Here is a 71,164-nt window from a genome sequence, read left to right on the forward strand (position 1 = left end):
ATGAAACAGACCTCTCTGTATAATTGAACCAGTAGCCTGTGCCCTCTAATCAGCAGAGGGCCGTGCACACAAGACTTTCTGCAAAGCCTCCAGAGGCAGGAGGATTCATCTTTCTCTCTTGGGGGTAAAAACCAACGGCCAAATGCTAGCATTTCAAGGGGACACCCTTGCAAATGGGATTGAATGTGAATGTGCAGACCACAATCAGATCTCCAAGAGGGCACAAGTGAAACATTTTAACTTCTGTTCTTTTTATTTTATTTTTTTTAATGTGTATTGATTTTTGAGAGAGAGAGAGAGAGTGAGAGAGAGTGAGAGAGCATGGCTGAGTGAGTGGGGGAGGGGCAGAAAAAAGGAGAAAAGGGATCTGAAGCCGGTTCTGAGCTGTAAGCACGGAGCCCGATGCAGGGCTCCAACTCATGACCACGAGATCATGACCCGAGCCAAAATCGAGAGTCCGCTGCTTGACCAGCTGAGCCACTCTGGTGCCCCTGACTTACCTTCTTTTTAAAATGAACCCTGGCTTTTTGGCATGAGAGAGGAAAACATTAGTTATTTGAGTGAAGCACTTGATATTGGTTGCTTCTCTTATGAGAAGCCAACGCGAGTGGGTGTTACTTCCATGGGAGGCCAGGGCTTGGATGGCAAGCAGTTTACCTGCGGGCGTAGCAAATTAAGTAGTGGAAGAAAGGTCCAAACTCACTGCTTCCTTCTCACTGCACAGCTGGTATTCACTCAACCTTTCACTGATGAAGTGAATCCTTTTATTCATTAAGGACTTATTCTGGAGCTTTTAAAGATTTTTTTGGTGGGGGGAGCAATTTCTTTTTCCCTCAACTTACTTTTCTCCTCCCCCCCCCCACTACTGTTTCTGATTCCTTGAGCCAATATCAAGATTTAGCACACAGTAGGATTTCAACAGGAGCTACTGCTTGGAAAAATTTCAGATGGAATATCTCTAAGACTTGTAAGCATTTAGGTTCGTCATATGTGAATTTCTTTTACTTTTCTAATTCGAATTTTAGTTAACACAGTGCAATATTGGTTTCAGGAGAATTCTGTCATTGCATGCAACACCCAGTGCTCATCCCAACAGTGCCCTCTTTTAATGTTAATTTATTTTTGAGAGAGAGAGAGAGTGAGACACAGATTGAGAGGGAGGCAGAGAGAAAGGGAGACAGAGGACCCAAAGTGGTCTCTGTGCTCACAGCAGAGGGCCTGATGTGGGACTCAAACTCAGGAACCATGAGATCATGACCTGAGCTAAAGTCGGATGCTCAATGAACTGAGCCACCCAGGCATCCCTGTTCTCTATCTTTAAGAGTCTCTTGTGGTGGAATTTAAGAAACAAAACAGATGAACATACAGGAAGGGGGAAGAAAAGAGATGAGGAAACCACAGGAGAATCCTAGGTGAGTTTCAACACAAACCACTTAGGAGATGATGGGGGTAAGGTATCAAAATGATTTTTACTTGTCTGTCAAGACCAGTCTTGTCCTGCCACCCCAGGGGGCTTCCTCCTTTAGGCCACAAAGCATCTGTTCTGTCACGCACAGGGAGGCCTAATATTCCCTGGTAAGAGTAGCTTTGATTTTCATTTCTTTCATGGGAGGAGTGGGAAGGGGGAGTTGGAGAGGGTGAGGCTTTTGCTTCTTCTGGTGAGACACTAACTGTACTTCTAAGTATGCCAAGGAAGGTGACATCTTCCATCCTTTGAGGACGTTTTCCAGAAAGGGGCGACTAAGCCATCTTCAGTGATTGAGTTGCAAAAAAGGAGAAAGACGTGAGGAAAAGCTTTTTTTTGTTTGTTTTAAGTTCTGTAGGAAAAAAGGAAAGGCTTATGACAGTTATTTCAAAAAATAAACTTTTATTTAAGTTACATGTACAGTTTATTAATAAAAGAAAGATGTTTATCTACAGGTCAGCAGGACTGGATGTGTTCCCAACACGAGACTCTAGGAGTTGAGGATCCTGAGCGTTAGAACGTCATCATACGCTCTGGACTCCTGAGGCATTACATGCTCTTAAATCGCATTTTGGTATCGAGTGACATTTTAGAAGGGGCAAGACCGTTTTTTCAAAGCCAGTCATTTTATTTTCCCCCCCAAAGAATTCTTTCCCCCAGTGCGTGTGTATAAACTGAGATAAAACCCAGGTGTTGGGCGGATTCCAGAATACCTAAGACCCATCAGTCAGTTGAGTTGACCCAAGTTATTGTCCTTCCTCTCTGCTTGGGCATGTCTTTCCTTAGGAGAACCTTACAGTGTATGACAGGGGGTAGTACAGCTTGTTGGCTCCAGTATCTGTCTACACAGGAGGGATGTTGCATGCCCAGCGTTTCCTTCAGAGAATCTTTACCTTTCACGTTGCAATCCAGTAACCTGCTGCTACTTGATATAGACAGCCAAGGAAAATAACGCTGGGACTTCTGGCATCTTGGCTCACAGCATGTAACTGACAATATTCTTCTGTGCTGACCTGAGGGACCGCTAGTTTTCTACTTCCGGCATGCCCCCATATTGGACGCCAGCCACGAAGGGCATCTGAGACACCTAGGAAACTGCTCAAGGACCCCTAACATCGGTAGTTAAGGGGACTCCGCAACCGTGTGGAGTGACATCCATCTTAACCTTGACACAGCTCTGCCTCCTTTTCTGAGAGGGGAATGGCAGTAAGCATGTAGAGTTTGGAATCTGCTGTTATCAGTGGCCCCAGTTTTCCCATCTATAAAATGCAGACATTGACCTACCCAGGTCCCATAAAATCACATAAAATACATAAAGATCACATAAAATACATGCCAGCATCGATCTAGCATATTCTTAAGCATACGGTAAGAAGTGAAGGGAGATTCAAAGTGTGTGAGCTGCCATCCAAACACTGTGCAGGCCACCAAAAACTCGTTTCCATGTCCCAGGCAGTAAAGCCAAAAGGTCGAGGCAGAGATACGCCAGCTCCGTTTCTAGGATTCAAATCACGTAAGCCTTGAAGACTTTGTAACTGTATAAAGGTGATACCACCACCTGTGTCTCATCAGACAAGTGTCGCTGGAAACAGTTGGGACAAGGTCTCGTGCATGTTAGGCTCAGTAATGAGTCAAGTTACTGTCACTCTCACCGGTAAAGTCACTTAGCACTTTCTAGATGGTGCCACAACGAATAAATGGAGGCATAGCATCGAGAGCGATCTCCAGCGGGAACGCTCGCCTTACACCCGCTACATGCCAGGCACTGTGCTGAGCCCTTCTGTGGACTCTCACTTGACCCTCACCATGGCACAGCAACACAGTCCGCACCACGTCCACCTCGAGAAGGGCTTAGCAGCTTGCCCAAACGACCACATCAAGACCGACACCACAGTCAGTGCTTGTGAACCTCCTTGCTGCCAATCTGTGAGTTTCTCCTTAAGCAAAGTGAAGAGCAAACTCTGGATGCTCTGCTCCCCTGCAGAGCCCACGACCCACCTACACCCTATCTTAGGCTTCCTTCTGAGATCATCACTAGTAGGTTTACAGGGAGACTGTCAGTCGGTGGTCCCCCTTGGTTCCTGTTTCTTGAATAAGCCAGGCTCAGAAATGCTCAACGGATTTGGGAGACACAGTAGAGATGAGACACTCCTGTCATCTGTTCTTTAATAGCTTATCTGCAGACCCCCCCAAGATTCATGCATAGGACCTCGCTGCTAACTCGTGTTCAGCTTTTGATCTGTGAAAGCAGACAAGGATGATGTACATAGAAGGCTTTACTCCCCCTCGCATGAAACCGTTTTGACTTGGAAAAGTTCCATGCTTGACTTGAGAGAAATAAGTCCCCAAAATGCCATTGTAGAATCTTGAGATTCATGTCTCCTATATTTGGAAACAAGGTATCTTTGGAGACTGTTTCTACTTCTACATATTCCTGAACCTCCACAGTTTAGGCCCATGATGTGGCTGAGACATTGATCATATAATTCCCAGTTTTTCCAAAGAGTCAGGCTGGTTGCTTAATTGTGAAACCGTGGAGCTCAAACTCCATGATCAGGATGAGCAGGTTGTGTTCTAAATTCTCGAACGTAAGTTATCACAGCAAAAGTGAATAAGCCATTTGCAAGTTTCCCTCCCACTAAAATCAGGGATTCTAGCTTCCATTTGGGTTCAAAAGAATAAACCTCTTCACTAGGTAAGAATTTTAGAAAATTCCTCTAGTTAGACTAATGAGATGGAACACTCCACCAGGATCTTTTGCTTTGGGGGGTGAAGAGAGTTAAAAGGTATACTTCAGTGAGGTCTCCCATTTCTAAGCATTAAACTGAAGAGTTAGTCCTTTTCAATGCCCTATAGTTTTGCTATTTAAAGCCCGTCTTCTCATTTTTTGAGAAGGGCTATCTGACTTCCAAAGATACAAGGAACAGAAGTAAGTGCCAAAGTCGAAGTCTCTCTCTCTCTCTCTCTTTTTTTTTTTTTTTTTTTTTTTTTTGCCTTGTGTTCATCAAGAATAGAACACTGGAGGCTTGAAGATGATGCCATGGCTTTAAAATAGCTGTAAGAATGTCTTAAGGGGGTTGTTTGAACAACTGGGGGTACTTGCTTGCCAAACAGACAGCTTACAAAGGCCACTTAAAAATTTGGACTCAGGGACGCAGCTGGATTTCTTTACCAGGGGCCACAAATGTATTTACTCATTGTTTACCCGTCTTTGCAGCAAGTCCTAAAGTCTCCGGAGGACCCACTTTCAGTTACTGTGTACGACTCACTTGATTCCAAGCATCTTCCATCATTGTTTGATAAGTTTCATATTTTACCTCTTAACTAATTCTCGCCTTGTCTAGTAAACTCTCTGGACATAGCAAACTTAGGCCAATATGTTTCATGTAGGACTTTTATAGCTCTTATTTGGATACTGAAGCCCAAGGCTCTCGTTCTTCATAAAGTGTCATTACATGCTGAATTGACAAGCCATATTAACTATTCTTAATACATAATTACTTCATATCTTCAGCACTTGAGTTAGAGTTTCTGTCCTTGGCTACTTACAGGGGGTAGGGCAAGGTAAAAGATGGAGGTTGGAGACTCTTAGAAGGTTGGAGACTGGGACCTTGAACCTAAAAGAATACAGGTGGGACTGGAATGTAAGAGGAGATGATGGAGAATAATGCTTGATTTTATTCTTAAAAACTATGGCTTTGGGCCTTAAAGTTGATGAGCACTACACAGTCCTCGTAATGGGGGAAAACACTGGTATCTTCAAGCTTCCCAGGAGGGAACTTTGTGTTGCTCCAATTAAAAGAAATAAATCAGTGGGTTTTGTAGCATAGGGTCAAAGTACCAGGCAACCAAAGGGCCTTCAGAGTTCAGATACGATGAATGCTAACCTACTTATCACATGGGCAGTTCAGATACCCTATGTCGGCAGGCCACATCCTGTTTAGTGTAGTGACTATTTGAAGAGGAAGTAACAGGTGGACAGCTGAAGAATCCTGCCTTCACGGCTACAGCCTCTTCCTTCTATATTCCGGAATTGCACACCCCCCAACAAAAGCCCATGCCTTTCACCTTGATCTATCTGACCAAAATCACAACAGGTATCTATTAAACAATATGGCAGAAGCAACTTCATGTTGGATTGTTGATCTCTGCCTAAGCCACAACCGAGGTGTCAGCTGCCTCACTTATATTCCACGTGCAAGTGGAATGGGAGTCACCCACCGATCTGTCATCCACTTATCTCAAAATACCTCTTCATCCTCTTGCTCCCGCATTGGTCATTTAATCCCAAAAGGAATCCTGCCTTCTGCAGCAGACTCCGCACCTCATTTTGGAATTAGAGCATCTTCCCAGGAATTCACGCCTCCTATCTTCCCTTGCTTGCCCACATCCTGAGACTTGAGAGAAACGAGGCAATGGCCAACCTGATGGAAAACTTATTAAAGCCCCGTGCTTTTTCTTCTACCCAAATTCCTTATTTGCCCTTCATACTAAAAATGTCAGACATTTTCCATAGAAGGAATCCATGCCAGCCAGACTCAAAAATTACAAGGTACTGCAGGTTATCCATGAAGTCACATTGGAACAGTGGTTTTTCAAATGTTAGCTTACATCACAATCACCTGAAGGGCTTGTGGAAACATATTCCTGGACCTCACCCCCAGAGTTTCTCATTCGGCAGGTCTGGGAAGGGACCTGAGAACTTGCATTTTTAACATGTTCTCAGAGGATGGAGATGTTAACCCCACTGAGAACCACTACCTTAGAGTTCAAGAATGGCACTGAATGTTACCTCTCCAGCCCTCTTCATGGAAGACTGTGTACACGTATAAAAGCAGAACATACTTAGCTCAAGGACAAGAAGCACTCATCCTGGAGCTACATATAATGATAGGACACGGAAAACAGAGACTTAAGCATGAAGAAGCAGAACTGCCAGAAATCTTAGCACAGGTTTCTAGATCAGGGAACAAATGAATGAGAAAAGGAACTTCCCCCTGAACAAGAGGAATCCTAGGTATAGGCTAAGTCAGCTTCTTTTACAAAATAAATAATTGGGGAACAAATATTAAGTGGTACCTCGTTCTCTTGGTACTTGGTTGTAAGAGAAAGTAGCCAAATTACAGGCTTAGTTATGCAACATCAAGGTCTGTATCACGTAGCTTCTATAGTTCATTAGAACGCTTGATTCTACTCAGGCTGTTTATAGAAGTTTATCCTAGAGGAATAGGCACAAACCGTGGGTAAGCTGCTTGGTTTAATTGTTTTAGCACTTGAAAAAAAAACGTACAGTAGTTTGAACACTCAGTCTTTGCAAGCCTCCACTGAGGTCCAAGGTTTCATTCATACGTACAAAATTAGTTTACAAATTTTTTGGCAATGTCATCTTAGTAACCCGTTTTATCCTATTGCCATTGTCCCAACCGTTGAAAAAGTTTACAATAATTTACATAGAAATATTTTCAAAGTGCTTAAGAATAGTGATTGTTTTCTGGGATATTTACAGATGGCCTATACAATGTATGTACAGGTGGTCTACACTATAGCACAAGTGTCATTGCTGGAATATGGCTTTCTAGGGAAAGTGCATATTTGGCCAGATGTGGCAATACTGTCTAGAAGTTCAAGGGTTAGATACTTGGTAACCACATCCAAAGCTGAAGTAGAATGTGGGCAGGGATATTTACAAAAGTCATATAAAAACGGTCAAGTAGACAAGCTTGATCCATGTAAAGATATCTTGATGTTCTTCCAGACTGGAGGAAGAAAGACTTCAGGTGTTGGCTCGGTTACCACTCCGAAGTGGGGGGAGGGTATTGGTCTAGACCTCAAAGGTCAAGACTCGTCTCAGAAGTCAAGCTAGATCATCATCTGTGCTTACAACTGATATCTGTGGAAGAGAAAGAGTACAGAATGAGCTTGGTGGTCACTCACTGGTAGTAACTCCAGTCTCTGAAATGGACCTTGCTTTTGGGCTGGTCATTCAGAGACCAAAGGGGCATCGAAGGAAGTCAGATCTCAAAAAAGTATTGAGTTGTGTCCTTGATGCATTTTAACTTGAATCCATTGGTATCTAGTTGGTAGACAGAGAAAACAGTGGAACTGATGCTGCCATTCTACTTAATGATCTTAAGTAGAACAGGGAAAAGACACATGTGTGCCATCAATTGACCACCATTCTTTGTTTTGCCCAAGAGCTTGAGAGAGGGAGTGCTGAGTACTTGTTTGGTTCACACTCTTCCCTAAGTGAAGGCCAAATACTCCAGTTGTGTTTCAACTGAAGAACAAGCAGCTGACTCTGCTGCTGAAAGGAAGCTAGCTATAGTAGGTGGGATAGGCCACTTCCAAGCATTTGGTATTGGTGGCTAAACGAATCTCGCTTAATACACTGACTTTAAGCCAACTCCCCTATATAGGACGTGCTAATTTTTAAGTGTCCAGTAGACAGCGGCCTTAACAGTTCAAATAGGAGCCACTTGGTTCATATAAGTTGGTACATACATTTTCCATAACCAAGAAATATCTCCAATAGTATAGTGATGACCTTAGATCGACTTACTTGTTCTATATGGGGCAGATGCTTAGCAACTGACTGGCATGTGCTCTAACAGGCTAGACTGTCTACTCTCCGGGTGGTAGATGTATTTGGTGGCTCTGTGATCCCAATGGCTCTTTCCAGCCCAAGCAGCCATAGCTTGAGTCAGCTGTCTCCTTTCCAGAAAGTCCTACAGCAAGCCATGGTGTATCAAGACACAAAGCTGACTTACTGCTGGGTACGTGTGTCCAACAGAAGCACTGTGTCTGCCAATGTCTATTGACAAGTCCTCTTCGGTAGTCTTCAAGTACACAGGATTGTCAAAGTTCATGCTTTTCATGTTCTTGTGCTGCCAATTCCGCCACATCAAATAGCCACCCACTGCTGCCATTGCCAAGAGCACTGAAAAAAGTGAGAAGGTGACTAGGCAGCCTCTAGTCTCAAAACGTCCAAAAAAAAGGGTCATGTTCAGGGATCGGTGATAGGTGACATGAATACAAATTTTAGGTTTTAGGAAGTTGGCATGGCTAAAAGTTGGAAGATAAATGGGTCAGGAGCTTGAAACAAGTTCAGACCAGCGGTTAAGTGTCACTCTGTGGACGGGTGCTAAGCTCCACACAGCCATGTGGGCGAGTGTGGAGTCCTGGGCCCCTTCCCGGGCCAACTGAATTAAAATTGCACAAGTTTCTGGAGGGCTTTCCAAGTGTTCCCCCACGCGTGTTAGCTAGGCTTGGAATCCAGTATTTGAGGATAAAGTGACCCTTTCAGCCCAGTGCTTTAGAATCCTCATGCCCAAAAATTGCTCTAGAAGTTCTTTCCCCGGAGTTTAATAATTCTTAACCATTTTTAATTTACCCTGTACAAGTCCTCCAACTCCTCAGGAAGGCAATAAAGTATCTGTATGTCACCCCTGTGTGACACATCATATACATTTCAAAGAGGGGAAGAGACCTGTGTTCTTTACCTAAAGGGACATGTTGTGAAAGGGGAAGAGCCAGACTAACAACTGTGAAGTAGAGAGCAATGAGCACCATTCATGGAATAGCTGAGAATTTACCACTGCGAGTCACTGTGCTAAGTATACCATCGAAGAGAAAGGTATGGACTCCGTGTGCCATGCTGGGGACAGAGTGAATGCGGTCAAGGTCACGAGTACTGTGACCATGGGAGAGGGGTCTCTAGATGGATGAGAAATGTCCATCTGGTTGGTGGTGAACAAATTCATCAGACCCAGGTACGTAGGGAATGGACTTACAGAGAGGAAGGATGGCCCAGGCAGCAGAAGTGCCTTTCGGAGGAACGGTGACCTCCGTTACCGCTGTGGTCACATTGATCCCTACAGGAGAATAAAAGGAATCGGTTTAGATGGACCTGAATTCAGACTTAGAAATGTATCCATCTGGTGGAGCACCTCATACCCGGTGCTCGTTACTGATGTTTAGTATCTACTGCTTTGTATACCAGGAGCAACTGGTCTACAAGTATTTGAGAGGCACGTACTAGAACAGCTATTTCACTAACAGTTTGCTAACAGAAATCTTAGTAAGTCAGAACAGGCTAAGAATTGCAGGCTCTAAGTCTTTGGAGTTCAAATGCATGTTACCAATCAGGGGCAGAATGAGTAGTTACAGGTTGCATTAATTACATAAGCAATAAATACAGGGAGTGTGGCTGTTAGTTGAGATTCACGGTTGGCAGTACTGGCCCAGTACCTCCAGGAGCTAGTCCACTAGTTGGTGAACTTTCTATTGTGTCGAAACCCTTTGTCTCTCTGTAAGTCACAGTAGTTGCAGTACCTGAATTACAAAGACCAAGAACCTGGTTAATGCCAAGGTTCCAGAGTGGCTAGCTGTTTCGTCCAGATAAATCATGAGAATGGTTATTTAACACCACGGGAGACAGACAAATCGCTGCTGAGCTAAAGTTGCACGGCCAAGGCTAAAACAAAGTCTTCATGCAAAACCAAAGACACGTAAGACTTGGGACAGAACAGTCAGCATTTGGAATTTGACAATTCTAGAAGATGCACAGCCACACTTACCCCTGTCAGCACCGTCCTGGAAGTTACAAGAAACGCTCTCAAAACCAGATTAGCAAACGTACTATTCTTACTGTCAGATTGCCTTGCAATGACTTTCTTAGTAAACTGACCTAATCTCTGCAGGAACTCCTTAGCAAGCTAATAAAAGCCTCACACTGCGAATTCCTTGCTCACAAGAAGTGACTTTAATTTGCCATGCAATCAAAAGCTAAGGACAAAAGATGAAAGTCAAGTTTAAATGTGAGTAGAAGATGGCATCGCCCACTGGGGCCGTAAGGGTTCCTGTAATGATGGCCTCTTGGGAGGAAAATATTAAGACTCGGTTTAGTTATCTGCAAGTTGGCTAGCTCAGTGCTGTTACAGGCCTCACTGGTACAAATCAGTATAGTCGCACTCACTCTTGAGTCAGCTACAGACTCGCCTGATGCTGATGTGAGTTAGAAGTCAGTTCTGAAGTACAGACATGAAACCCTGGCATGCAAGTGGCAGATACATTCCCAGATCTATTCCAAGAATCAGAACAGAATTCTTTAAAAAGCCAGGCTGGTTTTATGGCTAGTGTCTTATTCTGTTGCCTACTGTTGTGTCCCATGGGTGGTTGTAAAGGAAAAAGCCTTACTGTGGCACTCCCGGCCGTTTTCCTCTAGATTGTACCCATTGGGACAGGAACAGGTATACTTTGGAGAGTGATCGTTAATTTGTGGTGCTGGCAGGCACAGGTATTCACATCCTCCATTCTCCATGTCTTCTTCACACCAATTTTTACCTATTGAGAAATAAAAGTCCTTTAAAATAGGTATTCTGGTGCCTGCTATACATGGAGCCCTGTTCTAGATGCTGAAGACATGAGCCCTTGTCCCCAAGGAGATGAAACTTGTCTATCTGTCAAACCTTGGAGCTCAACCAGTACAGTGAAGGAAAAATATAAGGGTACAGGAAGCATGCTCTAAGGATACCACAGATCCAAAGAAACTTGTTGGAAGTCGCATAAGGATTATGCCTTGAACAGGTGGGTGGTGAGGGAGCAGGCGGGGGAAGGAGGTACCCACTACTGGTCCAAAGCTTATAGTGAAGACTCAAGGGAAGGAGATTAGCATGTTCTCCTTGGTCTTTGCTTTGCCTTGCTCCCACAAAGTGGAAGGAGCCCAGCTACAGGGAGGTTTAAGGCTTTCTGTTACATAGAACCAGTCAAGTATTTTGAGCAGGAGATAGTATGAACAGATGTGGTTGAGGATCTACATAGAAGATGTGTCATGATGGGGAGGCAGAGAGAGTTTCTGGCATAAAGCTACATTTGATGATAGTACAATCATCTTAGTATAAGAGATTGACGGCCAAAAGTTATGGAAAGCCTGAAATAAAAGACTGAACGCTGAGGGTTGAAAGGGAACACATGAGTTGAAGTTCTACAGCTCTTGAAGAAGTCAGAAATTTTAAAAAACATCAGCTTTGAAGTGTTTGAAGTGAGGGGAAGGAAGGGAAATTTTCCATTGTAGAGCAAGTTGAGTTGCTAAAGAGTTACCGATACCCAAGCAGGTACTACGTCATGCTGCTGTCCTCACAGTGGCCTTGCCGGGCCGTGCTCATCCACATTACCTGATGGCTGTACGAGTTCATGATAGACAATGATGTCTTGGGCATCATTAAGGTTGTTAACGAGAGTGGCCAGCTCTGATCCAGTGAATTTATTGGCCCCATAGACTGCTTCATTTTCCCCATCGATCCAGTAGACACGATCCTAAAACAGAACACCCAAACGAGCATGTGTACCTGGGATTAACACAAGTCATTTATCTGAAGTCATCATCATTTACTTGCAATTTAATGGACCAAATTTACTGAACACTGGTCTGGGACACTGGATGTCCCAGACTATAAAAGATGCAAGTTGAGGTTTCTTAAAGTGCCGTAAGAAATCAGCATAGAACTTGTCCCATGTTGTAAGTGTCCAGCCCCCTCTTCCCGCGTGCCTGTTCTTTCTCCCCCAGGACGCTACAGTAACTCAGAGGTACACACTTAGACATGAGGCACACATCTCACCTCAAATATGGTTAGTGCAAGAGGATGAGCTAGGAACTCCAGAGACTTGAGGACAATCCTACGATCTTGGCCATTCAAGTCCACGCTGGACAACATGTGCAGCTTGGAGTCGAGCCAATAGAGACGGCTCTTTATAAGGTCTGGGGAAGAAAAGAATTGTCAAGGCATGATAAGCTGTCACGGCTCTGGCTTCCATTGAAAGTATCCAAAAAGTCCAACATTCTACACTCATGGGTTCCTTCTCCAGCCCAGTTTCGTAAGGGGGTCCCACACACCTTGTGAAGCAGCTGGCAGAATCTGTACACATATTCATTCTGGGAGACTAAGGGAGTACCTAAGGTTCTCCAAGGAGCTGCCTTGAGAAATGTTACATTATATAGAAGTATTAAGCTAGCGTGTTGTTCTGCCCCTACGGGATGAGAGTTTCCAAGGCCCAAGTTCAGGCTTCCCTGAATTCATGTCACCTATTGGGTCCAAATGGACATAAAAGCTAGCGGTGGTGCAGCAAGTAATTTGTTAAGTCCACTGTCCCACTTGAATTGCTCAGTTACTCTCTTCCAAAAGTCCTGCTACGAAGGGAACCATAGAGAACTGTCTGCCATAGTGCAGAATAAACTGTAGAGAGAAGCGAAAACTGCAGAATTGGCGGTCAAGGAAGGAAGAACATACGTACCAAGGGTAATTCCATTAGGCCATTGGATGTCCACTGTCACCAGAGGCCGTCTATCAAATCCATTCATGCCCGCTTTTTCTATTTTAGCGGGTTCTCCCCAGTCTGACCAGTAAACAAAGCTGGGAAGAGTTAAATGAGATAAGCCTCAGCAGTGTGGAAGGCATAAACTCATAGTTTGCGACACACATTTAAAGAATGAATAGAAAACTCGAGAGATGATCAGTGACAATTCAGGGTCTAAGTTATGTTCTGGGGAAACAAAAGTGAACACTGAGAATCTACAAGCTCATTATGGACTATATTAATCTATATAAGTGTGGCACTTATATTTCAACCCCAAGTCACAGGTTAGGTCTTTCTTTTCCAAAAGGCCAATTCTTTCAGAGGACCCAAAAACAAATACATGCTAAGTTTTAGGGTAGGGGCTGGCTGATTATGTTCTAGTGAGGATTCATGGGGGTCAACAGTGGGTACTACAGGCTCAGTCAACTTTCCCAGCTGCTTCCCTATATTATTTAGTGGCAATTTAGGGACATGTCTCCATGAAGTGTTGCTAGACAGGTCCATTTATTTCCCCCGGACCCTCAGACAACTTGGACACGTAGATGAAAGCTTTGAGGTATTGTGGTTACCACAATCCCCCGACTCGTGCTGGTACTTGGGTTTGCTCATTGGGAGCTAACGTAACAAAGAATTCAGACAAAAATTAAAAATCACTCAGAAAGAAGGTGGGTGGCCACAAGGGCTCAGGTACAGCTTTCGGTGCATGTCACAGCAGACCTGTTGTTTCATTCATGTCAAGCAGCGGTCATACAGCCAGGGAGGGCCTGTAGTACAGTCCACCATGGCATCGCCGCCATCTTGAACTGGATAAGTGTTTGTTGTGGGGAGCTGAGTCTACGGCCACACCACCCTGAACGTGCCCCACCTCGTCTGTTATGGAGAGCTGATAAGTCTTGGGATTTCAGTACTATTTCAGCCACGGGGATAGCTCCTGGCATACACAGATAGCATCCAAAAGGCTGTAAGATGAAAAGCAGACTACAAACCCAGACAGCGGGTCCACAGCTATGGAGGCAGGCTCCCGCAAGTCAGAGTTAAACAGGAACTTCCTCTTGGCTCCATCTAGGGTAGCTACTGAAATAGTCTTAGAAGCCGCATCCGTCCAGTAGATGGTCTTGTACACCCAATCAACAGCAATGGCTGCAGGATTATAGACATTGTCGATCATTTTAACATGTCTACCAACCTTGTCATCAATTGAGGCACTGAAACAGAATAGGTCACAAGAAATTTAAGAGTTTGACACCATCAGAGCCTGGAGAATGGACTTTCTGTTTACAAAATGGTCAACAGCTTTGTTCAGAAGAAACTCTAGTAACACCACAGCTCGCCACTCAGATTATTTCACTCTGCCTCTTACTGGTCCTACACAATACTGTCCGTTATTTAGTTGCTGTTACATATTCGATATGCAAGAATGACCCATTTCTAAGTGAAGCTATTTGTTTCAGGAGCCATCGTCTGCGTTTCTACAGTTGGGGTTAAGAAAAAGCTGTCACTACCATTTCTAGCTTATAGCAGCTATGAACAGTTGTCAGTTAACTAGAGAGAAGGGTGAAAATAGGAAAAGTTAAGATGTGCTTTGTGATAATCCTATAGCTATAGCCACCTTGTGCTTGACAGATGATTGTTAATTTCTAAGGAGGAACTGATAGTCATATAATAGTTGGAGAATCAATGAGCGTTCAGAAGTAAGAGTCCCAGCTCATGAGATACTAGGTTGGAGCTACAAATTCCTCCAAACCTTCCCAAAGACCAAGTGACAAGGACTTGATGTCGAGACACCATGCACAGAACTGAAGTTACCTGAAGATGGCCTTTTGGCTTAGATCAGCCCAGAACAGCTTCTGAGCAGCGATATCCACATCCAGAGCCACTGTGTTTCTTAGCTGTTCAACTAGTTGGATGTATTCTTTCCTCTCCAAGCCAATCTTCCGGATGTCTCTTCGATTAGTGAAGATCAGACTTGGTTCTTTGCCTGCGAGAGAGGAGTCAGGTTTATTTGGTTTTGCTGTAAGAAGGCAAGGTCCTTCTGAGTCAGCTCCTCCTGGAGGAGGAGCACTTGTAAAGTAAAGGCAATGCTAAACACCCGAGGAATATTCTTGCTGCACTCCGTGTTCCCTGGGACTGCAACTACTTCCCACCATCGAAAAAGGCCGTCCTGGGGTCACAGCACTCAATGGGAGGGTGGCTGATGGGTAAGTTACTTACTGGGATTGCGCTCAAGTCTGGGAAGCAGAGAGTAAGCAAACCTGGGAGGTGTTCATGGTGTCAGACGCAAAAGAAACTGACTAAGGCAGGTGTCTGGGGAAATGATAGTCTGTTTAACCTATGATACTACACTGTGAGTCAGTAGCACGGTTCCCAAGTACAGATAGTCCCCAGCTTAGGACTTTTTAACCTTACGATGGTACAAAAGGGGTTTGCGTTCTGTAGAAACCACACTTTGAATTCAGAGTTTGGATCTTTTCTCGGGGCCAGGGATAGGTGCTACCAACCTCTCTTGGGATGTTTTCTTATGATACTGCACAGGAGCTCGGGGTCAGCCCTGCGATTACACGAGTGACCAACTGATCCACCAACACCCATCTGTACCCATAAAACCATTCTGCTTTTCACTTTGAGTACAGTACTCAATACGTGACAGGAGCTACTCGATACTTGATGATAATACAGGCTTTGTGTTAGATGATGTTGCCTAACAATAAGCTAATGGAAGCGTTCTGAGCACATTTACGGTGGGCTTGGTGAAGCCACACGACTTGGCAGGTTAGGTATGTTAAATGCGTTTTCGACTTAGGATATTTTCAGCCTACAATGGGTTTATTGGATTGTGACATCATCGTAAGTCAAGGAAGAGCTGCACTGTTTTAATTCCATATTGAGTTGACTCCTGGAGTCACTGGCTGCAGCTTTCGTAAGCACTTGCTACTAAGGTACCAGAGCAGCACGAGCCCAAGTCCATTTACCTACTGCCTTGCACACGCCAGTGGCAAGATCCATCTGATATCCTCGACTACATTCACACTTGTAACCGCCTTTTAGGTTGATACAAATTTGGCTGCAGATTCCCGGGTTTTGGCATTCGTCAATGTCTAGGAGGGAAATTAGAATCAGTCTTGCTGTGCCTAGATGATACAGAGATACACAGTCTTTTCCAAGCCCCTCCCCCACCGCCATCTCCCCTGACCCCGGCCAGGGCTCAGGCTCCCTCCCTGACTCACCTCCACAGATTTTCTTATCTATCAGTTCAAACCCAGCTGCACAGTCACACGCGTACCCTATAACAAGGTCCTTGCAGATGTGAGAACAGCCACCGTTATTAACCAGGCATTCATTGACATCTGAAATAAAAAGAGACTAGTTACTCAGCACCTTACTCCAAATTGGTGTCTGTCCTGATGAACATTCAACCTTGGGGCTTTTTGTGATAAGGTATCTAGTTAGTCTGGCCCAACCCAAGATTTTCCTCCTCAGATCTAATAATCTGTCTTCAAGGTATGCATCTTGGAGGGTTTTGGTGGATAGAAAACCCATCTCCTTGGCAAGTTACTAGTTGGCTAAGTAGTACTTAGCCAATTTCCCTGTTGTTGATCTGTCATTTATAAGGAGGTAAGACTGTGTACCAGTTTGTCACTGCTTCGACTTCTAAGGCATAAAAATGCCACTCTGGAGCCCAACAACTGAAGTCGGTTCACTACAAGTGGTTTAAGCAGGCACTGTACGCATCTGTGTGGCATTAACTGTGGGCCACGTCATTGACCTTCCCCACCCTGTACTCAGGCCGCCGGGGTCCACTTACGGCATTCTTTGAGGGGCTCGTCACTCCAGTCCCTGCAGTCCTGCTCCTGGTTACATACTTTACCGATATCTATGCATTCCCCGCTTCTGCACTTGAACTTGCCAGGGCCCAAGCACTGATTGACTACAGAGAGAAACACAAAAGTGAGATTCCATGGTGGGGCCGCTCACAGCAATCCTGCGACTCACCCCCAGGACGCGAGACCCTTACCGTTTTTGCAGTTGACTTCATCAGAGCCGTCCACGCAGTCTCGGATGCCATTGCACTGCCTGCTGCCGTGGATGCAGCTTCCGTCCTCACACTCAAACTGGTCAGGGCGGCAGGTTCGCGAAGCTGCAGTGGGGGGAGGCAAGACCATGGGATGGTCAGCCAAGCCGTCCCAGCTGACGCGGGGAGGGGGAGGAAGGGGAGGAGGGGGAGGAGGGAACAGGCCCTACTGATAAGAAGGCTACGTACGACAGTTGACCTCGTCGCTGCCGTCTTTGCAGTCGGGGTCCCCGTCACACCGCCACTTCTTGTGGATGCACTCGCCCGAGCCGCACTGCGTCTCGCTGGCGGGGCACTTGGTGTGCATCCGCGGCTGGCGGCCGCACTGCTCCAGGGACTCGTCGGATTGGTCGGAGCAGTCGGCGTCGTCGTCACACACCCAGCTGAGGGGGATGCACGAGGACGTGCTGCACTGGAACTCGTGGGCGCCGCACGTCGGGGGCGCGCAGTCCAGCTCGTCGCTGCCGTCGCTGCAGTCGTCCTGGCCGTTGCACACGAAATTCCTGGAGATGCAGCGGCCGCTGGAGCACGTGAACTCATCGGGGCCACACGTGATGTTGCCTGCGGAGAGACAGCGGGCTCCGCTGAGCACGTGTCCCGCGCGTGCCTTCCAGACTCTGGTCCCACAATGTAGCATGCGGGATCTCAGATCACGAGCCCTAGCTTTCCAGCTTCACTAAAAAGCTAACGTGGATCTCTATCAATATCCAAATTCGTGGAGTATCTAGCAAGCCGTCCCGGTATGCACAAGAGGCAGGGACTCTTGAATAAGAACAGAAATAAAGGACCAAGAAAAGAGTTGAAGACTCTCAAGTTAATTGGAGAGGAGAACCACAATCTATCGGTAACTTAAAGCGACGGATAACTTGAACGAGAAAGGGGCAGTTCACTTTGAAAGGCAAAGACTCAGTTATCTCTCAATGGATAGACCACGGATCGGATTGTTAGCTAAAACTATTGTGTACCAGGTATACAGGCAAGACACTCGTAATAAGCATTATGACACTGTCACCAAAAAGAAGTCATCATGTTATACTACCATGCATGGTTCCTTCTCTGCTGGTCCTTCAAATGAGGATCCGGAATCACAGGTCTTAAATATTTTCAAGTGTTAGAAAGTCATTGCCAGGGCTAGAATCTCAATCTAGCAGCCCGCTAGGCTGATAACAATAAGCTAGGCAGACTAGCCAGTTTGTGCTTGGATTCAGATTCCTGCTGAATGAATCAAGGTCACAGTTTGGTGGTAATTAGGGTAGAAACCACGACTCTCTTGGGAAGCAAAGTCTAGATTAAAGAGGGAAACTCTGGGCAGCTCCCGGGCTTACCAAGCCATAAAAGCTCCACTCTAAGATTGAACACCAAAACTCACTGGACTAGGTGCGGTGATATTGACCTTGGAAGTCGACTCGTACACACGCAAGATGGACGTTTCGACCGCAAACACCCTCGGCTCACTTACTCTGCTGCATCAGGAGGCCCGTGCCCATCAGACCTGGGAGGTGCAGCTTTCTGGGCCCTATAAAAGGGCGGTAGCTTGAAAGAGTGCTCAGAGCAGTGTTTGTTCAACCTAGGTATTTTCCCAGGGCCTGGCCTGAGACATGCGGCACTTTATTACATATTTTCCAGGAACAGACACGTGAAAGCATAGGAAACCGAGCTCGTTTTTACAGGCAGGGACCGTGAGAAGAGACAAAAGTACCATCGGTGGAATGGAGTTTTCTTTGGGCATGTGCTGGCAAGATGTGAACGTTTGTGCACCAAGTTACCCTTGGGAAAGGTTGAGCTAGAATCTAGCTTGGGCGTGGGGGGCTACGAAAGGCTTGTATGATGTTCACGTAATTTATTCCAATCAGCAGACCCACTGGAGACCGAGGAATAAGCTTTCTGGCCCTAGACCCCTCCTCGTTTCATCGAGCCCCAGTGAGGAAGGCCCACGACTTCCTGTCCTGACGGAGACTGGAGCCCAACGCACGATTCTGTGGCTTCACTGAGCTGCTTCTAAACGCCAGTGCCCTGAATGACTTACCTGCTTCTCGCTATCTGCCTGGAAGAAACCCCGAAGCAAGCCGTGGTCAGTTACCATGGGAACGTGTGGCCGAGTTTCAGGGCAGTGAGGAAAGCCAAGGAGTCGAGCAGAGAGTGAGATCACGGAAAAGCGCGTCAACGGAGCTGTTCTCTTCACGCTCCGGGGAGCTTCCCTGCCCACCCTTGAGAAAAGGGGTCTCTGGGATACAAGCCACTCCACACTGGTCTTCTTACCACAGTTCTCTTCATCTTCTCCACTGTCACAATCGTGTTCACCATCACATCTCCAGGACACGGGGATACACTGAGTGGAGCGGGCGCCACAGCTGATTTCATTAATGCGGCATGTTCTCATATCTGTTGACGATATACAGTCTCAAAAGAGCCTCCAAACTCATCAGGGCAAAGCTGCTGTTCCTGTGCTGCCTGTGAGTGGTCACACCTGCACCTCAGTGGCCTGGCCGGCGGATGCGATCGGACCTACCGTGGCGGAAGCCTGGGGCGGCTCGGGAGCCCTGCCAACCTGTGCCACCTGGCAGTGCACCTGAGAGCCTGGACCGTGTTACTCCTTCAAGGTTCCATGGCGCGCTCAGTCCTGGCTTTTGTTTTACTTGGCATGGTTAGGCTTACTGGCCGGCCTGCTCCTTGACCTTTTTTTTTTTTTTTTATATCGGATATCAGATAAGGTCACCCGATGCCAACTTCATTAAAGGCTGGAAGGTCTAACACCTGTGAAGTCTTCCTTTGACTAGATTCCTTTATAGGCTTCTTCACAACCTACTTTAGACTGGCAAAACGGGGACGGCTCCTGAAGGTTGACCTCACCGGGCCATCCTCAGGGCCACGTCTTTGTGGAACCTGTCTTTACCTGTGGGGACTTACCTGCCTTGACCAATGTTCTGATCGCTCCCCTTATTTCTTGCCTAGAAAACTGAGATGGACACATTTAGCTTCCTTTCTGCTTCACTGTGTTTTGTAAATCCTATTCCAGACCTAAACTTCGCTCCTATTGGGACTGCGTATTCAGTGCTTTCACAGGTCTCTCCTGCTTTGAAATGAACGCCAAGACATGCTTCACCACGACAGTCAAAGGATCCCAATTTATCTGTCCCAAATCCTCCTCTTCTGTGATGTCACAGACCATTTCCTGAATATCAGCCTAAGGACACAGACCTTTGAATACCTATGAGGTTTCTCTTATTTAAGAACAAGCTGTAAGCTTTACCCTACTTCAATAACCTTAGGTAACAAGTTTGTTAAAAATCACGACGTCCCCCTATATTTAGCCACCTTACCCCATCAGTAATTGATTTTTTTTTTTCCAATCGCCTAAGTTGTGCAGCTAAAAGCTTATCCTTGGCGCAAGTGGTCCCTCATATAGCTCAGCTTCCAGGACCACAGTACCATCTGCTTGGAGTCCTAATTACCAAACATTTGCAATCTATGCACCTAGTCAAGGAGTTCTTCATCAAATCTGCTGGCTTCCGTCGTAAATATTCAATAGTGAAGCTACCCAAGAGGACGTGAGTCTTGTTAGACTAGGGAGAACATTCTTTAAAGGACACGGATCGACTGCTCGTGACTCGACTGACCTTGGAGTCAAAGGGCTTACACATCACGGTCGGCAAAGGGAAACTACAACCAAGTTTCAGATGAAACTATACTTGGAGCTCTGAGACACAAACCAGCCTGGAAACATTAAGGTCCAAAGCAGTCACTCACGGCACTGTTCGGGGCTTTCGTCAGAGCCGTCTTCACAATCGGGATCTCCGTCACACTGCCACCGGCTGGGGACACATTGGCCATTGTTGCAAACAAAGTCCGACTCGGCACATGTCTTCTTCACTACAAAAGTGTATTTGCAGGGTTAAAGTCGAAGTCACCCAAGAGCTTATATTCCCATGGGGGGTAAAAATGAATGATGGTACGTTGGCTTCTAACAATAAGGCTGAGTCAATTGGCTCTCAACTGACAGTGTCCAGGAGAACACTAGAAAAACCTATTTTCACTTTTCCAGAGGAGAAAGGGGCCCACTTGAGAGAGCTGGAGGGGACAGAAGGCATGGTAAGGTTGCTCATTACCTGACAGCTCAGGGATACCTCCTAATGAACTTCTTGCAAGTTTCATATTGTTGAGTGTAAGTCATAGTTTCATGCTTTTATGCATTTCTTCCAAGTCATTCAAATAACCTCCTAAGGTTTAAAAGCCAAACATTCCATCCTATGACTGGATCACAGTACAATTGTTCTAGGGGCTTCTCTAAACGGCCCACGGGTTTAGTGTAGAGTTGGGACCCGCTTCAGGACTGAATATTGTCACTCCTACAGGTCTGTTGGGGTAGAGGAACCCGCCCAGTAAGAAACAGAGAAAGCTTAAACACAAGGACAAAAGAAGTCACATTTAGAGTCCTAGAGACAGACTAACATCGACTGACTGAAAGTCACCAAAGCTGCTGTGGAAGCTACCAGTCTCTTTGAGGCCTAGAGTGAAAATCGCCTATAACAAGGTATCACGTGTGCTGTGAATTCCTGCTAGGGCAGGACTTTTCTCCTAGAATTTTGGTGACTCAGGTTGTTGTCCAAATAAGGAAAATCTCAGGAGGAAGGGGACACTGTTAAATACCAGGAAGATAAGCATAAACCTGGACTCTCTTAAACCAGCCGGGTGGCTTGGTCACCTTCTCCACAAGGGAGTCAGAGAGAAAGAAGGAATCTCAATAAGCAGTCACACAGGGTGTTCTAGGCTCATCCTTCCCAGGCTGTGTTGTTCGTCTCTCATGTGCCTATACTTTCTACCTAAATTTCCAGTTTAAGATCTTCTTCTCTAACGAATATTCTGTACTGGTAAATCAGCGTAAACCCAATTAATTTGCTAAAAACTTGAAAGGGACTGCTTCAGGTCCAGGGTTTGAGCTGCATACAACTTGCAGGGTGTAGGGGACGCTAAAGTACAGGGCCGCTCTCGTTTCGCCTCAGACACCGTGCGGCAGGGGAAATCGTGACTACGGTCAATTCCGAGAACTCACATTGTGGTGATGAATCATGATGATCTGAAAAGGATTATTCATCTCCTTGAATTGTGTAGCCAAGGAAACAAGAAAAGCCACATTGGCTCTTGGATTCGCACCTGTTTGTAAAATCCCTGAAATACTCAAACCCCAGTATTAACGGTGAAGGCCATATCCAGGGCCCATGTGCTCCCGCGCGTGTAGGAAGGTGCTAGAACGTCCGTAGAGCTGCTTGCTGCAATTCGACCTGTGATGGTCCTCAGGAAGAGGAGGCAGGAAATGGCTTTAAGGAGACCACACTGGTTTGAAGACAGATTAAAATGGTACAGGGATGGGCAAGAGGGGCAACTCTGCAAAGTGTGATGGCAAAAGATAAACAGGGACAGACAAATTGCTTGAGTTTGTCTCTCTCCATTCTGAACACAGTCTGGGAGGGTCAAGAAAGGCTGTTGGAATGGGACCTGAAGAGGTGGATAGAGATTCAGGTGTGCCACCGGGAAGGAGGGCTACCTGTTTCCTCCTCGGAGAGCTGAAGTTACTGATTAATCAGATCAGCCCAACACTTGTAAAACAATGAGTTACTGGGACCCACGGAAGCACCTGGCTTCTGGAGTCTCCGCTTCAACTGACTGAAAATGCTGGTCGACACGTGGAAAGAAACAGCCCTGCTGAAATTGCAACCAAGTTCAGCATCAAGAGGCTGGATAGGAAGAATACTACAAGGCTTTCTGAGTTTTAAGCATTTCTGCTGCCTTTTTCTTCCAGGGAGGAAGATCTCAAAACAAGCATTCAGAGCTTCCCTGAGCAGGGCTCCCATGTGCCTTCTCTACCTTCAGAACCACGAGGCAGAGACCAATTCTGGCCAAGGATATATTTAATTTTTGCCACCTCATGTGATTGTGAGTGATAACTACATCTACCTCCTCAAATCTTCCCAATCTTCCTGCTGTGTGTCTGGAAGTTATTGAGGTGGAGACTATTCTTAGGAAAAGCCGGTGGTGACCCCTAAGAGGCCCCAGGTTAGGTGCTACCAAGTTAGATGGTAAAAGGAGGCTTCTGGAAAGAACAATGAAAGACAAAGAACAATGGGTCTTGCCAAATATACATTTGGGAATGCAGGAAGAATTGTTACTTTCCAAAAGAAGAGTTGCCAAGAGTGAGTCCTTGCAGGGAGATACTTCATGAAGGATTTATATCACCTACGTAACCTAGCAGTGGCAAGAACTCCATGTCTTGTAGGATACACTAAAATCCCAGTTTTACGGTGTAAATAGGGGCACATTGATGCCAGGAAGATTCTTGGTCCTGAGACTGGAGATGAGTTTCTCCCCTGAGACTAGAAAGGATTTTCTGTTGTTTCCAAATGAGCTGCAAGTCCCTATTTCGATGTACAAACACCTATGCTATTGCTCGGCGAGCTCAAGCATAAGATCGTCTGCCATGATGCTTAGGCTATGCCATTTTTGTAATGATGCATGAAAAGCAGAGAAAGGCATAACGAGATGGCAATTGATGCAGTCTACATTTGGCTTCTATTTTTCTTGTGTGTTTCTAATTTGTACAGCGGACATGTGTATATAACCTCTTTTAAGAGGCAAATGACAGTGTTGTCCCCGGCATTCGTACACAGCATCGTTTCAGGATTTTTACACCACAGAACAAAGGGATCAAAAAGCAAACTGGGGCATATATTCAGGGTACCTCCATGCCACCTTGATACGTATTTCTCAGCTGTGGTGGCTCCACACGAGGGTACACAGATTGCATAGGGGCATTTCTCACAGTGATCTTTGGATAGATGCTGATCAATGCTTATGATGGTATATCCCCACTTTCCTGGGGAAAGACTGTCTTCCACTCTGCTCAACGCTTTAGAATTACCAGCTGTGGTAGGCAGAGAATTAAAAAAAAAAAAAAATCCTTATCTGATCTATGATCTGCACTGGCCTGTATTTTCTATGCCAGGAGTTTATTAACCTTATAAAACCTTAGGGGATTTCTTACTGCTCGTGGCTTGCTTTATTTTCAGGGGTGGGGATCAGAGCCATTTGAGAATTAAATAAAAGGAAGTCTGTTCCAAGCAAGCTTCTGTCTCTGCTTCGGGTCCTGGGGTCCCCTCTCCTTGTTTCCTCTGCCACATGTTTGCCTGATCTATAAACAGGTCCTGTCATTTGAAAGCACCTCCACTTTATCTTCCACATCCCACACTCAGGTTGATAGCCCCATGTCAAACATTCAACTATATTCCTCTAGACCTGGACGTATAGACTCTTTGGAGTTTTTATATATTTTTTAATATATAAAATATATTAAATATATTTAATAAATATTTTTATTATTATATTTTATATTTTATATTTAATATTATATTTAACATATATGATACATATTAAATATATATTGAATATATTTATATTTATTAAATAAAAATAAAATATATTAAAATACATAATTTTAAATATATTTTTTAAAAAGTTAATTTATTTTGAGAGGGAGAGAGAGTGCACGAGCAGGAGAGGTGCAGAGAGAATTCCAAGCAAGCTCCGTGCTGTCAGCGCAGAGCCTGATGCGGGGCTCGAACTCATGAACCTTGAGATGATGACCTGAGTTGAGATTAAGAGCCGGATTCTTAACTGATCCCCTCAGGCACCCTATTTATTTATTTAGCATTCAATCAATATAGTTCAGGGCAATTCTTAGCCATGGATCATAGTTTCCGAATCTCAATACATTTAGAAAGAGCATCACGGTAAATGCATGTGTCCTCGTGGGGAGGCCAGTGATGCTGTCAGGCTCTTTACTTACCACAGTTCTTTTCATCGCTGCCGTCAGCACAGTCTTCGTCCCCATCACATTTCCACAACAACGTGATACAGCGGCCATTTGTGCACTGGAATTGGGATGGTTCACATTTGGCTTTTCTTCCTAAAATCAGGAGGGAGCGCTTAGCTAAGCTGGGATACAAGTGTGGTAATTCAGACATGCAAGTTACCCCAAAACCCGTGGATAGGGTCCTTCTGGGAGGGGCAGCTGCAGACTCAGCAGGTAGAACATTCTAGGGGCCAGGGTGGGGTGGGCACTGGAGCAAAGACTGACTGCGACTGAGTTCTTAGCTGGGCACATGCCATCTGGGGAAGACTAGATTTCCCAGCCTGTCTTGCAGTGAGGCATAGCCATGGATGGGGCTAAGGTCTGGCTACTGGAATATCAACAGAAATAGTAAATAGGACTTCTGGGAACTGTCCTCGAAGGGATAGGGATCCCATTTTCCTGCCCATTTTTCCTTTCTGGCTCGTGAAAAGTGGCCCTGGTGTCTGCAGTAGTGATCCTGGGCTAATGGAGCCAGACCAAGAAAGAAGGAACCTGGATTGTCCAGAAAACACGGGGAGTGGGGTCGGGCTTCACCTGCCTCTAGCTTTGTTTTCCCTCCTTTAACTCATTCCTGTAGCTATAATCACACAGCCAAATCCTAATCCATTAATAGCATTTCTTGGCCATATTCTATACTGTGATTCACAGAGGATGCCCCTTATTACAAGCAGACTAAGGGAGATTTAGAAGGGGTAGCAAGGAGGGGACAGAATAGAGGTTTAGTACATGGCTCTTCATCTTAGGATTTGAGGTCTAATTAGAAAAAAGACAAGCTTACAAAATGGCTCAAAGACAAAGATCAAGAAGGTACAGTTGAGAGGTGAAGAGATCCTTTTTAGTGACGGGGGCGGGGAAGGGCGTGTAGCACCACAGACCTGGAGTCTATTTCTCTGAATCTCCGTTTTCTGATGGGTATTGACTTCACACAGTGGTATACACTCATACTTGTAAGTAGAGGGTCTTTTTTTTTTTTTTTTTTTGCCTGGCATGGGACAGCTAGCATTCAGGTGTTTCCTACCATTATCATGTCTGTCCTTCTGGAGGATGTGATTTCTTTGACCTCAAAGGCAAGGATCTGGTTGCTTAATGCGAGTATATACTGCAAAGAGGCAAGAAGACGAGAGGTGCCCCGTGGCTCGTACAGATTACTTAGGGAGGCCTTCCAGGCAGAAAGCCCTCCGATGCCCTGCCACCTTTCAGTATCTCCAGCTGTGGCGTTGCTGGCCTGAGAGCAGATGGGACAGTGCCAAGCACAGACTAGAACTCTTGTGCTGAGTACACAATACTCTCCTTGGCCTCGTTCGGCTCCTCCCCACTGTCCGGGGGCATTCTAGACCTGCGTGGCTAATTCCCTGGCGGACACGAATTTTGGTCCAAGTCAGCTTTGCCCTATGAATGTACATTCTTAGCTACTAAATGTATCGGTAGCTATATGTGCCATTCTGTTGTCAAGGGTCTAGCTAAGCGGGGCCCCAGCTACAAAGCAGTGTGGTTTGATGGCGTTCCCTACCTGTGTTTCATACTATGTGTTCATTCCACAAGTAGGTTATTGGGGGTAAGATGTCAGGGATTCAGAACGGTAGGTGTTGGGGTGCCTGGGTGGCTCAGTCTGTTAAGTGTCCGACTTTGGCTCAGGTCACGGTCTCAGGATTCATGGGTTCGAGCCCCGCGTTGGGCTCCCTGCTGACAGCTCGGAGCCTGGAGCCTGCTTCGGGTTCTGTGTTTCCCTCTCTCCCTGCCCCTCCCCTGCTCCTGGTCTGTCTGTCTGTCTGTCTCCCTCTCTCTCTCAAAAATAAATAAATATATATATTTTTAAAAAGTTAAACAAAATAAGGGTAGATGTTGTTGCCAGGAAGTGGCACATGCTGATTTTTATACTGCTAACCGATTTGGAGTGGCTGCCTCCCCCGCCACCGGGCATATAGTCTCGATAGATTGTGACTGTTCTCAGTGCTGCTCTAGGGGCCGTTGGCTTCAGTTCTCTGTCCCCACGACTTCTGAGGGCTATAGGACTGGTCAGGATCTACTTAGAGTACTCTGTGAAAAGCAGACAAAGAACAGTCAGTCATCAGAGAACATCAATAGAAATATGGTTGGGAAGACCAGTCAGGTTGCCATGAGGACGCTGTGGAGACGGGAAGGCTCTGAATTTGTTTCTCAAGGTTTTAGTGCCAAAGGTTGTTGAGTCAAAATGAGCCAAAAACTCAGACATGGATATCTACAGGGCCCAAAAGGTAACCGCACAATCAGGCTTGGACGGGGAGAAGAAAGTAGGTGTCAAATGTCGCTTTTCCGAGGGCGAGGTACTGAAAGATCGTGACAGTGAGTTTGGAAGCCGCAGAGTACATGGACACCCAAGCTGGCCAGGGATGCGGGACAGGCACGCAGTACAGTAAGGATGGCGTTGGGTTCACTGGCACCTTTAAGGAGGGTCTCTGAACACAGCTGTAGCCAACAGTCAGTCCTAAGTGACACTAAAATTCCAGCAATGCTGCTTTAAGGGCAGATCCTGAGCAGACTCTGGACAGACATTAGCCTTTTCTTTTTTAAGTTTGTTTGTTTGTTTATTTATTTTGAGAGAGAGAGAGAGCGCGCGCGAGCGAGTGCACGGGGGCAGGGAGAGAGGGAGACAGAATCCCAAGCAGGCTCCACACTGCCTGTGCAGAGCCCCCACGCGGGGCTCGAACTCACGAACTATGATACCATGACCTGAGCTGACACCAGGAATCATAACTGTTTTCTTCGTGTGTATTCGAAGGCCGTAAGACAAACAGAAGTTTACTTTCTACCTTTTGTGATCTCAGATATCTCTATACTTCATCCAAGCTTCTGCCCGACTGTCATAAAAGTATGTTTTGCTGGGACACACACAAGATTCTCCATTACCATGGGGGTTAGATGTGGAGACAAGCTATTGACTGTTGCTGCTTGTTTAAAAGGGGAGCAGGGTCAGGGTGGGGGTGGGTAAGGCTGGCTGGCTGCCTTATAAAGGATGCCTTCTTTAAAGAGAGGTGAGTAAAGACCTTAAGTCTTTTTGGCCATGCCTCAGTTTCTTGTTATCTAAGCACTCAGTTGTGAGAGATGCCTCCTGGGCAGGAACTCCTCCCGGTTCGGTTTAATCCCCTGCCTCGTGCACAGCAACCAGGGCTTTGACGCCAGAATCTCGACTGCTGTGACCTCAGCCAGGCTGCAGGGCTGTGGGTCTTCTGTCCAGGTTTCAGAAAGATTCTCCCTCACCCGTCTGGTGCTCAGCTGGCAATGTGGCCGTACACAGCTCCGGGAGAACCGAAAGCACCAAACAAGTTAAGAAGCTTTTGGTTCCCAAAGCTTTTGGGGGATTACAGGATTGTGGACCTGTAGTCTATTTTCATCCATGACAGTTAAGTCTCAGGTTCAGCATTAGTCTTGCATAAAGCGAACGGGTTGAGCTTGCAATCATCTATACCCAAGGTGCTTTTAATTCTTAGGCTAAGGCCAACGATGCCTCAAAAAATAACCCTGTAAGTAGAGGCTCTAGACATCTGTATCCCAGCGTCTCTTAGCTCAGAAAGGAGAACAGTTGGAGTAAATGTGTTTTTTGGCAGGTTCCTCAAAGCCATGAGGTTTCATGGGAATGCCTTAGCACCAAAAGGGTGGATGAACCAGGGAGAAAGGCCATGACCGTGGGGAACCTGGTCACAAACCAGGGGAATCCACCTGTTTCCACCGGGAAGGCTTTCTTTTCAACACAGGAGTTTTGTGTTTAAGGATTTAAAAAGGGCTCTTTCTGTTGCTTTAAGACCTCAAACTGTTGGCCTACATCTGGGTTTTCTTTTAGCTCTGCTACTTAAGAATGAATAACCCTCCCCTTTTGGGTCAGTGGGTAGGAAGTCGCTTGTACGTAGCCACCTATGGACCTAGTCACAGCTGTTTGCATTATCGTGTCATGAACGAAGGCCCAGAAGTGTCTGTCAAAGGCTAACTGCCTAATTCTGTCACTCGCACACATGGAATCAGACCCTGCAAACTTAGTTCAAGGCACCCTTGTCCCAGGAACCTCGTTTACCTAAAGAGTGAATGCTGCTTCCCAGACAGGTTGGCAATTGACTGGCTCCAAGAAATTCAGAATTTTAAATGCCTATAGAAGTCGATCTGCTGTTGTCTAACTTTCCCCGCAAAGGTTAACAGGGAAGAACAGTATGGAAGCTTCATTGAACTGTACAGATCTCACAGCAAATACAAACCCTTCAACGTGGGCTATGCATTTCCCAAGAGGGCTCCGGGCGGCCCTGAGTGCAGAGGGGTTTCTGAGTATCGGGCTCAGGTGTGAATTTGAACCTGCACCAAGGGGCTCAGGCTGTCACTGTGCTGGGACCAGCAGGGCCAAGCATTCAGATGTCTCTCTCTCTCTCTCTCTCTCTCTGTCTCTCTCTGTCTCTCTCTCATTGCTGGAGCACACGGGTGTTATCTACAGGAATTTCTTGAGTCCATTTGTTTTGCCACTTCTGGGGCCACCGAGGGCATTTATTTTTAGTCCCGCTCACTTTCGCTGCTACTTTAATGCCAATCTTTCTATTTACAGGCTAAAACTCCTCTCAGGACAAGCTGACTTCTGAGTCAGCAAAGCAGTTTTCTCTCGAGGGAGAGGAGGCTAGTTAGTGACAGGAAGTCAGGAAAACAGCCTGAGTGTCAGGCACAAAGGTTGTGTCCCTGCCCTCGAGTCAGCCTCTAAAGCACTTGCCGTAACCAGTGAAAAACTGTTAAATACGTAGGTTAATCCTTCTCATTCACTGAAACAAGTGAATCTTACAGTCCCACTGACTGTTTTTCCATTGACATTAGATTCAGATAATCTCAGGAACTGGGGGTAAATAATTTTTTAAACATTGTTTGCTAAACGCAGCTCTAAGACTTTAGTCTTTTAATTCAGGTAGATTCTGCATCGTATACTTTGAACGTTACGATGCCCCATCTATGTATCAGGAAACCTGTCCACAGAAGGGGGGGAGGTACAGCCCTTGGGTGGTATGAGAATTTGAACCCGGGCATTCTGTCTCCAGACACTAAGCATGCCCACAATCTAAAACACCTAACTCAGGACTACTTCCCGCTAGAATATTTCTGTTCATTTTTGGCGACTCAGGTAGTGGAGTCAGTTGAAAGCAATCCAGAATTAGGCAGTCTCACCTGTCCGGATGACGCTATCCTAACACAGTCTTATTGTTGAGGGATGGTCTTCCATCCCTCCCCCATTTTCATTTAAAAAGAAAAAGCTGCTAGTGTATCTTCAGCGAGGTGGGAGGGGGGTTTCTACAAGGACTACAGAGCTTGGTTCTTGTCTAGGGCACATTGGCCGAGTCGCGGCATACTGGGGAGCTATTAGTTTCTGTGGCGGGTGGACAGCTACGTCAGCACGAGAGTTTCAAATGCACTGGGAGCAGAGCGGGGCCCACGCTTGCATTTCTGAGTTTCCAGACAGAACTGGTGTTGCTGGGCCCTGATCACACTCGGAAATCATTCCCTCAAGGTTAGGAGGCTAAGATTCCACCACAGCAGAAGGGACTATGTCATTTTAGGGATTGGACTGCACATCTCTTGCCCCCATAAGCTGTCCTGCCCATCACTGGATGGACACAGGTGACAAATGCTGGTCTTAAGGCTGACAGTATGGTGACAACCTGAGGCAGGCCAAACTCAGTCAAGATGCCTTAACAGCCATGCACCATAAATAAGTTCTAAAGTCTCTCTTCTCTTCCCCAGGAGCTCTATTCTTGAGGGGCTCCCTCCCTTGCTCGAAACCAGTGGTCCGGTAGGGAGCCCCGGTTCTTGTCCCCTGATGTTTTGCCATCAGGCCCTGGCCCTGTCCAGGCTCTCATCCCTTACCTGATGTAAATTCCTCTCCAGTTTCTCTGCCTGAGGGTTGCCACAGTCTCCATCCAAATCGACACGGCAATGCAAGCAGCCTAGAGTGGCCTGAAAAGCCAAGGGTCCTATCGCTTCTAGGCTTCTCACTGGCTCTAGGGCTGAGCCTTGCTCCCTCCCTACTTCACCCAACTTTTCCCTCTTGGTTCCCACCAGTCACCTGCTGTGAGTACACCCAGGGACCCACCCCCTTCCCCAGGCCTGTGCCTGCACCGTTACTCATGGTATTCCCGTCCACTTATCCACTGGATAAGTGTGCACAGAGGTCTGTCCTTGAATGAGGCCCTCAGGTCCTCTCTTCACCAACCAGGTGAGGTCTGGCTGCTTCGCCATGGTCCCCTGTGCCTATCACATGGGTGTCACGTACTGGGAATACTTGTCCTACCTGCCTGTTTGCATCTCTGTATCTTCTAGGCCCCTTAGAAAGGGCCTAGAATTTGTAACTTGGGACCAGGTTCCTGACCTCTAAAGATTCTTTGGGCACTGATGAGTATTCCTAGGTGGAGAGGCTCTATGCTATAAAATCCACTCTTCCCTCTGCCTGTGGGCGTACCGTCACCTCATCTTTGTGCCACTTTATTACCTAAAAACTGTGCGCTTTCCACACTGATCTGCCGGGGGGGGGGGGGGGAGTGTGTCAGTGAGGGTACGTCGGCCTCATTTCCCTGTGAGTAGCAAGCTTCCAAGACCCAGGGAAACAGTAGCAGCAGCTAACTGGTAAAGTTAGAAATTTGACGTAGGGGACCCGGATTTCACTTTGGACATGTTTTGGTGCTCTTTGGTCACGTTGGTAGCAACCCACTCTTGCTTGAATCTCGTCACTTTTGTAAGATCATCTGCAGAGGTGGAATAGTGTCTGGCTTTGTCAGATTCAGGTCTAAGTGCTTGGGGACGATTGGGAAAACATAGGCTATCACACACGTAGTGGGGGAGAACTCCTGTGACCTTTGGCTGCTATCTGCCTGTTGTATGATTAAGCCCTTAATACGGATCTGCTCCCTTCTCTCCAGAGCTTGTAGTCCAGACTGTCTTTGGAACATTGATTTTCTTTTTTTTAATTTTTTTTTTTTAACGTTTATTTTCATTTTTGAGAGACAGAGAGACAGAGCCTGAGTGGGGGGAGGGGCAGAGAGAGAGGGAGACACAGAATCCGAAGCAGGCTCCAGGCTCTGAGCTGTCAGCACAGAGCCCCATGTGGGGCTCGAACCTACCAACTGTAAGATCATGACCTGAGCTGAAGTCAGATGCGTTACTGACTGAGCCACCCAGGTGCCCCTGGAGCATTGATCTTCTGATCTGACTTCCCCACTAGACCAAATGCCATGAAAGAAAGGACTAAGTCCGTAGTTACTGTGTCCACCCCCCACCCCCACGCCCTGGCCATTCCTGGTGGTGCTCAGTAGATGGATGTCCAGTGGTTGTAAGCAGAAGTACAAGGGACGCCAGCGTGAATCTACCACCTACTCAGGGAACCTGCAGATGAGTTAATAAGTCAGGTCTCGGGAAGGCTTCTTAGAAACACGAAAGACTAGGGGCTGTCTACAACTCAACAGTATTTGGTGGGAAGAATTAAGTGGTAACACGTGAAGTAATTTGCAAGTGTATTTAGGGGAAGTGTGAGGTTATAACATCCGAACCCGGGAAGCAATTTGCAAATGTTGTCTATCAGCAAGGTTTTATCATCTCCTTTGCTGGGCAAGTTGCAAGCCCGGCCCCACCCCCTACCGCCAAAAGCATATACATAAATGGCTATATACATAAAGGCTCCTAGCCAGGAGGGCCAACCCAGAAGACCTGAGTTGGTGGCAAAATCATCCACTCCAGCCAGTGGTCCCCATCTTCTAGTTTCTGCCCCCAAAGTTACCTTTTAAAAACAAGAGCGTGCATGCCCTTCCCTAACTCTATCCACCCGTGGAACATTTTTAAAACACAAAGAAGTCAAAGGCTCTCCAAGCAAACATTAAGCACACCCCTCCTTTTTTTTTTTTTTTTTTTTTTTGCATAATCTCTGTACTGTCTCCCAGCACCCAGCATGCATCATTGTGCGTAATTTAGGACCCCCATATAACCAGCAGGCCTAAGCTTTCCCGGAACACATCGCACGAAGGAAAAAAATAGGCTAACTTGAAGGTATCACCTGCCCTCTCAGGGCGTTGCTGCTGCGGGGCTAGTGTATCTAACCAGGTGGCATTAGCCATGCTTAGAGCTTTTACTGCTAAGTCAACAAAACAGGTTAGCCAAGGGACACCAATTCATATTGAAAAGGGCAGAGTGAAATGATCCAGCAAGATTTCTGCTACAGTGAAGTCTGCAAACTAAAAAGCGATCAGTCCTCCAATTTCCTAGCTAAAAATTCTTCAGCTGGGGAGAGGGGGAAAAAAATGTCCCTGGACCACTTCTGCTCAACAGATATATCTCCTCCGTCACCTCTGCAGAAGGTATTTTGGGGCCCTTTGTCTTGGAAGTGGTCTTCATGCTGTGCCCTGAGAACTCTCTTGAGATTGACTTAAAGTAGAAGGGAACACACTCGACCATACTGAGTCTATCAACTAACCATCTAGAGAGAGGCACACCCTGAACAGCTCTCCTAAGGCAGGTACATGTGTCATAAACATCATTACAGACCTTATCACAGCCCTTTGAGGCATTTAATGTCTTCTAGGCTAGTAGGTGAAGGTGACTTTCCAAAGAACGGTCAGTAGCCACAGTAAACGTAATTATGACTTGACATAAAACAGGTAACCGCCTACCCTTGATCATTCTTCTTTCTACCAAAAAGGACAGCTTCACTCACGTTCTGTAAGAAATGGAAAACGCTCTAGATATTTAATCTGAGGTACCTATTTACCTATGCTGTGCTCTGAGTCTTCCCATCTTTGGCTCAAAACGCAAAGCCATGTGCCTGAGAGCTGCCTACTCCCTTGATCTTATGGCCATGTTTGAGGAGTTCTTGTGGTCTTATCAGTTTGATACTTGTGGAGTAGAAGGGGCTTGGAACTACTTTTCATCGCGTCTCGAGCAGTAGGTGGTAGTAAAACTGCTCCCGTGAAATCAAATTGATGATTATTTGACTTTACGAAAGGCAGAAACACTTCAATCAGGACTTCTTCAAAGCAAGGGGACTGCCGTGCCCTTACTACCTTTGCTTATTGTGGTAAAGTCTCAACAGTTGGCTGCACTTGGCCTTTACGCAGGCATCAGGCATCTGGGGCCGCAGGCTGGAAAAGGAAAGAATCCTAACAACACAGGACAGACATCACAGCTAAACGTCACATGGAGTAGCAACAGGCCGCTGCCCGGAAGGAGGTGCTCCGGCTTGAGGAAGCTGTCACTTGCCTGCTGATCCTCCTTAAGGAGTCTAGACTCACATGTTCATTCCTCGGCCTGAGGCTCGTGATCGCCGTGACACTTTCCCGCGGTGCTACAGGCTGGCTCCAGTGTATTTGCTCCTTGCCCTCCAGGTCTCCTCTTACTGCCGGCTTCACCAACCGACTCCCGAAGTTAGAGAAGTTTCTGCCTACTCATTTTCCTGGTTGCTGGCCACATCTGAATACCCCTCATAACACCTTGGTTCTTCCAGACTCTGGCTTGAAAATGTGGTACCCCACAGCCTAATCCTGAGCACCTGGGCTGGAGGAACACGTGCTAAAACTCCCAGGTGTCTGCCATCAGGCATACTACACTACTGAACTTCAACCTCTCTTGTTGGCCTAAGTTCCAGGCCAGGATATCAGGGCACAGCTGCCCATCCCCCATCCTAGAATATTTTATATGGCTACCCTGAGCATGTATGGATGTGGGGAGGATTTGGGAAGAAGGGATGTAGAGAAAATGGCCAAAAGCCGGCCCATATGGCCTGGGACTTTGAACTTCAGACAGGAGCCAGTCTGGGTTGGCTTGGGATCCATTCCTCCTTCGGCCAACCCCGGATTCTATCCACATGAAAAATGATGTGCCTCTCTTCCTTGGAAGAATTTAAGTCTTGAACCGGCTCCTACTTTTCACTACTCATGGCACCACACGTGTTTCACACGTGGACGTAGGGGAGCCAAGGTGACCCTCACCTGCCTCTTCCAAGGTGAACATAGAGCTTCAGCTAACCCATCTCAGCAGTTCAAGTGCATCCCCAGCTTCCTGTAGGATAAAGTTAACCCCACATGGAAAGCTATCACATGTTAAATTAAAAGAATAGGAACAGAACATGCACCAAAAATGAATCTTTCTCCCACCTCCTGGCCGGTTAGCAATAGTTTCTGGCATCTCAGTCTTTCGAGATGTTACGGAAAGTATAATGCACGGCACTATTGTGAGAAATCGTTGAATAAGTTGGGATTGCTCATCCATTAATGATTCATGTTCCAGTCTGCAAATTCTTGTAGGCAGGACTTTTCCAGGCTCTTAACGTGTGTGGCACATTAGAGGCTATCTCCAGGACTCGCCTTTTTCAAGGGGAAAGCATTTCAGCGAACAGTCCGGGGGAGCCTGTCGGGTCTTGTACATTCCCTTAAAGATAATACTCCTCTGGCTGCTGTACGCGGAGACATGTGACCAACCCAAACGTGCTCGGGCGGCCAGCCAATCGCGGAGGGCAGAAAAGCCCGTCCCTGCTTCACATGCTCGCTCGGGACAGCTGGACCAAAGGGCAGGGGGGCGGTCGGAGGCTTGAAGCCCCCACGTACTGCCCTGCCGGAAAGAGGCTGCTTGACCGCACACTGTAAAGTTGGCTCACTTTAGGAGACACGTGACTGCAGGCAGGCAGGCCGGCCTCCTAGGCCACCGGGCTGCAGGAGCTAGGGACTCTGAAATGGGTACTCGGGACGGGGGCACCTTCCTGCCCCACTGCCGTAGAGCTGGCCAGCAAGCCCCGTGCTGTCCTGTCAAGATCACTCCGGGGACCCGCCAGGCTTCCCACGGAATCCTTAGAAGGGCTTGCTGTCGCCTGCCCAGCAAAGTTGTGCGGCTCCAAGCGGAGCGTGGCTGAGCACAGGGCTCCCGGGCCCAGTGCGGCAGACCCTGGGGACTCCACGGCCGTCACCACCGCCACTCGCGCTACTCCCTTTGATCTATTGTTTGGAATGAAGGCTAATTACACAGTCACCAGATTAGGGCTCAATTCCTCTCGAGGAAATCTCACCGGGAACCAAGAGCAGCAAACTAACCTGATTAAGTCTTCGTTCCGCTCCCCTCCCCCGTTCAGCTGTACGCGAGACCCGAGAGGTTTACAAACACTGCGCGAAGGGGAGCGAGCCGGGGAGGAACACCCGGTGGGGAGTCCTATTTGAACCCGTACTCCAGAGCGACCACCGGGCGCCGGGGGAGTCGCAGTCCGGGTGAGCAGGCTGTGCACTTGTAGTGGCTCCCCCGGAGCCCGCCCGCTGCCGCCCATTGAACGTGCGCCCGCTCCCCGCCGCCGCCAGGGTCTCGCTGCCGGGACCTGCACCCGGCGCCCCGCGTCCCCGCACACGCCCACCTGCGTCCATCGCCCACTCACCCCCCACCACCACCACCTCAAGTCCCAGGAGCGCGCCCCCGGTTCCCGAGCGCGTCTCGGCCCGACCCGGCCCTCTGCCTCCTTCCTAACACTCCGCCTGGCAGACAGAACCATTGTTCAGTGGCTCCGAAGCCCACATTCCCCAGCCCCGACCAAGCAGGGTGAAAAACGAGGCAAAGCAGTGGCTCTGGGGGAGACAGTGTTAGGGAATGAAGAGTTCAGGCCAGGCTTTAGGATACCCCAAATCCCGCTGTCCGCCCGCCCCCCCCCCCCCCTCCCCAAGCCCGGCTCTCCGTAGCCGCGGCGATGACAGTCGGCTCAGAGGCGCCACCAGGGTTGGGAGGGAAAGAAGGCGAGCTGAGCGGAGAGGCGCCTCCTAGGAGGGGGGTGGGCAAAAGGAGACCCGGGCCTCGCCCCCCCCCCCTCCACCCCCTACTGGCGCCCAGGCTGGGTCCGGGCAGCCAGCGGAGGGGCGCGTCCTCACTCACCCGCTCCGGTGGCGCGGCTCTCCCGGGGCGCCCAGCACAGCGCGAGCAGCAGCCAGAGCGCCCAGCGCGCGGACGTGCCCATGGTGCCCGCCTGGATGGTGCCGCCGCTCGCTCCGCACAACAAGTTACCAGCCCTTCGCGAAGGAGGAAGGAGGTGGGGGCGGGGAGGGGGGAGGGGGGAGGAGGAGGGGAAGGAGTTAGCAAGGGGGAAAGGGAGCGGGGAAGAAGAGGGCACCCCCCCTCCCCTACAACTTGCACAATCTCCTCCCCACCAGCCACCCACCCACCCACCCACCTCCCCGGGCTGCAGCACCAGTGCAAGCCGAGCCGGCGGGCAGAAGATAATGCAGGCGCTGCAGAGGAGGGGAGGGTACAGGAGGGGAGGGGAAGGAGGGGGTGGGGTGGGGAGCCGAGAGCAGAGGAGCAAGGCAGAGGAGCAAGGCAGAGGAGAGCGGAGCCGGCCGCGGAGCACCCACACTGGCGGCTGCCTCCGGAGCGCGGGGTGAGCTGCGAGGAGGGGGCAGGAGGGGGAGTGGTCAGCGAGGGGTGAGGGGGGTGTAAGGGGGTGGGGAGCGGCGGCTCCAGCCCTCCTTTCCCCTAGACGCGCCGCTTTTATAAGCTCCGGGCAGCCAGGTGCCTGCGCAGGGGGTGTGCGAGTCTGAGTGCGAGCGTGTGCGTGCGTGAGTGGCCGTGGCCGTGGCCGCCGCCGCCACCGGGACTGCTCCTGGGGCCCGGCGGCTCCGCGCGTCCGCCCGGGGCTCACGGGGGCCCGGGGCGGCCGCTGGTTGGCTCGCGCGCCGCCCTCGCCTCCAATCCCCGGTGCCTGCCCTAATTTCCTGATCCAGGGAACCTGCCGCCGCAGCAGCTGCACGCTCCCTGCGGTCGTTACTGTACCCTCCCGGCGGCCGGCGGCAGTAGTTAGCGCTGATGCAACTGCTGCTGCTGTTGCCATCGCCTTCCCGCTAACGGGGCTGGCCGCCCGGGGGGACTTGCGGCTTCCAAGGGCAACACGCATCTCTCTCTCTCTCTCTCCCTCTCTCTCCCCCTCCCCCCTTTCCTGCACCCCAGAGAGGCTGGTACTCTAAGGCTGGTAGGTAGCGTCTTCCTCGGGCCTCCTGTCTCCACCCGAAAGTGATGGAAGCCCCGGGGGGGGGGGGGGGGTGTCTCAACTGCACGCCGAGGTGCCATTTTCGCCAAAAGTGAAATGTGCCTTTAAGCGAGAGCGTGTGTGTGCGCGCGCGAGGGTGCGTGCGTTTGTGGTTTGTTCTCGGTAATGGAATGGGACTGAAATAACCCAGCCTGGGCGGACGGAATTTGCTAGCGCAGCCCTGCCTTCGCTCATCCACGATTATAGTTAATTGATAATTGCACAGAACGGTAGTTTGAGGGCCTGTAATTAAAAGCTTAACCTTTTCTTGTTTGGGGGAAGCGGGGAACCTGGGTTGGCGGTTCCTGATACACTTTGTAACATTCAATTATGAGGCTTAGGGAAAGAGAAAAAGGAAGTCAAGGCCAGGATTCCTTTTAAGGACTGATTCTTGTTTGGTACCTGGCGGTACCTGAGCTTATGATTTGTTGTTTGGGGTGCTTCGTCTTTCTCGCACACTTTCCCCTGGTTGAGGTGCGGGGTCTGCTGTGGTCTTTTAAGCGCTTCATGAGAGTTGCAGGGCGTACCAAGCTATTTGGCTTTTAAGTTTTTTATATTGGATGACCCCACATTCACAGGTTTGAGGGGATCTCATTCTAGCACGGGTCTCTTGGTGATCTGGTGGGCACTGCTTAGCTATATTCTCTTTGCCCCAGTGCTTCTGGACATTTGTCAAGGCTGGCCACCAGATGGGATGTTCGTTAGGAACCTCCTGTCTCCAGGAGATGGCCAGAGGGGAAAACTTCAGGTCAGGACACACTTTGCTGGGGCCAGAGGATGTCAGGGTGGTGACTGATCAGCCTTCAAGGGTTCCATCCTGTGTGTTGGTGGAGTGTGGCACTGTAGGGCTTTTTGCATGCTGTTTTGCCCAGCCTGTGCTTGTGCACTCCGCATGAACTGCAGCAGCCATACACATGGGGCATGTGAAACGGAATCCAAATTTGTTGTAGGCCGTTCAGCAGTGAAAACGCACGCAAGGGTTGTTCCCCTCGTGGGCATGAAGGTGTACAGCCTTCGGGGCACATCGTCTCCGGTATCCTCAGGGTTCTGAGAGACCGTCTGAGAGTGAGCTGTGTCACTTTCCAGAGGAAGAGATGAGTGGAAATGATATGGGAAAAGTGCCACGTTAATAAATAGTCATGTGGCTTGTTTCTAATAGTTTGCTCGGAGATCAGTGCCTGGGTACCACGACCTAAACACGAGTATGACAGAGTAGGCACACGGCTGACACACACGTGTTGTGATTTCTGGGTATAAATAAACCGCCGGTGAATTTAGCTGAGGCTCTGGGCTCCATCGTGGCGCTTTATTGTTGCTTCGAAAGGAAGCGTAACTCTTGGCTCTACCTCTGATTGGCTGTGCAGTGTAGGAAAATCACGGTGCCTCCCTGTGCCTGCCTTCTGCCCTGTAAACTGAAAACAAACCAGTCCACATAAAGTCAGAGTGCTCTCTGGTCTCAGGGACCAGCTTGCTGCAAAGCATTGATGGTTAGAAGAAAACAGCTATAAGAAGAAAGGAGTTTGACGAAGAGAGAAAAGGGCTGGATAACCAAGATGATGACGTTTATCACGAGTGGAGACTGGTGTGGTTGAACTAGCTGGTCTCAGAAGGGTTAACACCGCTAGCTCCAGGAGCCTTCAGGGAAATGCAGAGGCAGCCATTCACTCCCACAGTCCATCACATTCATTTTTGTTGTTGTTGAGACAACACACATCGGGCATCCTTGGCTCGTGGTCCCTGTGTTATGCGGTGGGCATATGGAGATGCCTCCCCAAGGAACTCAAGGTCTGCTGGGGAAGGCAGAGAAGCAGCAGCTCCGGCATCCTCTGCACAGCCCAAGGAATGCTCCAGGTGCTATAAGATGACAGGGGAAGAGTAGCTAATCTGGCTGGGGAACGAGCGTGTCCAACAAGGCTTTCCAGAGCAAGTGTCTTGGGGCTGGGTAGACGCATCATGTTTCTTCCATGTTTATTCCAGTTCTTAGGACTGGTGGGCACGTGCTGGGATCCCACCTTCCGGCTCCCCTGTTGGTTGGGCGGGACTGAAAGACGAATTATGGCCAATTGTGAGAAGGCACAGGGCGCCACTTGGGGACTGGAGCATTTCATGGCTTGCAGTGAGACCCCGTCTTTTGTCTGCCGTCTGATGACCAGAAATGCTCAAGCTAGGACTGCTTCGTGAACCCGACCTGTGGATGACTATGTGAGTAATTCTCTGCTGTCTATATGGGTCTGGCAGTGGTCACGTAGAGTAGAGGTCAGCAAATGGCCAGCGGCCTGCTTTTGGAGGGCTTAGGGATCTAAGAACAGTTTCTACATTTTTAAAAAAGGATTATACCAAAAACAACCACCCCCAAAACAACAAACGGACAAAACAAAGAAGAAAAATATGTAACAGAAACCCTATGTTGCTCGCAAAGCCTGAAATATTTGCCACCTGGGTCTCGGGAGAAGCATTAACTAGCATTAACCCTGGCTGACTCACTGGGAGAATGGAGAAGGAAGGTGGGGTTGAGCAAGTTAAGAAAAAGGCAAAAGAGAATCAGGTATTCAGGGCCATGCCAGGGATGCAGGATGTTTCAAGGGTGAGTTTCAAGCGGGCCAATGGGGTGAAAGAAGGCGGAGGAAAGGTCAGGACTGGATTCTGTGGAGACCTGTACGTCATGGTGACTTTGCTCTCCATCCTGAAGGCCGTGGCGAGGTGATGGGCTTTTTTTTTTTTTTTTTTTAACTTTAAATAACTATTTAAAATGATTTTACTTTAATTTAGTAAGTCATATAATTCACTAAGGAGTAATTATAAAATACAGAGGAAAAAAGTGTTTGAAACCTTACTCTGAGTGTTGAGAGAGATTAACATATTCCATCTCTTAACTTTTAAAAATATATTTAACTTTATCCTCCGGGCACAAATTATATCGACATTCCTATCATCGGTACAGTTATGGCTCTCTTTATTTGCTAATTTACTTCTGTAAATATTAAAAAAATATCCACGGGCCCACTGCTGCTCCCGAGTAACAGAATATTGACAATAACACCTATCTATGGAGGGAATGCCCTGTGAACACATCTAGTCTACTGTATTTTGAGTTTTGATTGGAGCCCTGATATCCAGTGCAGTCTAGAATGTTCACACTGGCAGTGGTATGAAGAATGACATATTTGGGAAGCAGGTAAGATGAGAAGAAGAACACTTAGGGGCCTTGGTAGTGAGGGGAATGTGTAAACAAGAGGAAGAAACTATTTTTGTGCTCATTCGTGTTCATATAATTTCTTTGTGAGATTTTTCTTTTTATTTTTTCTTTTATTTTTCTTTAAAAATTTTTTTTTTAATGTTTATTTATTTTTGAGAGAGACAGAGACAGAATGCGAGTGGGTTGGGACAGAGAGAGAGGGAGACACAGAATCTGAAGCAGGCTCCAGGCTCTGAGCTGTCAGCACAGAGCCCGACGCGGGGCTCGAACTCACAAGCTGTGAGATCATGACCTGAGCTGAAGTCGGACACTCAACCGACTGAGCCACCCACATGCCCCAAGATTTTTCTTTTTCAAAAATTTTTTTAAATGTTTATTTTTGAGAGCGAGAGAGAGAGAGAGAGAGAGAGAGCGCGACCATGGGGGAGGGGCAGAGAGAGAGGGAGACACAGAATCCCAAGCAGACTCCAGGCTCTGAGCTTTCAGCACAGAACCAAGATGTGGGGCTCGAACCCACGAACTGAGAGAGCACAACCTGAGCTGAAGTTGGGCGCTTCACTGACTGAGCCACCCAGGCGCCCCTGTGAGATTTTTCTCCTCAGTCCTTTGCTTGTATCTCTTAGAATGGAGTTTTCCAAAAACACATAATTCATGAGGCTCCCTAGCAATGGCGGCTGAAAGCGCAGGTTCCCAGATCCTCCCTTGGAGATCCTGACTCAGTGGATCCCAAGAGGGCCCAAGAGGGCCGTGTGTGTTATCTCAGTCCAGTTGATTCTTAGGATGGACTGTGGTTAAGAAACGTTGCTAGAGAATGTCTCCTTCGCTGCAATTTGAACAGCCAGGCAGCTTCACTGTTCTCAGATATGCATACATGTCTTTGTCCAATGTCTCCAGGGCTGGCAGGGTGGGGCCCCAGAAAATGCAAGGGAACATGGGACGTTTCCTTTTCTTTAAGCCCTGTGCACTAGCAAATAGGGGCAGCAGAAGGCATCCTCGAACCGATAGTTTGAAGCACTAATTACTGCCTTTTCTCCCCCGTAGCTGTGCCATAGGGAGAAGTGACGTAAACTTTCTCCCTTCAAAAGATTTTGTAACTTCTGGGGCCTCCGCCAGATCCTTTTCTGATCGAGTGACAGGCCAGTGACGTGCATGGGATTCACCCCACTCCAGGCTCTGTGAGCAGGGCCTGGTGGTCTAAACCCGTGGGCATGAACCCCAGCTTCTGTCAGAAATGACCCGGAGGTCTTATGAAAACATGGATTGCTGGGCCCCACCCCGGACTTGCTGTTTCAGCAGGTCTGGGACGGGGCCTGAAGATTTGTATTTGCAGCAAGTTCCCAGGTCATGCTGATGCCACTGGTCAGGGAACACACTTTGAGAACCAGTGTTCTAAACCCCTCAACATAACTTACCCCCCTCAGCCCCTGTGATTGATTCAGGGGCCTCAACCTGTCAGCCCATGGCCTCTGGCCACGCTGCTGGGATGCTTCAGCCCTAAGCATTTAACTCAGGCCTGTCTCCTTGCAGCAAAATACAAGACTTTTCTTGGCTAGAAAGGCACCCTCTTTAGAGCAACGTGGTGGATGGACATTTGGCCGGAACGTGTACAGACATTGTGCCACCGTGAAGGAAGCCGGTTTGAAGGCCAGCCTGACTCACGGAGAAGAGGAGGCTGAGAAAATCAGAGAGACGGCCCTCAAACTTGACCCCCAGCCTGAGGCCAGTCTCCTGCAAGTTGTGATTCTGTAGGACTTCCCGCTTACCTGAGCCCGTAAATTCCCTTTGTTTGCATTAGACCTTTTGGATTGAGTTTTCACTTAGTAAGAAGTAACTGACTGACACAGGTGCCCTCTTTTTTTAAATTTTCTTAATGCTTATTTTTGTGAGAGAGACACAGTGTGAGTGGGGGAGGGGCAGAGAGGGAGACCCAGAATCCGAAGCAGGCTCCAGGCTCTGAGCTGTCAGCACAGAGCCCGACACGGGGCTTGAACCCACGAACTGTGAGATCTGAGCCGAAGTCAGACGCTTAACCGACTGAGCTGTCCAGGTGCCCCTCGAGGTGCCCTCTTAAGGGATGTAGTGGGCATCCTGTAAAGCACTGGGCAAAACTCCGTCCAGTGAAGGTAACTTGCCCATCCTGGAGGGAATTCAGAGGGTAGCGTACTAGGAAAGACTCTGCTAAAAGCTACCTTCTTGTGCATCATGGTCAAGTCAGCTCCCCACCCATCCCTCAACCCAAATCAAATGCTCAGTGCCCCTACTGAGGATTACGTTCTCGCAAAACCACGTTAGAAATCCCAAGGCCGAATGCTGTTTTGCAGGCCGCTTTTGAACAATTTCAGAAAGTAAAAATGTACCCAAACTTGGTAAAGAGTTTACAGCCGGAATAAAACTCCAAATAGGTGAGGATGAGGTTAGACCAGTGGTTCTCAACTGCCAGTCATCTTGTCCCCACGTCCCCTGCTCCCCCCACCTTTCCTCCACCCCCCAGAACATTTGGCAGTGTCTGGAGTTTTAGTTTTCATGCCTCTGGGACAGGTACTAATGACATACAGTGGATAGAGCCCAGGCTGCCGGTAGACAAACAGCCTACAAGGCACAGAACAGGCCCCCACAACAAAGAATGATCTGTCTGGTCCAAAATGTCAGTGGTGCCACGGCTGAGACATCCTGAGCTACCCAGAGAAGTCAGATGATTCTGTAATGTGCAGTATGTAATGAGTAGGGTCAGGGGACATTATTTGGAAATTGGATGGCTCGGTAGAAAGATGTTCTCTCTCTGAACAAAGAAAGCACGATTGGGGGTTTGTTCAGTAGAAAAACAGATGTGAATGCAGCATCAGAGGGCGGTAGGGGGATTTACCGACCTGGGAAAAGTAAAGTGAACCACACGAAGTTTATATTTCAAATTGAAGTAGACTAATATAGGACATCCACAGCCTGGTTGCATTGTGACACAGCTGTCCTGTATTTTCAGGGTTCGGGGTTCTGTTTTGCCTGTTTTTCAATCAAGGAACGAAGCGCCGGACCAGTTTTAAGTTTATTTTCCAGAAACTCTTGATATTTAATTCCTAAGATTCTGGCCTCGAATTTGATTGGTCTCATATGTTGTAACCACAGTTTATAGGAGGTTTTGGGACGTAGTGCAATAGCATTTAAAACACACGAGGGGCGCCTGGGTGGCTCAGTTGGTTAAGCGTCTGACTTCGGCTCAGGTCATGATCTCATGGTTTGTAGGTTCAAGCCCCGCGTCGGGCCCTGTGCTGACAGCTTGGAGCCTGGAGCCTGCTTTGGATTCTGTGTCTCCCTCTCTCTCTGTTCCTCCCCCGCTAGCACTCTGTCTCTCTGTCTCTCTCTCAAAAATAAAGATTAAAAAAAATAATAAAACACACATACACAGGGAGTTTCTAAGGAAATGGGGACTTTGTGGCTGCTATGGAGCCAGCTAAGCCTAAATGTTCATTAGGGCATAAGAATTTTAATCTGCAAGTTAGGAGTAATGCAGCAAGGTCTTTAAGTATCTACTATTTCATCACGATAATTGAATTTTTAAGCTTTTAGGAGTTTTGTGAAAGTGGATAGTTGAAGTATCTAATTTTCTTTCTTTTTTTTTAAATTTTTTAAATGTTTATTTTTGAAAGAGAGCGAGAGAGAGCCAGAGCACGAGTGGTGGATGGGGCAGAGAGAGAGGGAGACACAGAATCCAAAGTAGGCTCCAGGCTCCGAGCTGTCAGCACAGAGCCCGACACGGGGCTCGAACCCACCAACAAATAGCAAGATCATGACGAGCCGAAGTTGAACGCTTACCTGACTGAGCCACCCAGGTGCCCCTAGCTACTATGTTTTTTAAGTTGCATTTATTTATTTTGAGAGACAGCATGAGCAGGGGAGGAGCAAAGAGAGAGAGGAAGACAGAATCCCAAGCAGGCTCTAAACTGCCAGCGTGGAGTCTGATGCGGGGCTCCAAACCACGAACCGTGAGATGGTGGCCTGAGCTGAAACCGAGAGTCAGGTGCTTAACCCCGAGCCACCCAGGCACCCTGAGCTGCTATTACTGATAATGACATTTCTTGTCAGCAGCAGCCTCCCCTCTGTAAAAGACATGGAAGCGATTGCAGGTGTGGGCCCTGGGGTGGGAAAAGGTGGGTGCAGTGGTCCTGCCCCCTTGCCTGCACACTCAGATCCCCTGGAGAGCTGGTCAGAATATCGACACTGAAGTTCTACCCTAGGCCAGTTGGGAAGTGAAGTTTGGAAGTGGAGCTCGGGTGTGAGCTTCCTAGGCGACTGGCATTCTACGTGTGGATGCCTTGGTGTCGAGCCTGAAGCTGTAGGCTGGCCCAGGGCAGCGTAGAAGCACGGTGGGGTAGTTGCTGGAACAGGCTTCATCCTCAGGGAGACGGGGAAGTCGTGGCGGCCTGCTGCAGAAGGAACAAAGGCAAGTCCAGTGTTCCAGAATGTTCTCCCAGCCTTCCCTGTGCATCCTGCTCCCGGCCCTGACATCTCTCAGGCAGCTAGATGTGTCATCTGTAAGAGAGCCAAGGACCACGGGAGGTCAGAAGCTCTGCAGAGCCAGACGGTCAGGCACCCAGCTGGCGTCTACCTATCAGTGACGGATTACATATCACCGGTCTCAGGCCTGTGTGAGTCAGTCTACCAACACGGATCTGCTGTGGGGCCAGCCACTTGCCAGGTGACAGGAGGGCAGTGGCCAGCTAGCGATGTGGCTGCTGTTGGGGGTGAGTTGTTACTGTTGTGTTTGCTTTTTCTGCAGGAGCCAAAATTCAGGCTCGTTCAGTGGTAATTGACAGTCCTTTCTTCTAAGGAAGTTTCTCTCGGATTCGCTGCCAATAGGAAGTGTGTTATTCTTCAGAGCACTGTAGCATTCATTTATCGAGTGCCCACTCAATTATGAGGCATGACAGAGTTTGCCATCTAAGAGAGGAAAGGCCACTTAATGATTCCTGGAGTCAGAAGTCGGGAATAAATGGATAGACAGATCAAAGACTTAAGGGGATTCCATTGTAATTGGAGGAGTACTTTTAGCAGGAGCTGAGCCCTCCCCTGAAATCTTTAAAGGAGCCCTGTAATAAATTGTGTGGGAGAGAAAGTATGGTTTTGAACATAAACGAATAATGATTTCAGCAGATCATCAGATAGGATCACAAAGTGCAGGCTGTGGCTTTGATAACTATGGTGGGAATACAATGAACACCTGCTAGAAACTGGAATTCTATCTTGCAATCTTAAGAATTATTTCCCCCCATCCCGGAGAAATGGAGCTCTCTCGGAAGGTGTGTTTATTACAGCAGTTTTCTGGGCTGGGTCTGATTGTTTTTCTGGATGGATGGTTCTTGCGTGGGAGGGAAATAGAATGCTTCAACCTTTGGGAGAGGCTTCCTTTTGGAGGTGAAGGATCGTTCTCGGTTACTGACCGATATGGAAGGATGATTGATGGTTAATGACCCCAATCAGAGCTTGTTCCTGAGTTGGCTTGGCTTTGCCTTGGGAAGAAGGTAATGGAAGGCTATTTGGAAGCACAGATCAGAAGTCTTTACAGAGATGGAGAGGGGGGATAGTACGGGAACTGGGATAAGGGGATTTGGGAGAAGACACATACCTGAGACCTGCACTAAATCTAATGCTTACGTTTCACCTCCTTAACACTAACACACCAACATCCCTCTTTGCAATCAAAACTTACTCCTTGCCTGCCCCCAGACGTAAGCACCTTGAGGGTAAAAGTTATGGTTTAAATATGTGAGGGCCTGCCATGTTTGTGAAATTGAATTAGAGTGAATATATGAGCAGATCTTTTAATCAGGTTCTTTGGTTCTCTCTCTCTCTTTTTTTATGTTTTATTTTATTTATTTTGAGAGAGAGAGAGAGAGAGAGAGAGAGAGCATGAGCAGGGGAGGGGCACAGAGAGAAAGAGAGAATCCCAACCAGGCTCCATACCATCAGTGCAAAACCCGATGGGGGGCTCAATCTCATGAACAGCAAGGTCATGACCTGAGCTGGAATCCAGAGTTGGACGCTTAACCAACTGAGCCACCCAGGCGCCCCTTGGTTCTTTGGTTCTCTTGGTGAACTCCTGAGAGGCACCTTTCTGGGAATAAGTGACTGCAGGGAGGTTGACCACCTGACATTTCTTCATTTCTTCCTTTGCTTTTCCAAAGACTCCAACGAAGAACAGAGAGGTGAGGGAGAGAGGGCTGGTTGGCATAAAGATTATTCAGAACGCCTGATAGAAAATCTGTGAAGGTGTTAGAAGGTTGTCTCTTTCTTTTCTGGTATAATCTGTCTAGAGGGGCAGTTTTCTAAAGGTGAAACCAAAAAAAAAATGAAGGCTGTGTCTTACATGGGGTGAGAAGGATGTCTTGAATTGGCACTCTGCCTTTCTTCTGAGAAGGTTCAAAGCACTCTGCACGCATGACCTCATTGCTCCGGGTAGGAGACAGTGGACCCACACTCGGGAATCATCTCCCTTCAGCAGTTTGGAGGAGCTGGAACACACATCAGTGCCCTTTCTGAGTCAAAGCGAGTCTTTCCAGATTGTTTGGGTTGTAAATCTCACGGAAAGATGGGCGTCCACACTAAAGGCGGCTAGCTGAAGTCTAGGTGAGGTCTCTTGATTCACCCTATGCCACAGGCTTTACAAAGGCACACTGAACATTTTTGTAGTTTCTTCTTTCCCCCCCAAATGGCCATGCTTAGAGTAGGCTTCCACCTAGCACTTGTTTCTGGAACAAGACAAAAGTAAAAAGACAGAACAAAACAAGAGATACCAAGTAGTGTCTGTGTTTTCGTTGGCTCACCTCACACAGAACCTGGAGTCTTAGGGAAGGGTCGTTGAAGAGAGAAATGAAAACATCCTATCTCCCTTTGTTGTTTTGATTAGGATCTCATGGCAGAGAGCAGTAGTGAGAGATTTTGTTAATAACTTGAGGGGGGTGGGAGCAGTACTCACTTGTGGCAGTTAAATTCCTGTGCCTGTCTTTGCAAGGAAATTTTAATCCCATCCAATAAAATTGCTTATTTGCCTCCCCCCCCCCCCCCCCGGACCCCCTCAATCTCTGCCCTGACTCCTGACTGGCTCTCTCAGGAAATCTCAGGAGGTTCTGCCCATGGAAGGAAATTCAGAGAATATGAAAAGGAATGAAACTGTGTCTTGTAGCTCTAATATTTCCTGAAATCAGGTCCACTTCAGGGGAAGATTCGCTGGAAAAATTATTGGAAATATCACAGCAGGGATTTTTTGGAAAATGAAGACGAAGGCGGGAACTACTTACGTATCAGGTCAATTCTCTTCCCATTTCCCTGGACTCTGATGTGAAATGGTGGTAGTTCGTTTATTTCTGCTAACAGGTCTGGTACCTTGTCAGATAGAGGAGAATCTTTATTTTCTTCATCACCAAAGCACCTCTGGAAGGAAATGTTACTGGCCATTTAAATCTTGCTCAGCTATAAATACTTGTTCTGTATCTAGACTTGGCAGTGTGCACGTTGAGTTTACACCATAGTAACAAGGAGACTGTGCCTTTTCATGTGGCTGTCTGGATTTTGGAGGGCTCTTTGTGTTTTTCTCCTCACATACTCACCTAATTAAAAAAAAAAATCTTCTTGGGGGTATGGTAGGAATCTTTGATTTATTTGCATTGAATAGGAGACTGTGGGAGCGCCTGGGTGGCTCAGTTGGTTGGGGGTCCAACTTCGGTTCAGGTCATGATCTTCCAGTTCTTGAGTTCAAGCCACATGTCAGGCTTAGAGCCTGGAGCCTGCTTTAGATTCATTCTCTCTCCCTCTCCCTCTCTCCCTCTCTCCCTCTCTCCCTCTCTCCCTCTCCGTCTCTCCCTCTCTCTCCCTCTCTCCCTCCCTCTCTCTCCCTCTCTCTCTCTCCCTCTCTCTCTCTCCCTCTCTCTCTCTCCCTCTCTCCCTCCCTCTCTCCCTCCCTCTCTTCCTCCCTCTCTTCCTCCCTCTCTTCCTCCCTCTCTCTCTTTCTCTCTCTCTCTGCCCCTCCCCCACTTGTGCTCTCTTTCTCTCAAAAAAATGAATAAACATTAAAAAATGTTAAAAAGAGATTAAAGAGACTGTTTGCGACATTTATTTATAATTGGACCACCAAATTCATCCTCATAGATATCCTTTTTTGTACACATTACACTTGGTGAGAAATTTCCAGTGTCTTTCCTTCCAAAAGCTAACCCCCTTAGTCTGGACACTTGGGGTCTCCTGCGTCCGCCTATCTCTGTGAGCTCATCATCCCCTCTTCCTACTCAGGAACCCCTGCTACAGTTCTGTGTTTTCTCACATTCTACCTTTGACCTTGGTTGCTAGTATCCTGTGCAAAGGGGTATACGAATATTTTGCGATTACATACATGTTGTCATACCTGAGAAGATTGGGGATCACAAAGCATTACTATTTTCCACTTAACTCTGCCTTCCATTTGTTCTTAAACTTTTAGGACTCTGTCCAGTCTCTTCAACTGCATTGACATTCTGATAATTCTGGGGATCACAACCATGGAGCCCAAACAATTAGGAGGTTCCAGCACATACACATATGCAAAGGGCCTTTAAGTGGTTCATGAGAATAATCTGCATCTTGTGACTGTACCTTCTATAAACTGCTGAAATTCCTACTGGAATCAGATCTCAGATCTAACATGTTTGAAGTTTTCATATAGTTCTGTCCTTTGGAACATGTAGCACGGGCCTCTCCTACCTGTGATGCTTTATGCTAGAATTCTTGTGTGAGTTGGCAACACAGGGTCTGGGGCCGGACACAAGAGACACCTGTCTCGTACTAACATTGTTTCGTGGAAAGAAGTTACCAGTAGAGTTCCACTGTGTGTAATTTTAACCATTGGGTGTGATCCGTGGTAGTTGTTCAGTGATCTAGATTATATGGAACATACACCATTCTTGTTAAAAAATGTTTATCCATTTCTTTTTGAGAGAGAGAGGAAGAGAGAGAGAGAGAGAGACTCCCATGCAGGCTCTGTCCTACCAGCACAGAGCCCAATGCGGGGCTCGAACTCGTGAAACCGTGAGATCGTGACCTCGGCCAGAATCAAGAGTCCAACGCTTAACTGACTGAGCCATCCAGGTGCCCCAGAACATACACCATTCTTAAGGAATGAGCTCTGATGGGTAGGCACTGGAGATGGGGTGGGGGGAGGGTCTGTCCTATGCCTGCAACCTGGAGATGCTCTAGTTCATGGTAGTGAGCACTGGTTTAAGGTCTCAGAAACCCATAGCCTTTCTCACAGAGCGGCAGGTGCTCACAGATCTGGGTCAGCTCTGAGGCGTGTGCAGGAGAGCGATTCCATTAGAACCTGGAGAGCTCTCTGGGAGTTCACAGGTGCCCTGTGCGGAGAAACAGGTGCCCATGTTTGGTAAGGGAAAGAGAGAATGGCCCTTGTCAAAGCAACATGGGATTTCAGAACACATAGCCCTCCTGCCATGATGGGGAACATACTAAAAAGTGACACTCTTGAAAGTTTTTGCTCTTCCCTGGGTTCTCTAGGGCCTTTGAGTTCAGGAACGTGCTGGGTAGTAATCAGTGGTGTTTGATAATTCCAGTATGAAGTATGTAGCCCTCGGATACAATTTTCAGTTGCCTGGAGGGCCCCTGGGTGGCTCAGTCAGTTAAGCGTCCGACTCTTGATATAGGCTCGGGTCATGACTTTGCAGTTCTTGAGTTCCAGCCTTGGATTGGGTTCTGCCCTGACAGTGAGGAGCCTGCTTGGGATTCTCTCTCTCCCTCTCCTTCTGCCCGTCCCCTGCTCTCGCTTTCACTCTCTCTCTCAAAGTAAATAAATAAACTTAAAAATTAAACAATTTTAAGTTGCCTGGATATGTTCCATTACTAAGCAGCTGAGTGAATAACAGGTAGGAGATGGTTAAGTGTGTGTGTGTTGAGAAGGATTTCTGGACCCTCCTGGTGATAAGATAATGCCCAGAATGTAAGTCATGTCCTCTCTGCTTGTCTAGAGGGTGACTCCATTGCCTTGTTTAAGAAACAAAGGATACATTTTCAAAGGAGTGTTGTGGAAGGGACTTTTTTTTTTTTTTTTCACTCTGGGATGGCTTTGCAACATTTTTGATTTTATCAGTTTAATGCGATGTGACCCGTGCTGGCATTTGGATTCAGAAACTGGGGTTTGCATCTAGGCTCTGTTCGTCCTGAGCTCTGCCTCCTTGAGGAGGCTCCTTAACTCCTGCTGAACCTCACTTTGGTTAGCTGGAGTAGGGAGACCAGTTTCTCCCTCCCTACTTCCTACAGCATTTCATCTGGCTCCAGAGAGAGAATGTACATAGAAGTGATTGTCAGTGGTTTGCACGGAGCATCAAGTGAAGTTTTCACTGTGACAGTGTATTGATGGTCAGAATTTAAAATTATAAAGGAATATGGCGCCTGGGTGGCTCTGTCGGTCAGGCACCCGACTTTAGCTCAGGTCGTGATGTCACGGTTTGTGGGTTTGAGCCCCACATCGGGCTCTGTGCTGACAGCTCAGAGCTTGGAGCCTGCTTCATATTCTGTGACTCCCTCTCTCTCTCTCTGCCCCTTCCCCACTCATGCTCTGTCTCTGTCTCTCAAAAATAAACATTTAAAAATAAATAAATAAAATTATGAGGGGAGGAGGGGATGGGGTAAGTAAATCTACGTAAAGACTTTAATGACCCTCCTGGGGAAGAAAAAGGGTCCAAAATCTCAATGCCCTCCTATTGTGTTTCAGGTTATAGAAACGTTCAGGGTGGGCTGGGTGATCAAATAGCATAGAAGGATAAAAAGGCCTCTATTCAAAGCACTAGGGATAGAAAAATGTACTGGAAGAAAGTGGTGCTAGATGGCTTGTTTGAAAAAGCAAGAGATCTGGCCTTGAGCAAATGGCTTGGGTGGATGAATCCGAAGAAATGGCACGTGGGATCCCAGGTTTGTTGAATGGCATCCCAAGTTCTCTCAGCTGAGATAACACTGAATAGGAGGCCCTCTGTCCCTCTAACTGAAGATCCGTGTGGCTCAGACAGGAGTCTGCACTCTGTTTGGTGAGAGACGGGGGTGGTTCTCACTACTCACTTGTTCCCTTTACGTAGTATCTTGAAATGCCCCTTCCCTCTCTGAAATGAAAATCATAGATAATATTACATATATACATATACTCCACAAGATATCAGAATAATGTCCTAAGCATAACATAAAAAGGAATGATAAACGATTTGTCATAAGGGACTATGACACAACCACACGAGAAGACACTACCCAGTAGTCAGATACTGTGCACGCACGATATTTGTGAGCACAATGATCATGGATGCCAAGGGTGTAGTGAGTTGGAGACTCCTATCACAAGGGGCATAGCTATTACTTACACGATTTTTTGAAATGGTGAGCCATAATTAGTCGTGTTCGAAACACAATAAACAGCCATCTTCCCTGTACCGGACCTGGTAGCTACATTCCTGGAAATTTGGGCGTATGTTAAAACCACGCAGATATGTTGTGCTTACATAGAAAACAGAACCGGGATCTAGGCTCAGATCATTATCAGCAGAGGATAAACGCTTAATACTTGGTGGGATATCTTTGGATGTTTGAATCGTGTGGGCCATTTTTCTTGGTGTGTTCTATATGTTGCCTGCTTGTTTTTGTCTAGAATCCCTTTGTCTAGAATCCCTTTGTCTAGAATCCCTTTGTCTAGAATCCCACTAAGGGACAACAGCACACCTCCAGTCATCATGACAACCAAAATGTGTTCTTACGGTCCCCCAACCCCCTCTGGAGGTAGGACCATTGTCACTGAGAGGCACTAGGGTAGAGGCCCAGCTCACCACACTCCTCTGAATGTAGCTGGAAGTGACCACGCTTTCCAGTGACGGCAGAGATAGCCAATGGAAGACTTTATATTTAATAAAAAAATTTTTATTGAAGTATGGTTGACATGCAATGGTACATTAGTTTCAGGTGTAAAGCCTAGTGTTTCAACAATTCTGTATATTCCTCAGTGATTACCATAGTAAATGTAGTTACTATCTGTCACCATACAATGCTGTTATAATACCATCGACTGTATTCCCTATGCTTTACATGTTATCGTTATGACTATTCCATAACTGGAAACCTGTATCTTCCACTCCCCTTCACCCATTTTGCCCATCCCCCTGTACTCCTTCCCTCTGACAAATATTAGTTTGTATTCTGTATTTATGAATCTTTCTGCTTTTTGTTTGTTTTGTTTTTAGGTTCCACATACATAAGTGAAGTCACAGGATATTTGTCTTTCTCCATCTGACTTGTTTCACTTAACAAAATACTGTTTCTGTCCATCCATGCTGTTGCAAATGGCAAGGTCTCATTCTTCTTTATGGCTGAGTAATATTCCATTGTGAATATACCACATCTTCTTGATCCATTCATCTATCAATGGACACATAGGTTGCTTTCATAATTTTCTATTGTAAATATTGCTGCCATAAGCATAGGGCTGTCTACATTTTTTTTTTTGAATTAGTGTTTTTGTTTCCTTTGGGTAAATACCCAGTAGTGGAGTTACTAGACCATAGGGTATTTCTATTGGTAATTTTTTGAGAAACCTCCATCCTGGTTTCCACAGTGGCTGCCCCAATTTACATTCCCACCAACAGTGCACAAGAGTTTTTCAACCTATCCTCGCCAGTAGTTGTTATCTCTTGTCTTGATTTCTAGCCATTCTGACAGCTGTAAGGTGATGTCTCATTGTGGTTTTGACTTGAATTTTCCTGATGATGAGTGATGTTGAGCATCTTTTCATGTGTCTGTTGGCCATCTGTAGGTCTTCTGTGGAAACCTGTCTCTTAACATCGTCTGCCCATTTTTTAATCAGTTTTTCTTTTCTTTTTTTTCTTCTTTCTTTCTTTCTTTCTTTCTTTCTTTCTTTCTTTCTTTCTTTCTTTTGGTGTTGAGTTACTTGAGTTCCTTTTCTATTTTGGATATTAACCCTTATCAGATATGTCATTTGCAAATATTTTCTCACATTCAGTGGTTTACCTTTCTGTTGTGCTGATGGTTTCCCTTGCTATGCAAAATATTTGTGTTTTGATGTAGTCCCAGTAGTTTATTTTTGTTTTTGTTTCCCTTGCCTGAGGAGACAGATCTAGAAGAATGTTCCCAAGGCCAGTGTCAAAGTTATCACTACCTATGTTTTCTGCTAGGAGTTTTAGGGTCTCAAGTCTCACATTTAGGTCTTTGAGGGTATTTTTTTTAACGATGTAAGAAAGTGGTCCAGTTTTATTCTTGAGCATGTAGTTGTCCAGTTTTACCAGCACCACTGATGGAAGAACCTGTCTTTCCCACGTTGTATGTTCTTGCCTCCTTTGTTGTAGATTAAGTGACCACATAACTGTGGATTTATGTCTGGACTCTCTGTTCTATTCATCTGTGCGTCTATATTTGTGCCAGTACCATACTGTTTTGGTTATTAGAGCTTTGTAGTATATCTTGAAATCTGAAATTGTGGTACCTCTAGGTTTGTTCTTTCTCAAGATTGCTTTGGCTATTTGGGGTCTTTTGTGGTTCCAGACAAATCTTAGTATTATTTATTCTAGTTCTGTGAAAAAATGCTGTTGGTATTTTGATAGGGATTGTACTGAATCTATATATTGCTTATAAGGGGTTCCATTTTCTTCACATCCTCGCCAGTATTTGTTATTTCTTGTTTTGATTCTAGCCATTCTGACAGCTGTAAGGTTGATGTCTCATTATGGTTTTGACTTGAATTTTCCTGATGATGAGTGATGTTGAGCATCTTTTCATGTGTCTGTTGGCCATCTATAGATCTTCTTTGGAGAAATGTCCATTCAGATCCTCTACCCATTTTTAATCAGATTATTTGTTGTTTTTGTGTTGAGTTGTTTAAGTTCTTTATATATCATTGGAAGACTTTTTTTTTAAGTTTTTTTTTTTTTAACATTTATTTATTTTTGAGAGACAGAGAGAGAGATAGAGCACAAGCAGGAGAGGAGCAGAGAGAGAGAGGGAGACACAGAATCCAAAGCAGGCTCCAGGCTCCGAGCTGCCAGCACAGAGCCCGACACAGGGCTCGAACTCATGGACCACGAGATCATGACCTGAGCCAAAGTTGGCCACTCAACCAACTGAGCCACTCAGGCACCCCAGTGGAAGACTTTTTGTACTTAATGGGACACCAGGTGTATTAACCAACTTGGGCCGCCATACTAAAAATACCATAAACTTGGTGGCTTAAACACCAAGAATTTATTTCTCCAGTTCTGGAAGCTGGGAATTTTAAGACAGAGTGACTGATTTGGTTCCTGATGAAAACTCTCCTCCTGGCTTATAGACGACCCACTTCTTTCTGCATCCTTAAAGGCAGAGAAAGAGAGTAAGTGAGAGAGAGAGAGCAATCGAGCACACTCTGGTCTCTTCCTCATTGAATAAGAACACTAATACCATCCTGGAGACCCCACCCTCATGATCTCATCTAAACATAATTATTCCCAAAGAACTCCCCTCCAGGGCTTCAACATAGGAATTTTGGGGAGGAGGAGGGACACAAACATTCAGTTCATAATGAAACCAGGTTTCTAGCGTAACTTTATTTTCTAAAGCAACCATCGTCTGTTGGAAGCTATTATGGTCTTCTGATATCAAAGAAGGATGTGTAAGTCCTGGCTTTAGTGGATAACTGGGAGCAAGAAGGACTAATAGGCCCTTTGTCCCTGGGTAAGTGCCTGGGGAGTCCTTAGATATATTGAGGTCGGCAGGCACTGGAAAGAGAATTTAGACTTGGGGCTCTTCTGGACAAGCAGAATCCAATCAAGTTATGTTTAAGGGGGTATACTGGAAGTTAGATCTGGGTTTGAAACCTGTTTCTGTCTTCTGGTAGCTGTGTGACCCTGGACATGTTACTCGTGGTGTCAACCTCAACATGAAAATAGTTAAGACCTCTTCTTTCCTTGATGATAAGGAATTGTGACATCTTTAGTGAAGAGCTTTGTAGGATTTCAGGCATATGGTAAGAAGATAATCCATTGAACTACTGTTTCTTACGTGATACAGGCATCCTTTGAGGGCTTATTTTTGTGGGGAATGGCATTAGTCACAGTGGAGGCAACCTAGAACAGCCTTGTGACAAGGTACAGTTATATTTCAGCAAAAAGGGATGGGAGTTTTTCTAGAAAGTAATTTAGGAAAACATGCAAACTCTGGTTTGTCTTGCATGGAGTGTTTGAAACGTGAAAGCAGATATCTTTATTTAACCCTGAATATGTAAGGGTATTGATTCTTCTTACTTCATACTGGGTCCCAAGGGACCTCTGAGTAAGGCATTATGACAGCCACACAATAATCTTGATACAGCTGGAGGTGAATGCGATGGCCACCATGGTTTCACGGGTTCGTTATCTTATCCTTAATTAAGCCAAGTTAGAATCTATCACTGCTCTGTGTGAAAGGGACCTGGGACAAAAATTCATGTGATTCTCCCTGACCCACACTCTTTTCCTAAAAAGCAAACATTAATGTGTGGTTATCTGGATGGAAAAGAAGCAACCAGGCACTCTCATGCACACACATTTTCCAGGGACAAACCACAGAGAGAAGTTGTTGGAATGTATTCAGTGAAAACATTTTGCTAGCTCAGAAACTTCTTAAAGAGATCCAGCTTTCATACGGAAAGCAGCCTAGGATTCTTTGAGACAATCCTAAAGGTTGAGGAAGTTTCTGTTTTCTTCTATTGGCATTGTTTTGCCAAAGAAGATGCTGGCTTTTTCTGCTTCTATCACTTCCTGGGCACTTTTTCAAGTTTGTTTTCCTTTACAACATTAAGGCGAGCACTTTTCTTACAATTGCCTTGTTTCATAAAGACGTTAGCACAATGTAAACAATAAGAGTACCAAATAGAAGGACTAACGGGAAAGAAAAATAGCGAAAGTTACATATAGAAAATGTGTGCTCGCAGAAAGGAAATTTAGCTCTGGGCTTCCCAGAGACCAGGGCAAAGAGGAAAAATCTCTTTGGGTTACATGATTTTTAAAAATGAGTTTTCTTAGGGAGCTCGCTTGTCCCTGCCACTGGAAACAGAAGTATGTGTCCTCGAAGGTATGCATAAAGAGGCTATTCTGAGCTCTGATGATGAATTTCCTCAAATGCCCCACAGTGACTGCCACTGAATTATATAGGACTGCTTTATTGAACAGCCCTCATTGTTGGCATTTTGCCAAAGTTTAATTCTACAAAGGAAAAGAAAGAACCTCCAGGCAATTCTCCATTTATACTATTCATTTTCAACTGAACTTTTGCAAAATATTGAGCAGCAAAGAGTTGGAGGTCATCTCTCCTAAGTTCCTGGAATGCAGTTCTCTGCAGACCATAGATGCAGAGCCACAGGCTTGAACTTGGTCGATAAGCTGGGGCAGAGATGACATTCCTTTACAGACAGAAGAAGGAAAAGGAAAGGTATGGGGGCCGGAAGATAAGGCTGAATGTAGGGGTGCAAGTGCATCAAAGAAGATGGAGAATGTTTGGGGAAGAAAAAAAATAATCGTATTACCTTAAGATGATTACTGTTAACACTCTGCTATGGTTCCTTCCCTTTTTTGTTTTCGTCATGGGTAATGGCAACAAAATCAGAATTTACATACAATTTTGTATCACTTTTCATTTAAGCAGCATAGAATAAGCTATCATGGTTGATATTGTTGGGACATATGTCGTGCTGTGATATACTCTCCTCCATGGTTTTCAGACCTTCCATAAAATGTGATATGCCATGAGTAAGCAGTGCCCTGGGGGAAATGAGAAGAAGCTGTTCAAATGGATTGGCAATGAGTAAAGCAAATGGTGGTGGCGGGGTGTGTGGGGTGGGAGTGGTGAGATGAGTAGAGGGGAGGAACTCAGCAGAAACTGAGAATCAGAGGGAGGTCTGACTGTGAAATCAGAAACCCCCTAAGGGTTTATGACCTTCTGAGACCCCCCTCCCCCCCGCTGAGAGAGGGATTGGAGGTTCAATTTCATGTGTATCTCGCGATGGAACAAGTGCATCTCCTACAGCACTTTATAAAATATACGCGTGCTTTTTCATAAAAAGAGATAGAACATTGAATGGGTCAAATAATGTGATAGAGTGGTACTCTTGGGCAAGTTTTCTTCTTTCTTTTCTATTTATTTAGAAGACCATCTTTTTTTTTTTTAAGTTTATTTATTTATTTTGAGAGAGAAAGAAAGTGTATGTGCCAGCGGGATAGGGGCAGAGAGAGAGAGAGAGAGAGAGAGAGAGAGAGAGAGAATCCCAAGCAGGCTCTGCACTGTGAGCACAGAGCTCATCGCTCATCGCAGGGCTCCAACCCACGAACCATGAGATCATGATCTGAGCTGATGTCGAGAGTCAGATGCTTAATTGACTGAGCCACCAAGGCACCCCAAATTTTTCTTTTCTTTTCTTTTCTTTTCTTTCTTTCTTTCTTTCTTTCTTTCTTTCTTTCTTTCTTTCTTTTTTTAATGTTTATTTTATTATTTTTGAGACAGAGAGAGACAGAGCATGAACTGGGGAGGGGCAGAGAGAGAGGGAGACACAGAATCGGAAGCAGGCTCCAGGCTCTGAGTCATCAGCCCAGAGCCCAATGCGGGGCTCGAACTCAGGGACCGCGAGATCGTGACCTGAGCCGAAGTCGGACGCTTAACCAACTGAGCCACCCAGGCGCCCCGTTTTTGTTTGTTTTTTTTTTAAGTTTTTCTCTTTTAAATTAGGTTTTCCAGGTGTCCCTTTTGTTTCATGGTCAAGATTTTTCTTTTTTTTCCTGGGGAGAAAGGGGCCAAAAGTCACCTGTTGATTATAGAAGGAGACCCTGGCGTCTACATTCAAACTCGTCCTCATATGCAAACACATCCCAGCAATCGCTCACTCACCTTGTTCAGTTTTGCATTTCTTCCTCCCAGAAATACAACATTGCTGATGTTTAAATACAATCACAAATTCACTGAAGTCCTGTCTTGAATGACCTCTAGGTTCTGACATTCCTTTACTGTAGATTTCTTATTGCGTTTCTTTTTGAATTACCTTCTGTTCCCGGAAGGGAGACCTAAGTGCATTTTCTGAAATTGTGGTAGTTTTGTGCAGGCCAGATGCTACGGTACAATTCCACTGTCTCCAGGGACTGAAGTGCGACTATGAAGCCAAGAGGCTAACCTTTTTTCTTTTTATCATCTGTGGCTTATAGAAATCAGTCCCACTGTGAATGATTGCTTTGTTCTCTGACAGCCTTAAAAAGTACCGGGAGGGAATCTGTCAGTAGATTGTCTCAGACAATCCCTTTTGTAGTACAAGACTGTTTCTTCTGAGGAAATTCAACCAAATGTGACTTGGGCCATCTAAAATCTTCCTTTCCCAATCCACGAAGGCGAGTATTTGAAAAGACACAATAAAATTAGAACCTTTCTGTTGATTTAATTAAGCAGCTAGGATGGATGAGAGAGTAGATTTTGTCCTGCAGCTACGAATTCTCCTCCATTACCAGTATTCAGTTAATGAAAGGAAACAATCAATACATGTTTGCAATGGTTTCTTCTCTCCAACATTGAAAATTTTTTAAGCCGCTTGTTTTACCAGTGGATGTCAAAGTCTTATGTATACAAAAAAACTACAGTGACCTAACACCCAGCTTTTTTTCTTATTCCAAAAAGGAACCGATTGTTGTGCATCTAGCACGTGTAGGATGTCACCAGGTAGAATGTTTACCGCCCATGCTTGTATTTCAGAAACGTAAATGCAGGAGAGGTGCTCCGTCATGGAAAAGGCCAATTTCCTGACACATGGACTCAGAGTGTGACGGTCAAGTGAATTTTCTTACTGGCTTCTACTCTAAATCCAGAGGGACACTGTGATGCTACATTGCACGGACCAATTTGAAACGTCTGATGGGAGGTTCACGTGGTTACCAGGTCCCTGCGATTCTGTGACCAACCATGGAATTTACTTGTGGCCTGTAATTCTCTTTTCTCCTTTGGGGCCTCAGGTAGCACTGTTTCTAGAAGGACTTGTCTGGGTCTGTCCCTGGATTCTAAGCATGTCCCTCTGTATTCAGGACTTTGAGAACATCTCCGTTCTTCCTTTAGTTTGGGTACTTGTGAGCAGTTAGATGGAGTTGGGTCTCAGTGTCCACGAATCACTGGGTTCATTAGCCTTCACAGAGCCCTTCACCATGACTGTTTCTTCCCTCCCTCTTCTGTTCCCATGGAGCCCTCACCTCCTATTTCCTCACTCTAGTTCTACCTCCTCTTCTTTATCCCCTGCCCTTCTTCCCTCCCTGTCATCTTTTTTTTGGGGGGGGGAGTGTGGTGTTTTCTTCTTTTTTTTTTTAATTTAATTTTTTTTTATTAGAGAGAGAGAATAAATATCTCAAGCAAGCTCTACACTCAGCACAGAGCTTGACATGGGGATCAATACCACGACCCTGGGATCACGACCTGAGCCAAAATCAAAAGGGGGAAAGCTCAACCAAGTGAGCTACCCAGGCCCCCTGGTTTCTTCTTCTTATTTTGATACGTTAAAAAAAAAAAAGAAAAACACTGGGAATAACAATTTATTTCCACCATGCAGCATTTATAATCAACATTTTGAGCTCCAAATGTCACCTTTTAGATAAAACAAAAAATTACAGATAGAAATAAAGTTCTTTTTGATGCTTGGTCCCATATCCTTCCCTGCCTGTCCTAGAGGTAACCCTTACCAAGTGTGTGTTTCACTAATTCAAAGACTCATCCGATGGCCCTTCTTTGCACAGTCATGTCAACTGGAGCTTAGCAGAAGGCTGTCCTCTTGCTTCTGTGAAGGTCCGGTTGACATGATCATTAGGTCCTGCATGCTAGCCGGGACTCTATTTCAGAAGCAAATCGAATAAATGTCCACTTTTACCCAAACTGTGTGGGAAAATAAGCAGATGGAATGGCAAACTCATGAGGAAGAATCCGATGTAGGAGACTGTAGCAGGTGCAGCTGGCCCCTGGAGACCGCAGGGCCTGTTTCTGGAGCTCTGTCTCCCCAGCCTCCCATCTGTATAAGCAGCTAGATCCTTAATGACCTCTCCTAGTCTCCTTTCCATCCCAGAAGCCCTAGCTTGGGCCTTCGACATTCCTGATGCCACTCTTTATTGTTGTCTTGTCTTCTTTGGGATTCATATATCCACATTTCTAACCCTGGACTCCTGGCTGTCTCCTGATTCCCTGGTTGTGTGATGGTTTGACTTTGATATTCTTAAATATACACCGTCCCCAGGCTCTGCTTGATTTAGTTGAAGAAACCCAGCAGTGGGCTTGATTCACTCTCTTTACCTCACACCCCCTAGTGGGCTTGGAAGGAGGGAGGGGCTGGTAATCCATCTGGCTAAGATGTGACTTTGCCCAGGATCTGCACGGCTTTGTTTCATTACTGCCAATTCTCAAGTCCTCGGGAGTAAGGGGGTACCCAGGAAGCAAGGCACCAAAATTCAGCACTGTCAGTGGCTCCGGAGCCTAGAGCCTAAGCTTCAACATCCCTTTTAACAGGCACCTGCAGCCTACCAGTGCCGATCTGGGAGGGAGGGAGTGGGTGTTGAGATTGGCCATGGTCCCAAGGTTCTCTTCTGGGTCTCCTTGTGGTGTTAAGCCTGGCACCTGACACCTGGGCTTCCCAGAACTGTTGGCAACACTGTGGAGCCTGAGACTGGTCATGCTGGGCCAGTGCTGGGTGTAGGTAGGGGACTTTCTCGCTAGCTTGGCCACCTTTGTCTGCGTGTAGTGGCCAATTCACAAGCCGTTTTGTGACTTTCTTGAGGCTGTGCTCCTCTTAACCCTTCTTCTTCCAGCTTTTTTCCATTAATTTTTTTCTCCTTTTGCCTTGACTTATGGGTCCCTTTGGCTTTCTCCTGCTCCATCCAGTTACCGTGTCCTCTCAGCTGGTGAATTGTAGACACACATAAAATGGGGAAATAGAAAATATTGATCAGTCCTGTATAAAGCCTGCCAAAATTTTCATCATCCCTTCACACTTTTCTCAAAAACCAGGGAAATAATATGGTGGGTAATAGGCTCCCCAACAGGCATCTGAGATTCAGGACTCAGGCTGTCAATTGTATTTGGTTTGCGGGGGTGGGGGAATTCTATTTAGAGTCTCTGATTAGATAATGTTACTAAAGAACAACCCTGTTTTTGCATGTACCATTTTTAGTGGGTTTTTTTTTTTTTTTTTTTTTTTTGGATTCTGTATCTCCCCAGTGATGAAACTTGCAGTCCATGAGGAAGAGTACTTAAACCACTTTTTCTCTGTGCTGTAATGGCATCTCTTTTCAAGGTTAAGATATAGTGTTTGAGGACTCTCCCCCCGTCCCCCCCTCATACTTTTTTAAGGGAAACAAACCGAACGACATAAAACATCAACGCAAAATAAAACTTCTTCATCCTCCTAGAAATTAGAACATGCTCAGAAATCAAAGTACCAGCCAGACCTCTCAGGGAGCCCCTCTTCCTGAGAGCAGAAAGAATACTGGGTCCAGCGACACTGGCTGGCTCTGGCATTTACCAGCCTGGGGAACAGAGACGGATCAGGTAACCCCTTTGAACATCAATTTTCTCATGTGTAAAATAGGAGTAGATGAAACAAGCCTATCTTTGGATGCTGGAATAAGCAGATGTAGTGTGTGAAATGTGCTTAGCAGAGAGGGTGGCATAGAATCAGCACTCTGGTGTGATTGCCTCACAATTATTGTTCTTCCTCTACGTCCTCTCCTTCTCTTCCTCCTTGTCTAGTCAGTGGTTCAAAACATGGCTCTGTCATGGGACTGCCTGGGGTTGACCTTGGATCCAACTGTGGTTATGTCACCTGGGACAAAATCTTCCACTTTGCTGAGGTTATTTCTGTATCTGGGAAGGGTGTTGGTGGTGATGATGATGAGAAGGAGGAGGAAGAGGAGGAGGAGGAGGATGACAATAATGGTGATAGTCTAACCCAAGTTCATTTCATGTTTTTTTAATGAAGTTGAGTCTAGAGCGTAGTGAATGTCCAATAACTGTTGTTATAACATGATTAATATTCTCCCAGTGATCAAAGTCTTGGATCCCTGCTGAATTTCTGGGGGTGTGAGCAGACTTGAGGTGGGCATAGGGTAAACTGCTTATAAGGTTTAGATGAGCAGTCAGTGACATTTCACACAAGATCTACTGTCTTGATTTGTTCATTTAAATTTAAGTGAGTCTCAAGCAATCGCTAGGGTCCCTTTACTTCTATCTAGTACAGCCCCCACTTCACCCCCAACCACTAGGATGATGACAGAGAAATGGAGATGCCTTACATCCCGTTCACAGAAGCTGCTGCTGAGGGGTTGGGAGGATGGGAGCTGCTGGTCCTGCAAGGCAGCAAGTAAGGTCTTTTTTTCCTGGACTTCTCCACATCCCTTCACTTCTCCCTCCAACATGTAAATAGACTTGAGGAGGGTCACCCCTTGCGGCGTGGCCCATCAGCCCATCCATTTGCTGTTTTAGAGTTAGTGGGAATTAACTGACAATTGTTTGAAAGCAAAGATGGGACCTGAGGTGGGTCCTGGGGAGCAGCGTTGGTGCCAGAGTGTAGAGCAGGTGATACCCAAAGACCAACAGCCTGTTTTATAGGATTTACTGAGCTCATTTACACTCAGCTTCTTTGCTGAGACTGCCTAGGATACTATCTAGAGCCCACTGTCTTCACCCTTAACAATCGCAGACTCTTTAACCATCCCTGGCCTTTAGATTGGTGTCTTCTATGCACTAATTTGGCTGAACTGAATCCATGTAAACTAATGTTCCTCTGTGTGTCCAGTGATAACTACATACTTCCCCCCCTTGAGTATATTGAAGTCTTCTGGCTTCAACAGTAGCTCAAGTCTGGTTCTCCCAAACCACTGAGAAGCAGCCTTTTTTTGGAAGGTTGATAAGCAAGTAGCAAGGGGTCCCCACCCTATAATGCCAGCAACGTAGCCAGCTTCCTTTTCTACCATTTCAGCCAAAATGGCACCAGCCATCTTCCTCTGTAACGTCGTGACTCAGACTGGACTCTTGTCCACACCCTACAGAGCTTGTGCATATTTTCTGAAGTGGTTTAAATTAGGGGGTTATAGAAGTCATTACCCCATCATGTCAGTCATCAAAACAGCAATTAACTCAGTAACCATGACATTAGGCCAGCTGGTTCCCTGGGGAAATGTGCAGTTGGAGGCCACTGCTGCAACGTGCTTGCCTCAGCCCTGAGCTTCCGTGAGACAAAACTAAACATTCCAAATATTGCAAGTATCATAAATAGTTCAGTTTAGAGGGGGCAGTGAACTACCTCTCTTTTTTGGGGAAACAGTCATGGGAACACAAGAAGGGAAGCAAAAAGAGTATCCAGGTCTGGGAGAACACCTTTATAAATGCATATCCACAGGGGCGCCTGGGTGGCTCAGTCAGTTGAGCATCCGACTTCAGCTCAGGTCATGATCTCCCAGTTTGTGGGTTTGAGCCCTGCATTGGGCTCTGCACTGACAGCTCAGAGCCTGGAGCCTGCTTCGGATTCTGTGTCTCCCTCTCTCTCTGCACCCCCCCCCCCACCTCATGCTCTGTCATGCTCTGTCTCTCTCTCTCTCTCTCTCTCTCTCTCTCTCTCTCTCAAAAAATAAACCATTAAAAAATTAAATTAAAAAAATAAAAATAAATGACTATCCACAGCCTTCATGTTATTATTTATTGTATCAGGGATTACCTAAACATATTTAACATGTTAAGAATCAGTTATGGTTAAATTTCTCCCAAGAGGTTAATATGTTTGGCAACAGCATAATAGAAAATTGGCCTGAGCTCATCAGACATACTGTAGAGAGTTCCATTCCTTTAAAATTATATTTTTGAAGATTAAATTATACTTGTTATAAAATAGAAGAGCTAATTTTGTAAAGGAGCTGTGGAAACTTTCTTACAAAGTATTTTGAGTACTTCCTTTCCCACTTACTTGACTTGATCATTTCATGATGAAAACATGATCGTTTCTTCTTCAAATCAGAAGCCCCTATACTTAGGGGGAATGTAGCAGTAATCTAGGGTTTTCTAACCAAATAAGGATCCCACAAATACTGCAACCAAAGGCTTCGAAAAGAAGCACTTTTCCCTCCAGGTTGTAAAATCACTATGTGTACATGTTTGAAAAAATATTGAAAAGTATAAAAACATAAGTACTGCTAAGGTAATCCCATCATGAGACTATTGTTAATACTCTGATGTTAATACATTAGTGTGTTTGCTTTCCTGTGTTTTGTGTGTGTGTGTGTGTGTGTGTGTGTGTGTGTGTGTGTATGTATTTTTCACATAACCAGCCCATATATCCTAACTTTAGATACATCTCATTGGTGGCTGCTTACTTGTGAAGGTTTTCACTGAAGATGTTTTAACACAAATGTGTCAGACTGTTTAATTACACCCATTATTGGATTTTGTCAACAACAACTAATGTTGCAGTGAACATTTCAGTAGATTAATCTTTGATTCTCTGCCCATTTCGTTGGGATCTGATTTTAGAAAGGGAATCAACTTGTTTAGGCATCTGACATCTTGCCAAATTGTATTTTAGGCAGATGATACTAATTTCACTCATCAGTGTTCATGTGTGCTCTGACTTAACTATATCCTCAATGCCATTGAGTATTATTTTTTGATCCAATTTTTCATTTTCTTTTTAAACTTTTTCTTTGTAAATGTTTTTAATATTTATTTATTTAGTTTTTGAGAGAGAGAAAATGTGCGTGCACGCAGGGGAGGGCAGAGAGAGAGGGAGAGAGAAAATCCCAAGCAGGCTCTGTGCTGTTAGCGCTGAGCAAGATGTGGGGCTCGATCTCATAAACCATGAAATCATGACCTGAGACAAAATCCAGAGTCAGAAGCTTAACCAACTGAGCCAACCAGGGGCCCGGATCCAATTTTTCTTAACTCTAACTTTGCTTTGGAATGGGCGCAGGAGGCTTAAATAAACAAAGAAACAAAATGGGCCTATTCCTGAGCTCTACCCTAGACCAGTTAAATCAATTTCTGAGGAGTTTTGGGGGCCAAGACATCTGGAAATTTCAAAGCCCTAAAATGAGTCTAGTTAATAGGCTGTGGCACCTGGGTGGCTCAGTTGGTTGAGTGTCTGACTTTTCATTTTGATTCAGGTCATGATCCCAGGATCATGGGATCGAGCCCCGCAACGGGCTCTGTGTTGAGTGTGGAACATGCTTCAGATTCTCTGCCCCTCTCCTGGCTCATGCTATCTCTCTCTGTCTCTGTCTCTCTCTGTCTCTTTCCATCTCTCTCTCTCAAAAAAAAAAAAAAAAAACCCAAAACTTGGCTAATTGTGTAAATGAAAACTACTTCCAAGCCCTTTTACATGAAAGCACATTAAACTCTAAGTAGTGTATGTTTGCCTTGAAAACCATACTGTGAAATTATGGTCCTGGCCAAAGTATTTTGCTCCAAGTGGATTTCTATATACTTGGGAAAAAATAAGCCACTTCTGCTTGACCTGACCTGACCATCTCACCAATTAATTTTTAGAAAAGTTTTCTAGGTTGTTTTTCCCCTTTTTCCCATTTCACTTCTAAACTTTCTATCTCTCAGGTGCTTTTAGAAGTAGTAAGTTTCAGGGGCGCCTGGGTGGCGCAGTCGGTTAAGCGTCCGACTTCAGCCAGGTCACGATCTCGCGGTCCGTGAGTTCAAGCCCCGCGTCAGGCTCTGGGCTGATGGCTCGGAGCCTGGAGCCTGTTTCCGATTCTGTGTCTCCCTCTCTCTCTGCCCCTCCCCCGTTCATGCTCTGTCTCTGTCTGTCCCAAAAATAAATTAAAAACGTTGAAAAAAAAATTTAAAGAAGTAGTAAGTTTCAGTTATCTTGCCTTTCTCATCCGTATTCACATGTTCTATTTATTTTCAAGTTTCCGATACCAGGCCGTGCATTGTCAGCGCGAGGGCTTTTACTGTGTCTTACTGCCACATTTATTTTCCCGTCTTATTTGTTGTTTGGAAGATAAAAATACTAAAGACTATAAATAGCCCAATAAAAATACTAAAAAAAGCCCTATAAAGAGTTTGGCCTGCCAAGTTTGATGAAGCTTCTGGCATTTCTGGATCCTGCTTTTGATTGTATTCGTGCAGGGAAACACTTTACGCTCTTCCTGTTAGGGTCAGCTGATGTGAAATATTCTGCTCTTTGGTGAAATATTCTTCTGTGTGACCGAAATCAGGGAAGGCAGTGTTTCTTTGACACCTCAGTGATCTTACCTCAAAGTCTGATAATCTCTGTCAGGGCTCTGATTTCTTGTTTCTGTCTTGACCCTGGTGTCACCCTTCACTCTTCTCCAGGACAGCTTCCTTTCCCATTTCCCCATATACTTGCAGCCAAAAGTGGCCATGTGACACAACTTTGTCCAATTGCATATGAAAAAAACTTTGCTGACGGTTTGGGGCAAGAGTCTCATTTTCTGAATGAGGGCACAGTGATAGTGGAACCCTTTCCCTTACTGCCAGCCTTGAATTCTGATGTGATGCCTGGATTTGGGCGGCCATCTTGCAACCGTGATGTACCAGACTTAAGAAAAAGACCAAGAGAAGAGCAGAACACAGGTTGTGCTGTATTTGAGCTGGTGAACTCGTACTAATCGTGGCCTGCCTCCAGCCTTCCTTTGGGAAGAAAACATACTCTAGTTGAGTCAGTGTTAGATGGGCTTTCTCTTACTGTCCGCGGAAAGCATTCCTGATGACTATTGCTTCTCGAATATTAGTCAAGATCACATTTAGCCACAGACCATAGCTTGCTGTTTCCATTTTGTCCACATAACAGCTGAATTATAAAGGTCAAGACCATTCCTAAACTAGGGAAGGATGAGCGATCTCATTACCTCCTTTTTATTCTCTTCTCCCTTGGGTAATGGTGAAATTTGGGCCAGTTCTTGGACTAAGATCCAAGGAAAGTCTCCGCTTTGTTGTCTGTTTCTGATTGTGTTTTTGCCTGTGCTGGTAGGTCAGCTTGCTTCAGGCTAAAGCTATTTAGGCTAATTCAAATAGAAAAACATGGGGAGTTATTATGTGTACTAACTTCTCCAAGCTTTCCCCTTTGATATCAGGCCCATAAACACACATGGTAGTTCCTTGCCCCCTATATGCTATTGTTTCTTGTGGATTCTCATCTTCTGCAATCCTGGTAGAGTGAGGAGGTTGATATCTAAGGCAGAATATCAGTACCTAGGGTTCTAAATATCCTCTGTAATACTCTCATTTTGACACAGTTTCTCTCACCCTGATTGATTGAAACAGTTTTGGTAATGAATGCAATTTGAGGTTACATCTATTCATTCTATTCTGCCAAATGTTACGCTGGTGCCTTAATTGGTTTTGTTAGAGTGAGCTGGAAGCCTGGGGTATATAAAGCAATTAAAATCTTTTGGCATTTTGCATTAATCACTGAAGCATCATAAATTCTTGATTGGCTATGTGATGTACATATTTACCGAACGTAAGTAGACAGGATTTATGTGCATTCAGCTGGGGGTTGGCCAAGAAAATGCAAGGATGTGTGAGGTTAAAGAGAAATATATCAAATGTTCAGTCGTTGCTACAAGAGCTAAGAGCTGAATTAAGTGGGAGAGCTGAATAAAGGTAAATTGAACCTCTTTCCTCTGAGTCATTGTTACAAGCTTTACTGATTTCAAATTTCTGGCTAAGTGATTTTTAGATAGGTTTTGCACTGTTTTCTATCTGTTCACTATTTGTTCCTATTAAATGTGTAGGCATTTATAGAACTGGTCAGTATTTTGCCTCTGCACCTAGATTGTCATAAGGCTATAAAAGTATAATTAAAAAGTTAGGTACTGGGGCACTTAGGTGGCTGAGTCCGTTGAGCACCTGACTTTGGCTCTGGTCATGATCTCACAGTTCCTGAGTCCGAGCCTTGTGTCAGGCTGTGTGCTGATAGCTCGGAGCCTGGAGTCTGCTTCAGACTCTGTCTCCCTCTCTCTCTGCCCCTCCCCCACTTGTGTTCGTTCTCTCTCTCTCTCTCCTCTCTCTCCTCCCTCCCTCCCTCCCTCCCTCCCTCCCTCCCTCTCTGAAAAATAAGTAAACATTAAAAGAAATTAGGTATTTCAAGTTCTGGGCTTGAACTGAAATTAAGAAACAAAGGCACTGGTTTATTTGTAACCAGGAATTATCAAATTGATCTTCTTGTTCAAATATAACATGACTAGACCCTGAAAGCAGCTATGAAAAAGAGCCTAATTCATATTACTTACTCACTGGAGCATCTCCTTCACAGAGCCTGGTCACCGCGATCCAGCTCTATCTGATTGGAAGAGATTGCTCATGGGCAGAAGGAAGCCTCTGTGGAATGTTATTTACTAGCAGAGTGCCCGGGAAAAGGTTGTGGAGGAAAACCCAGGCAGGCCCTTTGCACACTGACATATGAGATCGTGTAGCGACCTTTTCCAGAGAGAAGGCTCTGATTAATGAGAATCTTTCCTTTGAGTTCAGTCATTCACTTTCAGCTTCCTTTGTGGCCAGACACCTGGGTGTAAGCTTCAGCCACCTGACATCTTGATTTTAAATATATAGAAGGGATTTCTCTGGTCTACCCTGCATGCTGGGCTTACTGGTATAGTCTCTACCCATTTCCAGGTGATAGCGGGCTCAGTTGTCTGTACAATCAGGACGTGGGTGGAGGAGAATATATCCCTTTTTGACTCTTCATGTCCTTGTAGAGATGTTCCGACTCCTTATCATTCCAAGGTGGAACCAAAAAAATCAGACTTTATTCTAGAAATCAGCTGTCAAACCTTGAAATCCCCAAAGGTCAGGCTGGGGGGTGACAGTGTTCAACTGCAAAGGGGTGGTGTTCTTGCTGCTAACACTGTAGCCACTAATGAGGCTTCTCCATATTCTTAGGAAGTAGGGGGAATCTTACGCCTTTACAGACAGAGGGTCAGGAGAATGAAATCTCTCCTTTGTGGTGGCTCTCATTCAGACCCCACTTGGAGTTCTCATTCAGCCTCTTGGTCTTTGTTTCTGGCTTGCCATGGAGGAAAACCAGCCGAACTCCATCACTCGGTTGGGCTTAGAGCTCTACCCTCTTTTTCCGAGTTTCTCCTTGTTAATTCTCAGCCCTGACAACCTCCAGTGTGGGAAGACTTAATAAAATCCACACAGGCCTCAAGCTAGGAGGATAAGAACAACAACAACAAAAAAAGTTACCATGGAAGCTAATTATGGGTTTTTAATTAATTGTTCCAATTAGCCCCTCTCTTTTCAGTGATGCTACTCTATAACCATGTCAGCTGGGATGCTTCTGGAAGTAGAACTTGCTATAATGGTCAGGTACTCCCCAATTAAAACTCTTAGTCTGTGCAATTAGCTTTCTTCATGCTTTGGTGACAGCCCCTGGGTGGGAGGTGGGGGCACGTGTGACAGCGGTAGGGATGCGGTCCAGCCACCACTAGAATGAATTTCGTTTCCATTCCGATCATCCTGATAGCAGGCAGACATTAGAAACGTCAGGGATCTGAGATCATACAACTAACGATGGCTTAATTTTACAAGACCTAGCTTTTCCCCTTTGTTTATTGAATTTGTTACTTAAAATTTGACAAATAATTAAAAGCAGTGGGCCCTGAGAACGACAATGGCTTTTAAGAATAAGCTCTGGAAGCATCTTTCATATACTATTGATAGGAACGTTTGCGATGAGTAGATTTATTTGCTCATTGCAGCCAGGCTTCCTTTGGGATCAGAAATGAGAAAGATGAAGTTAGGTGAGGTTTAGTTACATACCTGGGATGCATGGAACTGTTTCTCCCCCAAAAGGCAATGGCTTTGAAGAAATCATTCCTTTGACACTTGGCTCTCATTTTTATGTTTTACGTTGGTTTCATCGCTTCTTTGAAAGCATTTGTTTTCTTTTGCTTGCTTGCTTGCTTGCTTTCCTCCAGCTGCCTTAAAAAATATTCTTTTTGTTTGCCTTTTAGCAGTTTTACTATGATTTGCCTGTACATGGGAATTTCTTTATTTTATCCTACTTGGAATTCAGAGGGCTTCTGGAATACACAATTTGTTGGTTCTCGTCAATTTGGAAAATTCTCAAGACGCTGTTTCTTCAAAGTTCCTTT

At 46.2% G+C, this 71,164-nt stretch overlaps 1 protein-coding gene across 4 annotated transcripts; it reads right to left on the bottom strand.

Moving 5' to 3' along the window:
• Window positions 1–6,702: 6,702 nt before the first annotated feature.
• On the bottom strand, window positions 6,703–37,064 carry VLDLR (very low density lipoprotein receptor). Of its 4 annotated transcripts, XM_078436052.2 has the most exons (20): window positions 36,965–37,064; window positions 36,670–36,803; window positions 24,724–24,843; window positions 20,634–20,756; window positions 19,146–19,268; window positions 17,076–17,447; window positions 16,830–16,952; window positions 16,620–16,742; window positions 16,042–16,161; window positions 15,787–15,912; window positions 14,624–14,795; window positions 13,804–14,022; window positions 12,755–12,873; window positions 12,082–12,221; window positions 11,638–11,779; window positions 10,661–10,807; window positions 9,713–9,796; window positions 9,256–9,336; window positions 8,233–8,402; window positions 6,703–7,355 (listed from the first exon to the last, which is right to left on the bottom strand). In XM_078436052.2, exons 2-20 carry the CDS (start codon window positions 36,749–36,751, stop codon window positions 7,320–7,322), a joined length of 2,622 nt encoding a protein of 873 aa, XP_078292178.2. In that variant the 5' UTR covers window positions 36,752–36,803; window positions 36,965–37,064; the 3' UTR covers window positions 6,703–7,319. The 4 variants fall into 4 exon arrangements, with proteins under 4 accessions (XP_078292178.2, XP_081646987.1, XP_081646986.1 ...); XM_081790861.1 differs by lacking the exons at window positions 19,146–19,268; window positions 36,965–37,064 and having other exon boundaries at window positions 36,670–36,943; XM_081790860.1 differs by lacking the exons at window positions 9,713–9,796; window positions 36,965–37,064 and having other exon boundaries at window positions 36,670–36,941.
• Between the last annotated feature and the right edge of the window lie 34,100 nt (window positions 37,065–71,164).

Source organism: Panthera onca, chromosome D4 (genome assembly GCF_046562875.1).
Source record: "Panthera onca isolate mPanOnc1 chromosome D4, mPanOnc1 haplotype 2, whole genome shotgun sequence".
Classification (NCBI taxonomy): Eukaryota; Metazoa; Chordata; class Mammalia; order Carnivora; family Felidae; genus Panthera; species Panthera onca.

Excerpts from the sequence above, each read along its gene's own strand:
- VLDLR (XM_078436052.2), bottom strand. The coding sequence starts at position 36,751 with ATGGGCACGTCCGCGCGCTGGGCGCTCTGGCTGCTGCTCGCGCTGTGC. Across the intron at positions 14,023-14,623 it reads AGCCAAAAGGCCATCTTCAG|TGCCTCAATTGATGACAAGG; the intron begins GTAACTTCAGTT and ends ATTCTGTTTCAG. Across the intron at positions 12,222-12,754 it reads GCCTAATGGAATTACCCTTG|ACCTTATAAAGAGCCGTCTC; the intron begins GTACGTATGTTC and ends TTTCTTCCCCAG.